Genomic DNA, 71,685 nt, shown 5'->3' on the forward strand with positions numbered 1-71,685 from the left:
GTGTGTGTGCACAGCTTTGGTAATGCATGGAGGGATTTCTGCATAAAGGAAGGGTCAGAGACTCATGATAGACCTGGAGCTGCAGAGAGAAAGGTGCACCATCTCTCACACAGGGAGACACACACACACACACACACACACACACACACACACACACACACACACACACACTTAGAAAAAGGTTCATCCTTCCTTTATGATGTACAACACTCCTGATATCTCTCTGTGTCATTGTTTGACAGCAGTGGTTTAGGTATTGGAATGTAATACATAAGTAAAAGTAGAAGTACTCAGATATTGTACTTGAGTAAAGTAGAAGTACTCAGATCTTGTACTTGAGTAAAAGTAGAAGTACTCAGGTATTGTTCTTGAGTAAAGTAGAAGTACTCAGGTCTTGTACTTGAGTAAAGTAGAAGTACTCAGGTCTTATACTTGAGTAAAGTAGAAGTACTCAGGTCTTGTACTTGAGTAAAGTAGAAGTACTCAGGTCTTATACTTGAGTAAAGTAGAAGTACTCAGATCTTGTATTTGAGTAAAGTAGAAGTACTCAGGTCTTGTACTTGAGTAAAGTAGAAGTACTCAGATCTTGTACTTGAGTAAAGTAGAAGTACTCAGATCTTGTACTTGAGTAAAGTAGAAGTACTCAGGTCTTGTACTTGAGTAAAGTAGAAGTACTCAGGTCTTGTACTTGAGTAAAGTAGAAGTACTCAGGTCTTATACTTGAGTAAAGTAGAAGTACTCAGATCTTGTATTTGAGTAAAGTAGAAGTACTCAGGTCTTGTACTTGAGTAAAGTAGAAGTACTCAGATCTTGTACTTGAGTAAAGTAGAAGTACTCAGATCTTGTACTTGAGTAAAGTAGAAGTACTCAGATCTTGTACTTGAGTAAAGTAGAAGTACTCAGATCTTGTACTTGAGTAAAGTAGAAGTACTCAGATCTTGTACTTGAGTAAAGTAGAAGTACTCAGGTCTTATACTTGAGTAAAGTAGAAGTACTCAGATCTTGTACTTGAGTAAAGTAGAAGTACTCAGATCTTGTACTTGAGTAAAGTAGAAGTACTCAGGTCTTGTACTTGAGTAAAGTAGAAGTACTCAGATCTTGTACTTGAGTAAAGTAGAAGTATTCAGGTCTTGTACTTGAGTAAAGTAGAAGTACTCAGGTCTTGTACTTGAGTAAAGTAGAAGTACTCAGGTCTTATACTTGAGTAAAGTAGAAGTACTCAGATCTTGTATTTGAGTAAAGTAGAAGTACTCAGGTCTTGTACTTGAGTAAAGTAGAAGTACTCAGATCTTGTACTTGAGTAAAGTAGAAGTACTCAGATCTTGTACTTGAGTAAAGTAGAAGTACTCAGGTCTTGTACTTGAGTAAAGTAGAAGTACTCAGGTCTTGTACTTGAGTAAAGTAGAAGTACTCAGGTCTTGTACTTGAGTAAAGTAGAAGTACTCAGGTCTTGTACTTGAGTAAAGTAGAAATACTCAGGTCTTGTACTTGAGTAAAGTAGAAGTACTCAGGTCTTGTACTTGAGTAAAGTAGAAGTACTCAGGTCTTGTACTTGAGTAAAGTAGAAGTACTCAGGTCTTGTACTTGAGTAAAGTAGAAGTACTCAGGTCTTGTACTTGAGTAAAGTAGAAGTACTCAGGTCTTGTTCTTGAGTAAAGTAGAAGTACTCAGGTCTTGTACTTGAGTAAAGTAGAAGTACTCAGGTCTTTCTTAGACTGTGTTTTATCAGTAAAGTCAAAGTGATTCAAAAATTAATTGATAGAATTCATATTTATTTAAAAACCCTCAGGTTTGGTGTTTTAAGGAGTCTCTACATTTTGAATATTGTGTAAAATAGAAATGAATTAGATGCATAAACTTCACGCGTGTTTTCTAAAGACATCAGTTTTGGGCAGAAACGCTTTTTAGAGCCTCAAGTCTTCGTTATGACAGTGGGATCTCATACAGTGATCGGTCTCCCCGACATATAGAGGACATTTATGAGAAAGCAGCATAAGAACATCTCCGTTCAGCTTCTCTAATCTACACCAGACGGAAACCTAATGAATAAAAAGTCAATCAGTTTTTCTCCTGACTCATTTCTCTCCAGGTCAGAAGAGAAAGATGAATATTTGATGGGAGAGGTTCCTCATCACAGACGCACTTCAGAAGTCTCAATCGGCTCTGAAAGGAATTGCTTCGACGTGTCTTCTGTTTCCATAGCCTCCTCTTCCTCACTCCTCTTCCTCACTTCTCTTCCCTCCTCCTGATACTCGGGGTCTGCAGCATTAGCATGCAGCTCACAGGAGGATCTGCAGACACACTCCAGGCCGCCGGGGGTTCAGGTGAGAGGAAGAGGAAGAGCTCCTTCAGTTTTATCTCCTGCAAAAATATCATTATTCTCTCTCACACACACACACACACACACACACACACACACACACACACACACACACACACACACACACACACACACACACACACACACACACACACACACACACACACACACACACACACACACACATTTCTGCTGGCTTGCTTGTCTCTTTGACACATGCATGCTGGCGTTCACTTCAACACATTCAGCCACAAACAATCCTGCAGACATATTCTCATCGGTTTCGCTGCAGGAAGGATCCGTGGTTTTTGTCAGATAGAGACTAAATCTGAAGAAGACGCTGCAACTGAAACAGAATAGCTTGAAATCATGGAAGATTTGCTGTTTGCAAACATCTAAATGACACCTGCTGTGAATGATATCAGCCCTTTAAAGGTTCCTTATCAGCGTTATATCAGACTGATTCTATATGGGGTGTAGTTCTTCGTACACCGTGCAAACAGACTGCATTGTGTGTCCCGTGTGAAACTAAAAGTCAGCCATTTTTTTAGGAAGTAGTGTCAGGACTGGAGAGCACAGTCGATAGGACCCAAGTGCAGAAGACAAGTACCAGACACAGGTGGGGAGGGAAGAGAAGGGGCACCAGGTGAACACAGCCAGGTGATCAAACAGGAGGGAAACACTGAGACAGGAAGTACACTTCTCAAAGCAAACACAGATCATAGGAGTATTTCTACTTTAGATATTAGAGACGAACCATTGCATAAGGTCAAGTTCAATGCATGCACTTTGACTCTAACCATGCTCTGTTTCAGAAGCTCTAGTTTTGACACGTTAATGAAACTTTCATGGTGTCGGACAAGATGGGAAAACCACTGATACCGGCCATTAAAAGTCCTGATAACATTCAGAGCGGGTGCTGGAGATAAGATCTTTATTAGCACTTTAATTAGAAACACATGTTGTCTTTGTTTGAACTGAAGTGGGTCGGGCACGTGATGCAACGCAAGACGTGCATGATGTCTGAGGACACTATGACGGCTGAACATGCTCATCAAACTGGTTGTCAGAGCCTTGTTGTTTGCAGCCTGCAGCATGCCTTCATCTACAGTGAATTTATGTAATGCTGTGTGTGTTTTAGGATGCAAAGGACAGCTTTATGCATCACAGAGCTGCACAAGGAAATGATTTTGTGGCTTAGTTTAAATTTAAAATCAGAACAAAACCAGTGGAAGTGAATTCCTGAAGTTCATTGTTCGATTTTACAACAGGAGAAGTTTAAAAGTGTGCAGAGCATCAAGCTCCTATTCTTCTTCTCACTCACACACATCATTCCTGGCTGTGATGGAGGACAGATTTGCCCATAAAGACAATTTATCTCCTTCAATATTTGCCGTTCAACCTGCTTTAAATATCGCTTCACGTCGCTGCAGAAGTAAAAGTGTGTGCACATCTGAAATGTCTCTGAATGAGCCCTTTGAAAATCTGCTTACATGCTCAGAGAAGCAGGGCTCCATCAATCAGTGCCAGTAAAAGCCCGTCTACGTCTGGGGTTGAGATGGGGTTCAAATCTGGATATTTCCTAAGCTCATTTCTTTTTTATGATGTTTACATCGTCTTTAAAACGGGGATTCAATTACATTTAGAGTTGAGTAAAGTAACATAAAGGTTGGTTTCTCACACAAACGGTGTCAAAAACCAGCCTTGAGGATGTCATTATCCTGCAGCTTTGACGCCAGCAGGGATCGAGTTTGTCTGATGAAACAAACACAGTCAATAACATCCCGTTCAGCGGCAGACTAAACGACTGCTTTCACAATCCAATTATTCTCCTCCTCAGTGTGGCGGACCCTTCCTCCCGCTCGGTTTGATGGCATTTGTCACGCCTTCACCCCAAATAAAGAGCCGACACACTGAGGGAAACTAATGAGAGGACAGATGATGAATGAGCAGCGGGCGGCCTCCTCTCTCTCTCAATATGTGACAGACATCTCTCCTCGCTGCACAGACTCGTCCTCTTTTTTTCCTCCAGCATCCGCTGACAGAAAGCACCCTCCTGTTTCGCTGTGCATCACAACACCTCTGTTCCTGGAGTCTCTGCAAGAAAGACAACAGAAGCTTCCTCCATCAAGCTTCTCTTCTGTGGAACCAGCTTCCAGTTTCCACTCGCACTGATGGAGCAGCGAGCCGATCCAAGTGCACGTGATGGAGTGTACGGTTTAACCAAGATATTACAGACTCACACTCCTGCTGCTTCCGTCATAATAAACACATTTGCTCGTCCTCATGTCTTCATCCCATTCTTCTTTCACAGCCAAGAGCCAAGTTATTTCTCAGGATGAAATGAAGATGGTTTGGCCATAAGTTATGCAGTTCTAATGTTGACTTAAATTAAAAGTGTTCTCCTGGCCGGACGGTCCTGTGTGTGTTTGACCCATCCATCCAGTCCTGCACACTTAAACTGGAAACACTTTTGTGACGATGCATTTTGTTTTATGGGTTGAACACCCTGTTGAACACCAGCTCATTAACCTTTATTGCATTACTTATTAAATGCATTAGTCGTCCAGCAGTGGCTCAGTCAGTAGGGGCTTGGACTGGGAATCGTAGGGTCGCCGGTTCAAGTCCCCAAACAGACATGAAATATGGAAAGTGGACTGCTACTTGGAGAGGTCCCAGTTCACCTCCTAGGCCCTGCTGTGGTGCCCTTGAGCAAGGCACCGGACACCTCCAATCCCCCCTCCCCATTGCTCCCCGGGTACTAGGATAGGTTAATCAGAGGACACATTTCACTGTGTGCTCTGCTGTGTGCATGTGACAATAAAGAGGGTTTCATCCTCCCATTCTTCTTCTTCTAGTTGTATATCTAATCACTGCGTGCTTGGGTCGTCTCGTTCTGAAACTGCAGGTTTCAGAAACGAGCAGCGCTCCGAGGCCACGCCACTCTGCTTTAATGGAGTTGGCGGTGGTGCTGCCCGCTGGCAGACGTCGTCACTCACACGATGATGAGTTTGGCCGGACGTTCACCCGTTAGTCCGACCTCCTGAACTCAGTCAGTCACCGGCGTTGTGCTGAGTCAGGGATATCACGCTGACGAACGAGCCCCATTTATTGTGAAACAGATCGCGTTTAATCCTGTAAATGGGAGGATTATACGCTGACGTATGAGCGGCGACTCTCTCAGATTGATTCAGGAGTCAAAGAGCTGATCAGTTAAAGTGACTGTACCTGAGAGTGAGAGCCCAAAGTCTATGTGATGATGTCACTAAATGCTTATGGTTTCTTTATCCAATTTAATTTGAGATTTTAAGCTGCATTTCAGGTGTGATTTTTATTGTGGCGGGAAAATGTGTTTATCAATAAAAGCAAAAAGAAGTGGATAAAACATTTTGATGGAACCCTGACTGCTGTTAAGGTAAAGATGACCTTTGACCTGTCGTTCGTTTAAGATCTGCACCATCACTTTACTCGGTTAATGGCATCGCATGTTTGAATAAAGACTTGATTTAAATGCAAACAGTAAAGGACTGGAGGTTAATTATACGCTGACGTATGAGCAGAGTCCTACTCCGGCGCCTCCGGTGAAGGACATGGTCAGTCACACGCTGTGCAAACAATATCTTGGTCCATGTATTCCATTTATGCATTATGAGTTCTGCACAATCCTCTGATATCTTTTGCACATCTGTACATAAAGCTGCCTCTTTTAATATCTGCACAGCTTTCCACTTTCCAAAACAATACTGCACATATACTTTTTCATATAATAGTGTACGTAGTTTTTGGGCTTGTAATAAATCTCCTCTAAGGTGTGCTGATGAATGCACCAGATACAGAAAGGCAAATTTATCATATGTGTAAACTTCCTTCGAAATACACCTGATTCTGATCGGTCGTATCATCATAAGATACCTGGAAAAGGAAACAGAATTAAAGTCACTTATCAGGAGGTCTTAGCTGGTAAAAGCTGCACTGTGTTCCCCAGGGCGTCTCTCACTGTGTCGGCTGTTTGCTGCTGAGCAGGTAGAGTCTTCTCCGGCTCCTCACAGCTTCTTTTTAAGTGAGAAACAGCTGCCGACTGTGTCTGAAAAAGCTGCTAATGAGAGCAGTGAGAGTGAACCAAACATTAAAGGAACAGGCAATCAACCCAACTGTGAGCCAATCTCACTCTGAGAAATTAATGAAAATTGCCCGTCATGTTTTTGAGTCAACATGTTATATTGAACCCACACAGAGTCGATGTATTTCACATGGATCTGTTGCCATCTGGTGGCACATAGTTACGGTACAGCCGATATTCCATTCATTTGTGAGCACTTAAAGAGTCCTCTCCTGTTCAGGTGTATATCAGTATGTAGAGTCTCTACTTTAAAGAGTCCTCTCCTGCTGATGTTCAGGTGTATATCAGTATGTAGAGTCTCTACTTTAAAGAGTCCTCTCCTGCTGATGTTCAGGTGTATATCAGTATGTAGAGTCTCTACTTTAAAGAGTCCTCTCCTGCTGATGTTCAGGTGTATATCAGTATGTAGTGTCTCTACTTTAAAGAGTCCTCTCCTGCTGATGTTCAGGTGTATATCAATATGTAGAGTCTCTACTTTAAAGAGTCCTCTCCTGCTGATGTTCAGGTGTATATCAGTATGTAGAGTCTCTACTTTAAAGAGTCCTCTCCCGCTGATGTTCAGGTGTATATCAGTATGTAGAGTCTCTACTTTAAAGAGTCCTCTCCTCTCCTGTTCAGGTGTATATCAGTATGTAGTGTCTCTACTTTAAAGAGTCCTCTCCTGCTGATGTTCAGGTGTATATCAGTATGTAGAGTCTCTACTTTAAAGAGTCCTCTCCTGCTGATGTTCAGGTGTATATCAGTATGTGGTGTCTCTACTTTAAAGAGTCCTCTCCTGTTCAGGTGTATATCAGTATGTAGTGTCTCTACTTTAAAGAGTCCTCTCCTGCTGATGTTCAGGTGTATATCAGTATGTAGCGTCTCTACTTTAAAGAGTCCTCTCCTGCTGATGTTCAGGTGTGTATCAGTATGTAGTGTCTCTACTTTAAAGAGTCGTCTCCTGCTGATGTTCAGGTGTATATCAGTATGTAGTGTCTCTACTTTAAAGAGTCCTCTCCTGCTGATGTTCAGGTGTATATCAGTATGTAGTGTCTCTACTTTAAAGAGTCCTCTCCTGCTGATGTTCAGGTGTATATCAGTATGTAGCGTCTCTACTTTAAAGAGTCCTCTCCTGCTGATGTTCAGGTGTATATCAGTATGTAGAGTCTCTACTTTAAAGAGTCCTCTCCTGCTGATGTTCAGGTGTATATCAGTATGTAGTGTCTCTACTTTAAAGAGTCCTCTCCTGCTGATGTTCAGGTGTATATCAGTATGTAGTTTAAAGAGTCCTCTCCTGCTGATGTTCAGGTGTATATCAGTATGTAGCGTCTCTACTTTAAAGAGTCCTCTCCTGCTGATGTTCAGGTGTATATCAGTATGTAGAGTCTCTACTTTAAAGAGTCCTCTCCTGCTGATGTTCAGGTGTATATCAGTATGTAGAGTCTCTACTTTAAAGAGTCCTCTCCTGCTGATGTTCAGGTGTATATCAGTATGTAGTGTATCTACTTTAAAGAGTCCTCTCCTGCTGATGTTCAGGTGTATATCAGTATGTAGAGTCTCTACTTTAAAGAGTCCTCTCCTGCTGATGTTCAGGTGTATATCAGTATGTAGAGTCTCTACTTTAAAGAGTCCTCTCCTGCTGATGTTCAGGTGTATATCAGTATGTAGCGTCTCTACTTTAAAGAGTCCTCTCCTGCTGATGTTCAGGTGTATATCAGTATGTAGTGTCTCTGCTTTAAAGAGTCCTCTCCTGCTGATGTTCAGGTGTATATCAGTATGTAGAGTCTCTACTTTAAAGAGTCCTCTCCTGCTGATGTTCAAAATGAAAACAGTAGTGGACTAGAGTTCTGAATGTTTAATATAATATATATTGAAAACAACTGTACAGTCCACACACACACACACACACACACACACACACACACACACACACACACACACACACACACACACACACACACACACACACATTGCATTAACGAACACAGTGCTCAGAGGATCTAAAGAGTTTCAGCTCTTGACTGTTGCTATAGAAACTGGTGTTTCTGTTGCCCTATGCTTATTTCTGTACAGTCGGTGGACAGCAACGTCTCTCTAACCCAAACTTTAAGACTGTGTGCAACAAAGGAGCGTTCTGTGTTCTGGTATTTGTTTAACAGGTTCCACAGAGATGGTGCAGAGTATAACTGGCCTATCGGTATATGGGCCAAAAGTACAAGACGGCTCATGTTGTAGAACAAAGAAACATCCTTCAGAAGAGTTGAATCCACGCTGATTCACTGCTGCTGGCCACGCCCCCATCAGTGATGTCACTATGGGTACATGTAAGGTCATGTCTCAATTTGCGGAACTACTTGTGCTTTTTTGAATGCATAAGTGTGTCCCAATGCGAAGTACGGTCAAATGCACTGAGTACGCTGACTGTTCTCTCATAGTGTTTGAAAGGTTGATTTCGAACGCCTTCTTGGCTAAGTAACGTTAGCACTAGCATTTGCCTCGGTGAAGAAAGCACTAATATATATATATTATATATTCAGAATTTGCTAAGCTAACCACTATACTGTCGTGGAGAAGAAGCCACCATTAATTTAATAGGGCAAACTGAGCGGAAGGAGCTGGTACCGTTGATAGCTAGCTAGCTTACAGCCAGATCGTCAATTACGGTGAAGGCAAAACAGTGACAGCGATTGCTAATTCAAATAACACACGGTCAGAGTGTGCACACTACGCCAGAGTTCGCATTGCACATGGCATGTACTGTATCCGACAGTATCCACATTGAGAACCAGCGCTGGACACTTCGACAGCCACCATATACGTAACGTTAGCGTTAGCAATAGCGACAGCAGTTTCTAACAGTGCATTACACAACTTAAGAAACGTGCCAGTGTACTGCAGAAAAACTGTATTTTCATGGTTCACATGAACTGAGCTGTCTGATGATTTGACACCACAAACGGTAACATTGAGCTAGCTAACAGCAGCAATCGCGTGCTGCAGTTTCAGTCAAAAAACGAATCGTCATCTCTGAATCATTCAGAGTGCCAACATGAGTCTCTCAACATTTTGTTTTGTTTAACGAGAAAGGAGGACAAAAGCTCTTGGATAATCTGTATTTCGTTGTGTCTTTGGAGGTGTGTTGTGATTAACTGGTGCTAGCACCGAAGATCCCCAAAGTCAGAACAAGTCATCCTCTGGGAACAACAGATGTCTGTAGATTAATGGAAATCTATCCAATAACCATTGAGATATTTCAGTTTGGACAAAACCGAACAACAGCTCCTATATCCTAAAGGAAATACTGATCATTCTTTGACATCACTTATTGGGACGTGGCCAGGAACACAGTTTGATGATCACTCTTCACACTCCAGACATATCACAGGAGGATTCTAACACACACCTGTCGCTCGGCTTCGTCTTCTTCTTCTTCTTAACAGCTCCATGTGTCATTCCTCTGGAATATTAAACCTGCCATGAACAGCCACTGGACGCTCTTTGGTTTTCAACCCGTCTGTTTTTATTTACACTCAAATTTTGACAGTTTCACTTTCACAGACATTGTTCTTCTGAGCCTCTAGTACAACCATAAAACACGTTCACCACAGTGATGGACCATGAAGCTGCTAAGAAGCTTTAATCTGATGAATGTCGTCACTTTGAATGCATTTTCTTCTCATGGTCAGTTGTAAACATAAGGTCTAGTGGCCCCTTTTTTAGGGGGCCACTGAGGGGCCTCTGAGTCAGCTGCTGTGTTTCAACACACAAGTCCAAACTCCTGCTGTCACTGCATCGCACTTGAGGTGATCTGCCACACACACATCCATTTTCGCCCTGGAGCCATCAGGCGTTTTCAGGCACTTCCTCCTCGTCCTCCTTCTCCTCCGCTAGCCCCGCCCCTGCAACCACAACAACAGGAATGTGTTTGTTAGATGCCCGAAACAAAGCTTGAAAGTGTTCAAAGACACATCAGTAAATAAGCAATGAAGTCATGTGACCGTGCTGTAGTTCCTTTATAGCCCAACATTAGCCTCCTTTAGCTTAGCGGTGGTGAGGTGAAGTCATGTGACCGTGCTGTAGTTTGTTTATAGCCCAACATTAGCCTCCTTTAGCTTAGCGGTGGTGAGGTGAAGTCATGTGACCGTGCTGTAGTTCCTTTATAGCCCAACATTAGCCGCCTTTAGCTTAGCGGTGGTGAGGTGAAGTCATGTGACCGTGCTGTAGTTCCTTTATAGCCCAACATTAGCCTCCTTTAGCTTAGCGGTGGTGAGGTGAAGTCATGTGACCGTGCTGTAGTTTGTTTATAGCCCAACATTAGCCTCCTTTAGCTTAGCGGTGGTGAGGTGAAGTCATGTGACCGTGCTGTAGTTCCTTTATAGCCCAACATTAGCCTCCTTTAGCTTAGCGGTGGTGAGGTGAAGTCATGTGACCGTGCTGTAGTTCCTTTATAGCCCAACATTAGCCGCCTTTAGCTTAGCGGTGGTGACCTGAAATCATGTGACCGTGCTGTAGTTCCTTTATAGCCCAACATTAGCCGCCTTTAGTTTAGTGGTGGTGACCTGAAATCATGTGACCGTGCTGTAGTTCCTTTATAGCCCAACATTAGCCGCCTTTAGCTTAGCGGTGGTGACGTGAAGTCATGTGACCGTGCTGTAGTTCCTTTATAGCCCAACATTAGCCGCCTTTAGCTTACTTGTATCGTAGGTGGTTTTGAATACAGTCAAATTTGAGTAAACGTGTGTCTATGAGGTTGCTTTCATACCGTTGCATGTCAGGTGGACAGGTGGGGTGTTGTCCTGCGTCTCTTCATCAGGAAGGGAGCCCTCCTGTGATTGATCCGTGGTGTGTCCATCAGGGACACTGTGACTGGGCGAGGATTGGACGTCTGAGTTGACGTTGGACTGCTCTTCCTCTTGTTCCGCCTTCTCTTTACGGGCCAGCTCTGTGCAAAAGGAACACTTACGATTAAGAACATTATATTGATATGTCTGTGATTTACTGCAAAGAAAACATCACAAACAACAACAACATGCTCAAACTAACTCTGCTAACATGCTGATGTTGGCCATGTTTGTTTAACATGTTCTTTGTTGTGGTATAGCATGCTAACCAATGCTAATTAGACACATGGTGCAGGTGTTATTGGTTTCTCAGGCATCTGGACAGTATGTGATGATGGTGTTGGCTGAAATGTTAGGGATCACTAAAGTCATTCAAGTTTATCCTTTAAGTACCTGGATTATCTCTACCAAATGTCACAGCTATCCATCAACTAAATGTCAAGACATATCATTCAAAAACAAAAAAAGCCATGAAGCAGAGAAAGGTCTGCAGGATTAACCCTGAAGTTCATCCACAAAGTTTCTTGGCAATCAATCCAAAAGTTATTGAGATGTTTATTTCTGGACCAAAGTTGTGGGCTGACAGTCATCTGTTATTGTTCGATGGTGAGAAATCAGCCAAATGTTTCACCTGTTATCATCCTGCTCTGAAGTCGGGAGTCTCCTTCTGTCAACACTAATTAGACTAATGACTGTCAGACTTCAAAGCAGGCGCCCAGGTGTGAGCGGTGTTCCCTATCTAAACCTGTTTTCTGTGTGATGAAACCGAGCCAAACTGTGTTCAAACTCAACGTCTAAACCAGGGAATACAGAATGTCATTTATGTCGAGAAACACAGACGTCATTTTTAAAAGATGATGGCTGGACAGCTTACAGGTATAACTTACAGACAGAGATACACACTCGTGATTTCCTTTAAATACACTCTTGCGTGTGTTTCTGAAGAAGACATATGTAGAAATGCAAGTGTTGTTAATAAAAGTCCTGTATTTAAAGTTAACGTCATTAAAAGTACTAACATATAAGCACAAAACAAATCTGAAAAGGTGAAAAAATACATATTATTCTCATCAACAACGTCACACATTTCAGTAGGAAGAGCTATTTTTAGTTTATAAACTACTGTATCAAATACTTAAAGCTTTCTTAACCTATAAATTACACTGCAAACACGTTTAGGGCAATAATTTGTGTTATTTATCAGAATATTCACCTTCAAAGTCAATAAAAACATATATAAATGCAGTAAAACGTACAATATTTACCTCAGAATTGTACTAACTTATCTTTCAACACTGTGTGTGTGTGTGTGTGTGTGTGTGTGTGTGTGTGTGTGTGTGTGTGTGTGTGTGTGTGTGTGTGTGTGTGTGTGTGCGCGCACGTACCATGCACAGACAGCTCTTTCCAACGGTCCTTGTTGCTGCCGATGACGTCCGAGAGGTGCTGCTTCATGGCCGGCAGGTCGATGGCCGTCAGCGAGAAGTCCAGCTGTCCGTCATCGCTGTTCCCATGGCGACCACTGCTGTGTCTCTGCACCGCCTCCACGGTAACGGAACCACTTCCTGTGAGACTGGACCAATGGGGAACCAGGGGAAGTTGTTAATGTCACATGATCCGTATTTTGTCCAATCAAATTAGACAACTAATTAATCAAGTAAAAATACAGTGGTGTAAGAATTAGTTCCTTTATAGCCCAACATTAGCCACCTTTAGCTTAGCGGTGGCGACGTCAAGTCATGTGACCGTGCTGTAGTTCCTTTATAGCCCAACATTAGCCTCCTTTAGCTTAGCGGTGGCGACGTCAAGTCATGTGACCGTGCTGTAGTTCCTTTATAGCCCAACATTAGCCTCCTTTAGCTTAGCGGTGGAGACGTGAAGTCATGTGACCGTGCTGTAGTTCCTTTATAGCCCAACATTAGCCTCCTTTAGCTTAGTGATGGTGACGTGAAGTCATGTGACCGTGCTGTAGTTCCTTTATAGCCCAACATTAGCCTCCTTTAGCTTAGCGGTGGTGACGTGAAGTCATGTGACCGTGCTGTAGTTCCTTTATAGCCCAACATTAGCCTCCTTTAGCTTAGCGGTGGTGACCTGAAGTCATGTGACCGCGCTGTAGTTCCTTTATAGCCCAACATTAGCCTCCTTTAGCTTAGCGGTGGTGACGTGAAGTCATGTGACCGTGCTGTAGTTCCTTTATAGCCCAACATTAGCGACCTTTAGCTTAGCGGTGGTGACGTGAAGTCATGTGACCGTGCTGTAGTTCCTTTATAGCCCAACATTAGCGACCTTTAGCTTAGCGGTGGTGACGTGAAGTCATGTGACCGTGCTGTAGTTCCTTATAGCCCAACATTAGCCTCCTTTAGCTTAGCGGTGGTGACGTGAAGTCATGTGACCGTGCTGTAGTTCCTTTATAGCCCAACATTAGCGACCTTTAGCTTAGCGGTGGTGACGTGAAGTCATGTGACCGTGCTGTAGTTCCTTATAGCCCAACATTAGCCTCCTTTAGCTTAGCGGTGGTGACGTGAAGTCATGTGACCGTGCTGTAGTTCCTTTATAGCCCAACATTAGCCTCCTTTAGCTTAGCGGTGGTGACGTGAAGTCATGTGACCGTGCTGTAGTTCCTTATAGCCCAACATTAGCCTCCTTTAGCTTAGCGGTGGAGACGTGAAGTCATGTGACCGTGCTGTAGTTCCTTTATAGCCCAACATTAGCCTCCTTTAGCTTGGCGGTGGTGACGTGAAGTCATGTGACCGTGCTGTAGTTCCCTTATAGCCCAACATTAGCGACCTTTAGCTTAGCGGTGGAGACGTGAAGTCATGTGACCGTGCTGTAGTTCCTCCCTCAGTCTCAGATCCTGTTTTCGATACCTGAACTTACCTCTATAACATTTGTCAATAAAGTTTTCTTCTCACGGTACTATCACTGTGCCTACTTGTATTTTTTAGCAGTCTTATTACCTCGACCTCCTGGTCCCAGTCTCTCTGGCCTTCCTGTCCTCTTCTATCAGAGGACCGATCACTTTCTCCGTCGTGTCGATCAGAACGCTGAAAGTTGGCTCCACGATGAAGTCGATGAAACCTGGAACCAGTGATAAGGGGACAGAAGAGAGAAGGAGATTATAACTGATCAACATTTGTTAGTTTGTTATAAGGTAGTTATCCATCCCATTCCTCAGAGCAGTTCCTCAGACCCACAGCAGGGGTCTCAAAGTTACTACACACTGATGGCCTGCTGTATGATCGGGGATGGTTGTTCTTACCGATCTGCGATTGAGCGATCATGGTGGCTTTGCGGTCACAGAGAGGAGAAAAGGGAAGGCCGAGCTCCACCTCTTTATCTCCCTGGAAGAGAATTATAATTATCATCAAAACACTTACTGAGATAATTATTGAAAGAGCTTTGGGTCAATAAAATAATGAGTTCATTTAAATGTTCAGGTAATGTAAGAAAATATCTGTTCTTAAGGAGCTTTCAAACTAATGGACTGCACGAGATCAGCATGCAAAGACTCCAGTAAAGTGAAGTGTGTACTTAAATTCAGCCTTTGTGAATATAATAAATGTCAGCAGTGACCTGTCTGAAGAACTCCTCCATCAGGCTGTGGGTCCAGCGGTAGTGCAGCGGCCAGGCTTTGGCCGGGTGACTGATGTCTGCAGCGTGGAGCATCAGAGACAACACCTTCACTTTGTCCAGACTGAGGACAAAACAAACAAGTCACTCAATAAATAATGAGCAAAGTAAGAAGGGGGGAAGTAATGTATGATGTTGAGAGAAACAATGGTAGTAAAAAAAGAAGCATTGAGAAGTAAAATTGCTCATGGTTGTTGTTCTACGTCTGGATTTAACGAGGCAACAAGATCAACACCTTCTAATTCAACCCTAAAAAGCTTTGGGTTTAATGAATCATTATTATTTTAAAGGAGAAAGCCTGCCGTCCAGGTGAGGGCAGCAGTGTTTGTCCTTTATTTAGTATGTTGCTCACAGCGTGTGGACAGCACGGTGACAGCATCTTCCCCAAAATACCATCCAAGCAGGACAGGAACACAGAGTCTGGAGCAGCGTATGTCAGAGACTCCCACTGATGATCTGCGCCACACTGTCAGTCTGCCATGATGCACTGGTAATAATGAGGCTGATTAAGATTAGAATAATGCCTTTCAAATCAAATACAATCATCAACCTCAAAAGGAATTTGGGTTCTGAATGAGGTGAAGATGACTCTGGTCATCCCCTCATCTTTTTCACGTTTATATTCCAGACTTTCTCTGCTGTTTGCCTCTTGTTTTTATTTAATCAACAGATTATTTTATCTTGATGCAGATTAAAGTGTAGCTGACCTGAGCGTCTGCGTCAGAGCGTTCCTCATCGTCTTGATCTGCTGGAAGTGACACGACATGTCTGTGGACATCACCATCTCGATCACCAGAGCCCGCAGCTCCCTGCGCAGTCAATCAGAAATATGTAGTATGTGTGTGTGTGTGTGTGTGTGTATGTGTGTATGTGTGTATGTGTGTATGTGTGTGTGTGTATGTGTATGTGTGTGTGTGTGTGTGTTTGTGTACCTCCAGTCATCCTTGTTCAGGTTCACCAGGATGTTCATGTCGTCCTCGGCCATCAGTCTGTAAGCAGCGCTCACGTGATGATTCTCCAGAACCGACCGGTCATTATAGAGGATCGCCACCTCCGACCTGACACACACACACACACACACACACACACACACACACACACACACACACACACACACACACACATACACAGAAGAAATCAGATTACCCATTCAAGTTCTCATCCCGTATAAAACATCTAATATGATGTGTTATTATTCCAGCACCTGGCGTGGATGTGGAAGTTGTTGGTGGTGCCGGTGTGTTCAAAGTCGTGAATTGCTGCAGCGAAAACCATCGCCAGGATCTCCAGCTCACTGAGCCAGTGCTGCACACACACACACACACACACACACACACACACACACACACACACACACACACACACACACACACACACACACACACACACACACACACACACGTAGGTAGATAATTATATGTTGCACAGATCACACACTTAGAAACAGACTCCTGCATGCATAAAAAACACTAATTTCAAAGAAGCCCAACCGTGTGTGTGTGTGTGTGTGTGTTACCATGAGTCCGGTGTGCAGCATCAGGAAGTGTGCAGTCTGCGTGACGTCGGCAGCGTGGATCAGGTTGTGGTACGGGTTCCTATGTTTGCTGTATCCGTTCTCCAGAGCCTCGACAAACTGCACCAGAGCCTGAACTGGGATCTGAGTACAGGGAGTACACAGAGAACAGGGAGTACCCGGAGTACAGGTATTATAGGGAGTAAAGAGAGTACAGGGAGTACACAGAGAACAGGGAGTACCCGGAGTACAGGTATTATAGGGAGTAAAGAGAGTACAGGGAGTACTACATTGCATCCCTGTGGATACCTTACAGTCCTTGAAATTTAGTTGTATTTAATAATGTGGACATATTCAGCCTAGGGTCGTTGACAATAACAGTGATGTTTAAAATAAAGTGATTGTGTGCAACATTAAATCAGTATTGAACCCCCCAGGTGTGAACAGATGAAGGTGTGTGTACCCTGAACCTGTTGATGAGGTCATAGCGGGTCAGCAGGTCGTAAACCAGGAACTTCAGAGCGTGGTCTCCGGTCGCCTCGTGGAAGGAAAACACATCAAAGGACCAGTGATCCACTTCCTGCAAAACAACAGGGAGGTTCAGGGCGGAAAGCAGGTGGTCTCATCAGTGTTCAGCGTGAGCGTGGATTGATTAATCAAAGAGTAACAACTCCCAACGTCAGCTGCTGGGAAGTCAGGCAAACGACTACAAAGAGATGCAAAATAATGAAAAGCAAAAAGAGCCTCCAAATACTCCATAACTAAGATGCAGAACAATAAAAAACAAATGCTGAAGGAGCCAAAAGGCTCTGAAGTTTGAAATAATGATGTAACACAACCAAAAATGAACAATATAGATGCTTAACAACCCAAACCGATGCAAAACAGCCACAAAAGATGCATAGTAACAATGCATAGTAACCAAAAAGAGATGCATAGTAACCAAAAAGAGATGCAAATGAGAGTGAAGAGCAGAAACTACCACAGAAATGCAAATATGACCATAGGAAAATGCTAAATGGTGGACGCGTCTCATCAGGGTGTAATGGGGGGTATCTGCCAACAGGGGGCAGTGTAATTACAGTGATTGCGCAACAGAAGAAGAGGAGAGGCATAGCTAATTAAATGAATGATTATAATTATTATTCATTAGGTCCTAACAACATTTTCAGTTTAATGGATTATTTAATCAGTTCTGTTCTCATTGTGTTTCAGGAGGACAGAAGAGGGGATGGGGGGAGGCCGCTGGGGGTGATGGTTACTGGGATGGGTTACTGGGATGGTTTGTACAGGAAGCCCTGGGGGGGAACCATCATTAATAATCAGAGTGCATTTCTCTTTCTCCACCTCTACTTTCTTATCAACCCTCTCTTTCCTTCCTTCCTTGCTCGTCTCATTTCCTTGTTTCATCTCCTCATATCCTTCCCTTTGTCCAACTTTTCCTTCTCCAGCTCACTCTCCTCCCTTTGCGCCTCCTTTCCTACATCCTCCTTTCTTCCTATTTATCCTTCTTTTAGTGTCCAAGCTTTCCTTCTCAAGGAGCTGACTAAAAAGTGTAAAGTACGTGTAAACAGTTGTATGTGTAATTTCCTGCAGAAATGAAACCTTTTTTATTTTACCTTCAGAGCTCTCAGAGCCGTGGGAGGGTAGGTCAGACCGGCCATGTTTGACGTCCGTCTGTACATCCTAATGTCACACACACACACACAAATGTAGTTATCAATCAGTGTGAATCGGAACACTTGCTCCGTTTTTTACTGTAAATAAAATAAGAATATTGTCAATGAACAAAAGAAGTAAAAGTATTAATGGCCAGTCAAAAATACATCAATGAAATAAAGGAATGTACAGAACAGATATGAAATAAAGAACATCGTCCAGTACAAAGTTTAAATTAAATGAACATATTGATGTCCATGTGAGAGGTTACGTTATAATGAATACATATTCAAACATTAACGCCAATAAACCTGATTCTGAGTTCACAGAAAAACAGTAAAGATATTTATTTAAATATGACAAGTCAAAGTGAAATGTTCAGTTGAATAAACACAAATGAATCAAAATGAAATCTAAAAAACGAATCAAACAAAGACATTTATATAAAAGCGTGCACGTTACACTTCAGTATTATCCACAGTTGAATCATCACGCAGATCTCAGACTCGGGTGCGCGTATATAAACCCTCCTCATTCAGACCTCCATCTTCCACAGTGTGGTACCATTATGGGCTGTTGGTCTCCATGGTAACAGTGTTAAGTGAGCGGTGCAGCTTTAAAAATGTTTTGGTGTCTTTTTTGAATTTCATGCCTCATTAAGCTGCATCAGCTGATTGAGTCTCTCCGATGGTATTGGAGCTGCCGTGATCTCCATCTCTCTAACATCGTTACACTTCCTGTTTCGCCTCCTAATCACATCTGAGGAGAGGTCGGGGCCGGATGCTTCCTGATGCTTATTTTCCAAGAAGTTGATGATTGTTGTCTTCAGGTTTCTGCTGCAGATAAAAATAACTCTGCTCTGTTTCAGACACCCTGGACTTTGACGAGTCACAGATCTTGTTTTGTTATGATGCATCACAGCCTCTGCTTCCTTTCTGTAGCTCCTTTTGTCCTCTCATAACCTCCTCTCACCTGCTCCTACCTTGTTCCTCCTTCATGCTCCTTTCGCTCTTTCCCTTCATGAGCCTCCTCTATTTCCTCCAACACCTCCTCATTCATTTGACTTATATCCTCCTCTGTATCTCCTTTTGTCCTCCCTTAACTTTCCCTCCCCAGTCCATGTCTTACCTACATGCATCTCATGTGTTTCTTCATCACTTCCTTCTTTCCTTTCCTATTTCCTTCCCTGATGTTTTGAAGACCAACTCAACATCCAGCACCGTTAGGCTTTAAGACTCCTTGGTTAAGTTTCAGCAGTGCATTGTTTGTCCGCTGACCTCCACCCCACACATGGTTTCTAGATCTTTCTACTTCTTCAAATCATTTCAGCCCTCTGTCCTGCTGCTACTAAATGAATTAACTGCAGAACCATTAACGTGTAGCAGACCTACAGCGCGCAGACCATTCATTTAATATCCCGATCATCTTCAGAACAGGTGCAGAGTCAAGTTCTCCCACATCAAATCCCGTTTTCTGCATTTCTTTATAGAGCTGCAAAGTGCATCCTTAGATTCAAATAAAACAAACAAGCTAACGACACAGAGTCTGAGCTAATGTCTGACATGTCCTCGTTTACTGCGGCATGAAGATCTACCCTCACAGGAAGAAACCAGAATAATCAGACCCAGACTAAAAGTGCACAAAAGAAGCATTTACATATTATATTTGCCAGATTTCTAAACATATAATATATATCTGTGCAGAGGTGTGAAGTCTTGTGGAGGCTGGATGTGTGAGCTGCATGTTGCTCACGCAGATGGCTGCTCAGACGCACACATTCCTCTGGGTTTACTTTCAGACAGCTTTTAAAATGATTCATGTAGAAATCATGTTAACTTGGTGCTGCTCTACAAGCGTCTCCTCATATACATTGTTCTGCATAAGTGTTTGTTTGTAAAAATACAAAGTTTGCATGACAAATAAAGTGGCAAAGTACATTTCTCAAACACATCTTGGAAAAGTTGACCTTAAATCAGTTTTTTTGCTAAAATTGAATTTTTTTGTTGATTTTTTAAGCTGTTTTTGGTCCGAACACAGAAATTCCCACACTTTTTGGAAGAAATGTGGGTGTTTTTGCACTAGGAGGCTATCATTTGGATCTGGGGTGTAACATTCATGTTGTGAATGAATGCATGAAGAAGTGAATTCATGCATTATTTGCTGCAGCTCTCTGATTCACGCAGGTTTTTCCTCACCTTTCCACAAATATCCCTGCCTGCACCGCATGCACGATGCTCCTGAATCTCGGCTTCTCCTCGGGGCGACGCTTGGCCACGCCCATCTTCCTCGTGAACGTGCACGCCAGCCAATCACGGACCTCGCTGGGCACCGACTCCGCCTGGAAGTCACTGAGCTCGTCCTCCGTGTCCAAGAGACGCCTGCAGGACGAGAGGGAAACAGCAATCAGTCGTCCACTCACTCACTCACTCACTCACTCACTCACTCACTCACTCACGCACTCTCTTTCTCACTCACTCACTCACTCACTCACTCACTCACTCACTCACTCACTCACTCACTCTCTTTCTCACTCACTCACTCACTCTCTTTCTCACTCACTCACTCACTCACTCACTCACTCTCTTTCTCACTCACTCACTCACTCACTCACTCACATACTCACTCACTCACTCACTCACTCTCACTCACACACTCACTCTCACTCAAATACTCACTCACTCTCTCACTCACATACTCACTCAATCACTCTCACTCACACACTCACTCTCACTCATATACTCACTCACTCTCTCACTCACATACTCACTCACTCACTCACTCACTCACTCACTCACTCACTCACTCTCTTTCTCACTCTCTCACTCACATACTCACTCACTCACTCACTCACTCACTCTCTTTCTCACTCACTCACTCACTCACTCTCTTTCTCACTCACTCACTCACTCACTCACTCTCTTTCTCACTCACTCACTCACTCACTCTCTTTCTCACTCACTCACTCACTCACTCACTCTCTTTCTCACTCACTCACTCACTCACTCACTCACATACTCACTCACTCTCTTTCTCACTCACTCACTCACTCTCTTTCTCACTCACTCACTCACTCACTCACTCTCTTTCTCACTCACTCACTCACTCACTCACTCACATACTCACTCACTCTCTTTCTCACTCACTCACTCACTCACTCACTCACTCACATACTCACTCACTCTCTTTCTCACTCACTCACTCTCTTTCTCACTCACTCACCATCACTCACTCACTCACTCCTCCTCTCTTTCTCACTCACTCACTCACTTCTCACTCACTCACACTCACTCACTCTCTTTCTCACTCACTCACTCACTCACTCACTCACTCACTCACTCTCTTTCTCACTCACTCACTCACTCTCTTTCTCACTCACTCACTCACTCACTCACTCTCACTCACACACTCACTCTCACTCAAATACTCACTCACTCTCTCACTCACATACTCACTCACTCACTCTCACTCACACACTCACTCTCACTCATATACTCACTCACACACTCACTCACTCACTCACTCACTCACTCACACTCAAATACTCACTCACTCTCTCACTCACTCACACTCACTCACTCACTCACTCACTCACTCTCACTCAAATACTCACTCACTCACTCTCTTTCTCACTCACTCACTCACTCACACACTCACTCACTCACTCACTCACTCACTCACTCACTCACTCTCACTTACATACTCACCCCCTCACTCACTCACTCTCACTCAAATACTCACTCACTCACTCTCTTCTCACTCACTCACTCACTCACTCACTCACTCACATACTCACTCACTCACTCACTCACTCACTCACATACTCACTCACTCACTCACTCACTCACATACTCACTCACTCACTCACTCACTCACTCACTCACTCACTCACTCATCCAACCGTCAGTCAGTCCTACTTGGTCTCGTCGGTGTACACGGCGTCCAGCATGGCGGCGGCGAGCTCCAGGTTCCTGCGGAGTTCCTGTAGGTCCACCACCCCCCGGTCCATCTGCTCCAGGGCCCCCTTCAGCCTGAACACAGGAACACACACACACACACACACACACATTAGAAGACAAATCACCAAATGCAGGAGTAATCAGTGGTGGAAGGTAATTAAGTATTTCTGTTTGCTGCTCATTTATATTTCTACTCCACTACATACCATAGTTTACAGTGAGTTTTTACCACCACTACATTACGAAGATTCAGATTAAAACACCAAATATAATCAACCAATCATGCATTACAAAAGGTAAATCTACATCGATTGCAAGATACTAAAACTACCTACTAACCAGCTGCAACATTAACGTGCATCAATAACTGTGAATAAATCACATACATTTTGTACTCATTTTGTATATCAACACATTTACTTCCTTTTAAATATCTGAGTTCTTCTTCTACCATTGAAAGCGGGTACTAGAGTGCAGCAGCCATCATTGAAATGGCTTTTGTGAAACTAAGTAATCAGAAACATATATTTAAAAGCTAGATTTGAGCTCAGATTTGTCAATGAATGCCAGAATTTGGTAGCATTAAAAAAACCAAAGCATGTCATTTGGAGAGAGCAGGTTACAGGTCTCGGGACTTTCAAAGATAAAAGCAGAAAACCTTTCGTAGAACTGAACGTTGTATTCCCTTTAACGCAGCTCTGTCATCTAATCTCTGGCAGAAGGACAGAGGAGTAAATCCTTTTCACCATTTAAACACGGCTCAACGTAAAGGAAATCAATAACGTTTCCAAAAATACAATCTTGTCTTTACTTAAATCAGAGCGATAACGGCACCTTAACTGCTTTCTGTCCCTGGTGTTCAGGGCCCCATTGTAAAGACACTGTATTGATGTATTTAGAGACGGGTTGCGCAGGGAACAGGCAGCAACACGACAACATGTTGATATTCCCACAGAACCTTAAACAGTTTTTAAAAAGCAAACATTATAATCGTCTGTGAGGGACGGATTAATCGCACGACCTGTAGCACGCTGCACTTGGCGACTGACTGTATAATGAAACTAATTTGCTCAGATAGAAAGTAGGAAATGAAAAGTTCTCTCCCAAAAATAACCCGGACAGCGAGTAAAGGTCACGGCAAATCCTGTTTTTAGAAAATGATCCGCTGTGCTATGTTTACTTCCAATACGGATACCGGAAACTTTAACCACATGACTCCGATCACAACATCTATTTTAGTTGCAAACTATACAAAATAAAATGGTGGTTCAACTACGTTCATAGATCAGAGTATGACAACAAGCAAAACATTATATCCCAGAACTTAAGTTGGAAGAATGACCTCAGATGACCCCATTCACAACAGATAGCTTCCACACTATATGTGCCAGTCAAACACACATGATCATTTGGCTGCAAACGAGAAAATATAGCATCGTTTTTTGTAATTACGTCCTGCTGCAATCACTGTCAGGATATTTTGTTGTTGTTTACCACCGTTCATTGTCAGCACTTCGAAACAGGAATGAGATTGGATGCATTGTCTGCAGCAGAATAGCAGTAATATCTATTTTAATGACAGCTATTCACTTCAGTTTCAGGGCTCAGTCTCCTCACGCTGCAGATACCTCTTCCCAAAGTGGATCGGCATTGTAGATATGTAAAAATAACAAAGATATGACACATTCACAACATCCCACCAGCATATTTCTCATGTGCCAAATAAAAAAAACTTCTAATTTGGTTACAAACGTGAAATAATCACATGTTTGATGGTCATTGTGTCCCTTGTCTCTCATCTGACTGCAGACCAGTCCTCTGAGGTGGAGCCGCTCTCACTCAGCAGCTGGAATAAACGTGGATGGTGCCCTGCAGCTCTCCATTACCTGGCACCACGTCTCCTGATTGTTTATCACCCGTCCTCACAATCAGGAATGAGTTTGTGTGTATTGTCTGCAGGAGAATGGCAGTAATAGCTATTTTAATGAGAGCTATCCACTTTCTGTTCTCAGTCTCATCAAGCTTCAGATACCTCTTCCCAGAGTGGATCCACAGGAAGTCATTTCCTCCCAGCTGTTATCTCTGCAGCTGTGTCACACCGTCGGTGTCTGCGCTCACCGCTGCCAGATTTCAGTCAGACAATCAGCCCTGAGCTCGCCCACCCAGAACTATATATACCAGCACAATGAGAGTACTGGAAACCCTGTCTGAGCTTCAGAGAGTTGCAGGGAGAAATAATACCTGCGTTATATTTCTGGAAAAGCTCCTTCTTGTTTGAAGTTTGTTAGCTGAGATCTGAGTGGACACGATGTGAAAGGTCAGGAACAAACAAAACATCCTGTGGACTTTAGGCAGCGAGTGATGACATCTGTAACCTGCTGCTGGTGTGTGTCAAGAGGAACTAAACCTCACATTACATCTGACTCTTACCCACCACATTAACACAAGCACTACATTAATGTGAGCAATAACGTGTTCCTTGTAGTTCTGTGAGCCGTGCACATCCCTCTGAAGAATTTGCACCTTCCATTTTTTAAGATCTGCACAGCTCTCCGCTTTAAAATCGAATATACTGTATGTTGTCCTATTTTCACTGCAGTCAGTTTCAGTTCTTTGTATATTTAAATACAGTGTTTAAATAAAAACAAATCAGTAAATAACCTTTCTAAAATAATGCTCAAAAAAATCCAGTAAAATTCTCCACAGAAAAAAACAAATTCTAAAATAAATCCAAAACGGAAATAAATTCTTTAAATTTCGACTTTAAAATAAAAATCTTGATTGGGATCTTTTGTGACGTGAACATTTAAATATAAAATGTATAAATTAACAAACTGCATTTAGTTCAAGAACAGCCACAGTTTTTAGACCAGCACTCAAGTCCTTCACACCAATTTAAAAACGCTGCAGGTGAAGTATTTCTAAAGTGGGCTCAGCGTTTTGTTTCCGTGAGTATTTTATATGAAATATTTCGTTATCAGTTTGTGATTTTTCAATGTATAGTCAATTAGATCTAGAATGCTTCCAAGTAGATTAGTTACATTAGATTCCTCCCTTTCCATTCCGATGTAAGCAGCGTGGCGTTCTGAGTACAGAACCGGCTGCAGACCGGCTGCAGACCGGCTGCACCTGCTCACAGGAACCCACTCAGCTGCTGTTCAGCAACACAACCGCGACCTGGAACCTGTTCTGCAGACCGACACATGCCCCCCCGCCGGCTGTCAATCAGAGACACCCACACAACGTCTCAAATAAACATGTTGTTTTATATCCAGCACACACACACACACACACACACCACACACACACACACACACACACACACACACACACACACACACACACACACACACACACACAGACTCACAGGAGGACACGTGTTCCTTTCTGATGGTACGTTGTGTCACCCCGATATCTTTTGGTTTTGTATTTTTTGACACCACATCCCACCCTAATTTAACCCAATGTATATATAGTTCAGATATTTGAATAAACATAACAAGTTTAGTTTCAAATGAGAAGCAAAAAAGATAGAATGAAATAACAACAACAAAATATGTACATGAACACAATAGCTTAAAGGAGGAATGCAGAAAATAGATCGAATAAATACTAAATATATAAGAAATAAATAATCATTTATATGAACATGAAAAATGAGAGATCAAATAAATAGAATGTAAAATAAATATTGAATAAAATAGAGATATTTGAACAAACGTGCCATAAAAAGTATTCACTGAAACAAAGAGAAATAAAATAACCCGATTAAGAATTTCCTATAAATAGTTCAATTAGGAATTTGAGGGTCTTCGATGAAACACGGCGACAGAAAACGTCATCGAGGCTCGGTTGCATCGTGCCGTCGTCACGGCAACGGAAACACCTTCCTGTAAACTGGATGGAATCTGTTTCAGTTGCCATGGTAACAGCTGGGGGAGTCAGACGGGGCGGCGCAAGGACGACAGAAATTCAGGCTTTTTAAAAAATGAAATTAAGGAATAAAAATCCCTGAGCGTCAGTTACTTAAATAATGTGTTTTATTAAACATGTTGATCTTTAGCGCAGATACTGCTAGTAGAGTGTGTCATTGTGCAGCCAATGAAAGCAGTTCTCAATTAAGGAGTATTTTTAAGAGGGCCGAAAGTGTTCATGCTATGAGTTACAAAATACACATGAAATACTGATTTTAAATTGACATGTTTATTAGAAATAACTGTAACTTGCACTGTTGTTTAAAGTCTCCTCTTTTAATAGATTTTCTATTATTGGGTTTGTTTATTGCAGCGTAATCCCACTCTGATCCTCTATAGATGAATATCTTTCTAATACTGACATACAGAATATTAACTGTTATTTTCTCTTTTATCTTCTTAGATTTTGAATGTGCAATGCCTTGTTTACATGCTGCTGCAATTTCCCAGTTTGGGATCAATTAAGAACATCTAAAAGGACATTTCTTGAATATGTTTGCAGAGGATCAGTGTTAGAGGATCAGTTCTGTGGTAGAATAGTCTCCGTCTTCAAAGACAAAGTCCAAGCTGCAGACTGTATTCGAGCTTCGCCTTTTCTCTGGCTCTTTAATGTTTTCAGTTATATTTGAACGTCCTGCTGTGTCTCTGTCTCGCTGTACAGTGAATTGCCCGACTCTCTCCTGGTATATAGATTATTATAACTGCCCTGCATGAATGGGGTGTGAATGGGTGAATGACTAGTATTTGAGGGGTTGAGAAGGGACCTGATGAAGAGCTAAATAAGTACAGTCCATTTACCTAAATAAAAGCACCAACACAAAAACCAAATAAAACTTTGCTCCAAATAAATTCCTTGCATTTCCAATCCTACTGAGGTCAAGTGTTTCACAGTAAAAGCACTCATTCTGCATTGTGAGTACTGAAGCATCAATGTCAGTGCAGCAGTTTTAAATACAGTTTAGTGCAAAGGGTTCCCAACATAGGGGTCGGGCCCCTGGGACAGGTCACCTGAGGGGTCTCAGATGACTAATGGAAGAGAGAGAAGAAGCTGAACTGCTTTTATTTTGAAGGGTTTCTTAGATAAAGTGTTTATCTAAACTGTGTTTAGATAAACTGTGTGTGTGTGTGTGTGTGTGTGTGTGTGTGTGTGTGTGTGTGTGTGTGTGTGTGTGTGTGTGTGTGTGTGTGTGTGTGTGTCTTACCTCTGCGAGGCGCTCTTGTATTTCTGCCTGCATGTAGACAAAGACAGAAGGACAGCAGTCAGAGAAGTGAACAATCATACGTTGTGTTTTGATCTTAAACGGACAGTAGGATTCTGCAGCGGATCGGGACCAAAGTTTGGAACAGATAAATTCCCGCCACCAACCCTCAAAGGTATCCAGTGTCTCCTGCACCTGTTAACACTGTTAAATGATATATTTCACCTAGTGAGACCCAGATATTTTTTCAACAGCTTCAAAATTCAAATCAGATCAACATTGTTGACACGGTTCGACACTCCGGTGGAATCCATTCTGCTTCATTCTTTCGCTAAAGATTTTGAAGCCCTCTGCGTTCTTGTGCACCTTTTCTAAAAGTTGAGAACTGTTCTCTTCTGTCCTGATATCCAGAAGAAATCTGTGTTCTTCGTAACTCCACGCTCATCCTCTGCCGCTCATTTTGTTTGCCACAACTTGTTAACTTCTCCTCCAGAAACCAGAACAGGAAATGCTACTTGGGACCAAGGGCTGAAACGCTCCAGGGTTTGATTCACCCGGACTGAGCGCAGAGTGAAGGCTTACCACTTCAGTATGTTTTGTATATTTAGACATTTAAACAACATCAGAAGAGAGGGATATGAGAGTTGCAGATATTAGTGACACAGGTGGTGACACAGCCATCATGCATCATGTCTCTGCAGAGTGCATCACATGGGGCGACTGGGATGAAAGCCTCTTTGGTGTAAACATGGATTCTGCAGCAGGAGTTAATAGAGAGGCTCTAAACGCTCCATTTAGTGAGAAACGAGCCAATCACAGCGCAGGATTCTGACCCTGGAGGATAATCACAGCTGTGGCACGTCTCCGCTGCAGGAAGCTGTTATTTTACGCTCGATGGGTGATTTACACCGGCCTGCGGGGGAGGATCAGCTCTGAAGCTCTGCAGGCTGCATTGTGTTTCTGCTCACATAAAAAGCAGAGAGACAGGTGAGGCAGTTTCTGGATGAGTCACGACTTTTTCAGACAGGAGGGGATATTTCTTCAGGTTTCTTTTGCTATTTTGTTTTCCTCCCTGTGCAGATATAACAACACAAAATACATTTATTCATAATCATAATAAACAAATAAATAAAATGCATTTTGTTTAATTATGTTAGCAGTAATTATAAAATATATATAAATAAACTAAATATAATGAAAGAATTATGACAACAACAAACCATGAGTGCATTGTTAAAAAGGATCAAATAGGCAAGAGAATAAATGCAATAAAATAATAAACACCAATAATTGAACAAAAGAGAACGTTGCTCATTTAAAGCTAGCAAAAGGAAAAATTGGGTTTGCCTCTCAAAGACTCCCATGTTTGTGTCCCTTCACCTCTCCTTGAGCATTATCAGTTCTGTGAAAAGTGTTTTCCAGATGTTTATTTCTCTGTATAACGTTTGTGATGCTGCATCACCGCAGGCTCCGTTTTTACTGGTTAAATCTACACCGCCTACTTGAAGAGCAGAAGCCCTGGCCTGCAGAAACAGAAGAGCATCTATTAAAATGCAGTAGGGTGAGAATTCATCAACACGACGCGCAGAGGCATACAGGAATACATGTCTACAAGAGTTTTCAGAGAAATGTTGATGGTGATATGAGTGTAAAGAAACTATGACCTGTAAAAACATTCTCTTCAGTAAGTGGCTGAATGTTTCAGAGGCATCATTTGTTTGCAGTGGGGATTGAACCAGTGCTCCCTGGAGCAGAGCACTATCCCACTTTGCCACAGCCTCCACAGGCATGTGTTTGACTCTGTCCTTGTTGGTGTTATTTCATTATCTTTTAAACGTATACTTTAATGTTTGGTTGAACTTCTGATGTGTATTCTATTTTTCTGAAATGGTGCAACAGGATATGTTTGACTAAATCCTAATTCTTGTTTCATTTATACTTTCTATTTCTGTTTGTATTATCCTTGTGTGAACGCTTGTCTTCTCGAATGTTTAGATCTTTTGCTATTGCTGCTTTCATACCAAACTGCACCTTCTCTTATTTAATTTAACTTTTGTACTTGATCATTGTAATGTACATTATGTATTTGATTGTTTTTCATTACCTTCATTTATTTGTTATTTACTTTATTTTTATTATATTCTATTTGTATTTATTTGTTCTGCTGTGATAGCTTTTAATTCAGAACCTCAGAGTTTGTGCTTCTATTTTAAGACAACAGACAAATGAATCGTAAAACAACACTCCGGTATTTCACTCTCTCTGCAGCCTCTGAAGTCTCTCAGTCGGTTTCTGATTTATTTCACGCTTCACAAAACACTCTGATTGATCTTCATGCAATGCACAGTGCTTCTCGCTTTCAACTTAATTTTCCCCTCCGTCTATTTTCTTCTTCACCGGAGCCTTTTACATTTATGAGGTTACTTTGACAAAAAAACATAAAGTATAAAAACAATCTGAACGATGAGCCGCACCGAGGGAAGCAGTATTCTGTGTGAAACAGACATAAAAATAGATAAATATCTGAGTCCCTCGTTCTGCAGAGAGCTTGCTGCATCGAAATGCTCAGCTGTTACCACGGAAACAAGAAGACGACAAAAAGAGAGAGAGAGAGAGAGAGAGAGAGAGAGAGAGAGAGAGAGAGAGAGTCCCATATTTGTTTCCCTCCAAACAGCAGACTCTATTGTTTGGTTCATTTCCATCAGGAGGGAATTAATGCAATCAAACGGCAGATAAATAAAGGTCACTTCAAGGAACACACACACACACACACACACACACACACACACACACACACACACACACACACACACACACACACACACACACACACACACACACACAGAACAGTGCAGCAGTACTCTGTGATGAGAATAATAAGTTGACTGTTTGTCATTGTGGTTTGTTTTGGAGCATTTTGAATTTATCTTCTGCACTTTTCATTAATTTAGTGTTACATTTTAAAACACCAACACGTCCTGGTACCTAAAGAACACAGCAGGTTGTTTGCTAATAACTCCTAAAAACTACATATTTTCAGTTAATTTCGTCTTTAAGGGAATTTGAATTCAGCTGAACATGAATAAACAGCAGAAAACATAAAGGAATTCAGGATAGGAGAGAGTTATCAACTAATGCATTTTCTTAGACATGTGCAACAGTCCTGTGAGCAGGAACTGAGTGTGTGAAAGATAGAGGAACATGTGCAGTCTACCAAACTACATTAGACTGTTGTTAATTAAAGGGGTCATATTCAGCTGATGTTCAGGTGTATATCAGTATGTAGTGTCTCTACTTTAAAGAGTCCTCTCCTGCTGATGTTCAGGTGTGTATCAGTATGTAGTGTCTCTACTTTAAAGAGTCCTCTCCTGCTGATGTTCAGGTGTGTATCAGTATGTAGTGTCTCTACTTTAAAGAGTCCTCTCCTGCTGATGTTCAGGTGTATATCAGTATGTAGAGTCTCTACTTTAAAGAGTCCTCTCCTGCTGATGTTCAGGTGTATATCAGTATGTAGAGTCTCTACTTAAAGAGTCCTCTCCTGCTGATGTTCAGGTGTATATCAGTATGTAGTGTCTCTACTTTAAAGAGTCCTCTCCTGCTGATGTTCAGGTGTATATCAGTATGTAGAGTCTCTACTTTAAAGAGTCCTCTCCTGCTGATGTTCAGGTGTATATCAGTATGTAGAGTCTCTACTTTAAAGAGTCCTCTCCTGCTGATGTTCAGGTGTATATCAGTATGTAGAGTCTCTACTTTAAAGAGTCCTCTCCTGCTGATGTTCAGGTGTATATCAGTATGTAGTGTCTCTACTTTAAAGAGTCCTCTCCTGCTGATGTTCAGGTGTATATCAGTATGTAGTGTCTCTACTTTAAAGAGTCCTCTCCTGCTGATGTTCAGGTGTATATCAGTATGTAGTGTCTCTACTTTAAAGAGTCCTCTCCTGCTGATGTTCAGGTGTATATCAGTGTGTAGAGTCTCTACTTTAAAGAGTCCTCTCCTGCTGATGTTCAGGTGTATATCAGTATGTAGCGTCTCTACTTTAAAGAGTCCTCTCCTGCTGATGTTCAGGTGTATATCAGTATGTAGCGTCTCTACTTTAAAGAGTCCTCTCCTGCTGATGTTCAGGTGTAACATCATCTTAGCCTATCATGAGTGATTACCCCTCCGGAATCAGGGGATTTTAGCCTTTGCAGACCATTAACACGCACTAAAACCTATATAGCACACTACAGGAGAGGGAAAGCAGAATAGGGCCCCTTTAAAGACCCGCCTTGCGGATGGGCATCTTGTTCCAGTAAGTCGTTGGCAGCAGAGTGGAACCAGCAGAAGTTTGTGTGTTGGTTGAAGATGTCGAGGCCAAGAGAAGTGTTTCATTTTCCTGTAATAAACATTGGCAAGTGAGCGTGTGATCTGTCAGCAGTGATTCAATGAGGTGTAAAAATAAAAACAGTGGAAATCTACTCACTATTTTTTGTCTTGAACTTTAAGCGTCTCTTCCAATAAAGGATTTCTTCCTAATTATTATTTATTTTCTTTATTCTGCAGAAAATATCACTACTGTAGTGTATGCATGTAGATCTTACAGTCATAACAGATATACATGAAGGATCAGGCTAAGGGGCGAGACATCACTTAGCGGTTGACCTATCACATCAGAGCTGGCCAGCTAACGGAGAGCATGCAGCACAGTGTTTAAAACACATGTTGGTTTTCATTCGGATGCTGCGGAGTGACACTGCGGACCGCTGAGTCATGGTTCAGCTGTGGAGGGGCAGGGTGAGGGCTCTCAACACTCAAGAGCCATTTATTTAAAAAACTGCACCAGAGCCCAGAAAAGAGATTACTGATAGAGCAGATGTGAAATGCCTTAAAGGTGCATGAAAACAGAGGCGTCAATCTATGGCTGCATCTAGAGATTACTTTAATTTATTACTGATTGTTTTCTAGATTTATGGTTTGGTTTCAGAAAATAGTGAAAGACGTTCATTCCATCTCCTCAGAGTCGACGGTCTTTCAGTCAGTCCAAAACCCAAAGATTTGTTGTTCAAAATAAAACACGAAAGAAGGAGGAAATCTCCATAATAAAAAGTTCATTTCTAAAAGATTAACAATCAAAATAGATTTATAATACATCATTTCAATTTATTGAAGTTCAATTGTTTTCATTTTTATCAACAAAAAAATGTTCTGGGGATTTATAATTATTTAAGTCAAATTCAAAAATGTGCACAATCAAATGAAAATATTTAGGAGACTAACTAGAAAGAAAATGTGGAATAAAACTAGAATAAAATACGACAACAATATGTACAAAAAAGCAAGAAATACAACGGAGTGTTTAGATATTTGTACAGAGTTAGTTTGTGTATTTTTGTAGCCCAAGCAAAGTCAGGTTCATCATTTACGTATCTCCAGTTCCTTTTCACTTTGTTTGGACCAGAGCTACGGAGCAGAAATGTTGGCCCTATATGAGTGGCTCTCAGCCTCAGACCCTCAGAAAGCCGAGGATTTAAAGTAAAGGTCAGGTGTGTCTGCCGCCTGGGCTCCTTGGCTTTGGAGCCAAATGAAATTAGATGAAATGAAGTGACCAGTCTGAGGTGAACGGAGCCGGATCAGGGACTTCTTCAAACCTCCTGTTATAGACTTGCTTTCACGTGTTTTAGTTGTTATTTCTACATTTCTTTGTTATATCTCTTGTTCTGTTAGTCCTCTCTTCACCATGTCTTTGTGTCAGCTGTCATCGTGAGCTAACTTTAACTTCTTGTTTTAGTTTGAATTTCTGTTTGTTTTGTATGCTGCTCTGGCTCCGTCAACGCCATTTGTAAACTTTTACGGTTGTGTAAAAATAAGTATTATTTTATTTAGTTACTATTATTATCCTTTTATTATGTGCACATTCTCTATATATATTAATGGATTTATCATTAACTTGTGTTCTGATTATTTACTTTAACTTATTTTAATTTGCTTCTGTTAGATTTTGTCTTACAATGTGCAAATATGTGCTTCTTAGTTTAATATGGATCTGTTATTTAATCTTATTGCACATTTTAATTTTTCATTTTAATATAAATATTTGTTATTATATTTTATTTAATTTTATCTGTGTCATTTTTAACTGCCAAATTTCCCCCAGGATTAATAATATATTCTAAAGATTATTCAGATTTGTTCTAATTGTTACTAATGTGAAGTCTTATCTGTAGTGTGGACCCCATAGAATAGTTATGATGAGGATTAAAATGTAAGTAAACATTAAATCAGTTCCTTATTTAACTGTCTTATGCACAAAGGTGTTCTGCCTCCTGCAGCTCTTTAGCATGTCTGACTCATGATGTATTAATATATAATAGAGTTTAAAATCAATGCATTTCATGCTTTTCTGCAGCAGTGATGAGCAGCAGGATACAGAGGAGAGAGCAGGTGTAAATCTTCAACCAGCGCTGACTCAGGTCACATGAGGACACAACATAGGAGACACTAAAGGAGTTATTTTTTTAATCTAGCGCTCAGGAAACATATTCTGATGTCTCAAATAATGTCTCAAAACTGCTCCTTTAAAAACACACTTGGTGTTGTTGCTACATAACCACATATTTCCCCTTTAAATCCAGTGTGTGTGAGGGAATGTTAAAATGTAAAGAGTCATTAAACAGCGCTACTGTTACCCAGATGTGCTTCTCGCTATGCATCGGCACAAGTCTGTATTTTACTGGAATGGACTGACAGTATTCCCGGGTTATAATGAATAAAAACAGACTTTTTGAGGCGTGAAATCTGCTTCCTGAGCAACAAAAAAAGCAAGCCTTTAGAAAGCTTAATTCCTGTGGTGTAAAAAAGCAATTAGACCAAATGGGTCTCCATGCTGTGTGTCGAGATGAGCCTCCCAAAACGGCACCCAAATTGCTGTCAAAACTTTTATTTATTATGCCAAAGCAGCCTTTGCAATAAGCAGAGCCATCGTAAAACCTCGTTAAAGAAATAAGACACTGAGTCAGGAGATGCTGATCCCAGAGGACTGATATTTCTGCCTGAGTTTGACACAATATGGATTTCATACAGACTTTATAACAAATTACTAGAGGTCTCCAGGTGAAGCTAGACCGGCGCGCATATAAGCTGTTTCATCTTCACCGGATGAAACGGATTTAGTGGGTCTATAAGGATTTCACTCCCCCTTTATGTATTTATCTGAACCCTGCAAATTTGCAGTTTCTGTTTTTGGTCCCTGAAGCTTTAGTGCATGTAAATGATCTGCAAAGGCTAAAATCCCTGCGTTCCCTCCACTCCCCACCACCAGTAACGCCACCAATGAGTCCTTTGTTTACTTCTGTTACATGGTGACATCACTATGTAACACTCAAGCTCCTATTGGCTGGCACTCCAACACATTGTACGTGATAGGCTAAGGGGCGGGACATCTCGAAACGGCCAACAGAGCCGACCAGCTAACCAATCAGAGCAGACTGGGCTCTGGTTTCAGACAGAGGGTGAAAAGCGGTGCTGCAGCACAGGCAGTACTTTTTGCACATTAAGCATGCAGACATGGAGAGGAATGACTCTCTCTCTCTCTCGCTCTCTCTATCTCTTCTCTTCTCTCTCTTTCTCTCTCTCTTTCTCTCTCTCTCTCTCTGCAGAGAGTTTTGCTGCTAATCGCAACGCTCTGCTGTCACCATGGCAACCTCTTAGAACAAAAAACCTGTAAAATAAAACCAAACAGAGCCCAGCTGTTCCACATCTGCTGCTGCCTCTTCGGTGTCGTCGTCTCCAGCACTCAGACAGGTGCGCTGATGTGTGAGGCGCTGCGGTGCTATGCCAGGCTCGCTTTTTGGCGCCCAATACGGGACTGAATATCTGACAGACACAGACACAGACACACAGACACACACACACACACACTCTCTCTCTAATGTTCAGTGATGTCGCACCGCACCCACAGATTTCTCATTTTCTGTCATCCATCACCACAGCAACCACACTCATGCCCTTTGTCCGACTCCAAAATACTGTCATCATCATCATCATCATCATCATCATCATCATCATCACCACCACCATCATCGTCATCGTCACCATGGCTCTTTGTTTACTCACATCCCTCTCAGTCGGATCAGGACCTGGTCGTTGTGGTTTTGCTCCTCAAACTCTTCAATCTGCCGCTCGTCTTCAGTTTGCTGCTGCTCCTCCGTCTGCAGACTCTCAGTCTGAAACATCTCCTCGCTTTGCTGCACCTCCTCCTCCTCCTCCTCCTCCTCCACACTCTGCTGCACCTTGTCCTGCTCCTGTTGCTTTTCTTCCTCACATCCTTCCCCCTTTCTCTGCAGCACTTCCTCCTCTTTCTGCTCCTGTTGTTGCACTTCTTGCTCCTGCTCCTGTTGCAAGTCTTCCTCACATCCCTTCATCTCCTCCTGCAGCACCTCCTCCTGTTGCTGCAGCTCCTCTTCCTCCTTCACCTCCTCTTGCAGCTGCGCCTCTTCCGCCTCCTCGTTCATCTCTGGGGTTGCAGAGGAAGCTTTTTTCAGGAGTTGTCTGAGTGTTCACGCAGCAGAGTTTGAACGCCTCTCAGACTGACGGAGTTGTAGAAACATCGACGTTGTTTTGTTTCCCTCCAACTTCATGCAACTTCCTGTTGTTGGTTTCACAAACCCCGCCAAAACAAAACCGTTGACCTCTGCTCGGCACCGAGGGGTTAAAGGTTACCAGGAGAGATTTAAAAAGTTGCAGAGCACGTGAACAGTGACGGCATCTTTATTCTGGGATGGTAAAAAAAGCCAATAAGTAAACAAGCTGGCTGACTTTCCTCCTCGGCTCCACGCTCCGGCACTGCGGCGGCAAAGATGATTTCAGTTCCAACTGTCCCAGAGCATCGTCGTGGCAACGCAGGCAGGAAGTCGACGACCAGCGATGAAGACAGGATGGAGAGAGAGAGAGAGAGGGAGGAGGAGGAGGAGGAGGAGGAGGACAAAAGAGAAGCAGAGAACATCGCACAGCGTTTCCGTGGTAACTCAATAACCGTTGCTAAGAGTGATGGAATCCTGCATCCAACAGACCCCCTCCCCTCCTGCCTCCCCCTCCCCATCCTCCTCAACCCCCCCTCCACATTCAAACGCACATAACTTTACGCCCCGATCAGACGCGAAAATCTCAAGCTGTCATCTACCTCGTGTGTGTGTGTGTGTGTGTGTGTGTGTGTGTGTGTGTGTGTGTGTGTGTGTGTGTGTGCGTGTGTGTGTGTGTGTTTTACACAATGATGATGTAATGGAGCTGGAAATGAGAGTGACTAAACCTCTTCAGTGTCAGCAGGAGACAGTGTTTACAGATACCGGCGCCTCCTACAGGACGCTGTGGTCCTTACGTTTGAGGGGAGGGGCTTTAAGAGGGGTCGTAAAAGCTCAAGGGGTTCATCCTCTGGGGAGCGCATCGAAGCAGTGTGCCGTAACTTAAAGTCAGGGGTGTTGTGAGAGACAGATTGAGGTGTAAATGATCAAAATGCAGCAATAGCGAGTTAGAAACCTTCACTTTAAGGATAAGCTTCAGAGACCGTAGGAACTACATTTCCAATCATACAACACTGTTTTTTTTGTCTGCACCGTTACAAACCTTAACTAAACTGCATCCTCCCGGGTTCATCCTCTGGGGAGTGCATTAAAGCAGTATTCCCTGTCATTTGTTTTTTTCAGCAGAAGAAAAGGACACATCCTCATTTTGAGGTACTTTAAGGCCAAGCTACAAAGACATTGGAGACTACATTTCCCATAATGCAACACAGTTTGTATCATCCCCTACTGCCTACAGGTGTCCTCTTCTTACCCCGAGGGAAGAGCCGTAAGAGGGGTCATGTGGTCGTGGAAATGGTAGAAACCTTTACCTTTAGGTACTTTAAGGTCAAGCTTGAAAGACCCAAGAAACTACATTACCTATAATGCAACATTGGTGTCTTTTCTTAGAGCCTTGCTGCCCCATTTCCAACCTTCACTACACTAAAACCTTCAGGGATCATCCTCTGGGGAGTGCATTAACGAGGGACTCCCTGTCATTCTGTTTTGTGACAAGATTTAACGGTTTATAAGCAAAATAAGAGCAGCAGAAGAGTGAGATGTTCTCACTTTAAGGTTCTGTGAGGGCAAGCTGCAAAGAGATTAGAGACTTAATTTCCCATAATGCAACAGCTGTGTCTTTTCTTGCCCAATTTCAAACCTTCACTACACTAAAACCTTCAGGGTTCATCCTCTGGGTGGTGCATTCCATGTCATTCTGTTTTTTGAGGAGGTTTAACAAGTAAATGAGCAAAACATAAACAGGCTTTAAGTTTCTGTACGGGCAAGTGGGAAGAGATAAGAGACTACACTTCCCATAATGCAACTCAGTGGTGTTTTTTCTCAGGCCTGGCCCATTTCGAACTTGCCCTCCAGAGACACTTCTCAGGCTTGCAGTTAATTCACCTCCAAGACGTCTTAGGTTGTGTCCGAAATCACTCACTCATTCACTACTCCCTATATAGTGAGTTCTATACAGTGGACTATACAGTGGACTCATGGGTTAAATGAAAAGCCGTTTCGGACACTACTTCGCTGCGCAGTTAAAAACGTCATTACTGTGGCACAATGAAAACGTGCCAATTCAATGTAGTTTTTTCAAGATAGATGATAGATTAATTATTTCTTGTGATGAATTCATATTATACAGTGCGTATTTTCCTCAGACCAACACAGAAAGCATCTTGTGTCTGCTGCAACTTTCAGTTTTTACTCAAGACTGAATGCTTTCCTTTTTCGTTGACTTTAAGTTATATTTAATACAGATGTTTGATCAGTTCCTCGCGCCGCGCTGTAGGCCTGCGTTTTATTCCGTTTCTTTGCTTCTTTTCGATTCTTGTACTTGAATCTGTTTGTAATGCGTCTCCTCCTCCGTAAATCCAACCCCAACACGCGCGACGGATTATTAATTTCGCGCCATAGCTTTATAAAAAACTGTCACGTGCGACGCTGCTCCTCTCACTCCGCCATGGTTCGTGCTTCGCGACTGCAATGCATGATGGGATACATTGCTTGGTAGTGACCATGGTTGCCCACTACATTTCACGGTGCATTTTGGGAAACAGTGAGTGCGCTATATAGTGAATATCAACACTCACTCAACATTCGGACACCACTACAAAATGTCGTACTCACTATATAGTGCACTAATGCGTTTCTCAATACCAAGAATGCAAAGAACGGACTTGTGTACTCGGGGAGAACGTTCTTGCGAGTTGTTCTTGGGAGAATGAACTTGCAAGTTGACGAGCACACAGAGCTGTTGGCGGTTTGAGACGATGCGTACTTGCTGGTATTGCGCAATACACAATTGTGGAGCTTCTCACCTCCGAAAACGTTTAAGCAGATTTTGAATTCGCCATCGATTTTCGTAAAACTGCTAATATTTGAAATCTAAACCCTTGATTTCTCGCCTCAAAGTGAATTTGTAGTGATGAAATAGCATACGCAAATAGTAAAAACGTACCGTTGTTCAATGGCGTCGAGTAATTTTCCCGCTCCTCGCTTGAATGCCGAAATGAATGCTGGGATATATTCGCTGCCGAGTTAACACAAGTTAGCATCCTTGGTAAAATGGGCGTGTCGAGAACATTTCCGGGAATACATCCGGGAACTTTATCCGTTCTTGGTGAAAGCGAACTTGGGTTTGGGACAGTACTTGGGCGGCAAGAGACGACGAGCACACGAGTACAGACAAGAACGCATATTGAGAAAGGTGAGTAGGGAGTGATTTCGGACACAGGATTGTCTTTGTTTGAACGGAAGTGGCAGGAAATCAACAAACACTAAAGGTTGCTCATCAAGATCCAGCGGCGTTAAACAAACCGTGAACCCTTCTTCAAAGTCTGTCCATAGTCTGCATCCCTTTCCTTTCCCTTTTAACGTTCTTCTTCTACCAGAAGCTATGAGTTCCAGTGCTCAACGTGTTCTCTTTGCATAATGCTGTGAATATTACTCGTTGTGGCTTTTTACCAGGTCTTGTAGGTCTTGGGGTTTCTTGCAGCACAGTGATTGGTGCATCCGAGGACACGCCCCCTGAAGCTGCACCGCGTCATGATTGGATGCTGCAGCCGACCCACCGCTTTGAGTGGCTGCAGAGAGTCTTCTGAAGGGGAAAGAAGAACGAAAACTTTGCTTTAAAAGAAGAAATCCGTCCCCACGTCTTTTCTGACAAATTTTCCTTAACTTCTATGAAAAATGTCAGGGGGTTAAGGAAAAATGTGAAGGACAGTTCATCAGGTAAAGGCCCTCGATACCTTAGGGAACCTATAGAAGTAAATAAAGCAGTACATTGAAGGTCGTTGGACCACGTGCAGCAGTCATCGGATGATATCGAGGGAGATGTTATTACTTTCTCTCTCACTTTAACCTTCCTTTTCTCCACCTGCTCTTTAGAGGAAATTTTCCTCGTGAAACTGAACCTCGCAATTTGCAAAAGACGTCAGACCTAAATATAGACGAGTAGAAAAAAAGCGAAATCAAAAAGGAGTCACATCAGGAACTGGATCTGCAAACGGAGAACTTTGTTCCTGACAGTAATGTCATGCTGATGAATTTCACTTTCTATTTTTACTGCACTGATTTTATTTCGTCTGTAAGACAAACCCCAGTGTTGTTGCTCTGAGAGGAACCAGATGCTGATTTAAGGTTCAGCATTTCAACATCATCTTCTTTTTAGAGCTTTATATTATTAAAAAAGCTGAGAGGACAGATGGTTATAAAAATGACTGCAGGATGTAAGAGAATAAAACAAGACAGAACACATCAATCAGTGAGGACATGCAGAATAAAGGTTCAGAAGTAAACAGCACAAATGACTGTGTGTGTGTGTGTGTGTGTGTGTGTGTGTGTGTGTGTGTGTGTGTGTGTGTGTGTGTGTGTGTGTGTGTGTGTGTGTGTGTGTGTGTGTCTCCCTCTGCTGGCCGTTCAGTGGTTAAGCCCTGTTTACTGTATATAATCCTGCCTCCTACAGAAACAGTCAGGGTCCCGTTTTTATTTGTCGTATATAATGAAAAAAACACAACGAAACAACTTGGTTAGCTTTGGTCAAAGATGGTTTGGCTTAAATCAAGTACGTGTCTTTACGTTATTTAAGTTATGGACATAAATTAATATCAACAAACTTTCTGGGGACTTTTGGGCGACACCATTGATCGTAAATGCCTACTTCTGGCCTAATTTACTACCTCAGTAAACATTTTCCTGATGTTCTCAATTCCTTGTAAGCTCAAGATGTCAAAAGGAAATCTGTTGAAATGTAAATACAGAAGTGTCTTGAACTTGGGCCGACTCCACTGGTTGCAATGGAAGTCAGATTTAATAGAAGTCTACGAGAAAATTAACCCCCTTTTCCTTTAACTTATCACCTCAGTATTCATCGTCCTGTTACAGTTGTGTTCTCAAGCTCTAGTTTTAAGTCTTCTTAATTGTGGTCCAATTAGTGAAATAGATGATAAAGCAGGGTTCGCTTTAGGGCGGGGCTACCTTGTGATTGAGAGGCTGTCCTTGTTTTTGTCTTACATCTTAAACTCTTTTAAAGTGTGTTTTCACTTCTTGAAAGTTCATTCTAACATTTTGGTTTCCTATAAACAAAACAGCAGAGCTTTCCCTTTTGTCATTAGGTTAACCGTATAGTTAAAGTGTGTGTTACAGTGTGTGTGACGGTGTGTGTGTATCCATAATGTCCAACAGGACTGCTCTTGTAGTTGTAAACAAACCCTCATGGTAACCATCTGATTGGTCAGCGAGCTAATTGACTGTTAATTGGTTCTTCATAATCAGTAACACACTGAAGAGACAATTAAAGTCGATGTCGTGGGCGGCTGGAGGAGTGTGTGTGTGTGTGTGTGTGTGTGTGTGTGTGTGTGTGTGTGTGTGTGTGTGTGTGTGTGTGTGTGTGTGTGAGTGTTTCAGTAATATATTCAGGTCTTTGTTTTTGAAAAGGCTGTTCAGGCAACAAGTAGAGCAACACGGGCAGAGCTGAGAGGTTATTATTAGACCTTCTGTCCTCTAACGAAAGCTAACAGTTTTATTACGTTAAGGATTATTTGTTCACGTGTTGAAGGTTTAACTTCTTCTAGGATGTTAAACATCGAAGTCAAGGTGACTGCAGGAACACTTGTGTATTTTATCACAGGTAAAATAAACAATCCAATTTAGGAACTTCATTTCTGACATCAATAATCTGAATCAGCTTTTACAATATTTTCATTTCAAGGCCAATAACTGGTGCAAGTGTCTTCATTTCCACCGATTTAATTTCACCTTTTATTAACCTCGATTTCTTAGTCTCAGGCTCAGTCAGTCTGTTCGGGGACTTGGACTGGTTCAAGTCCCTGAACAGACTTAAGATATGGAGTGAGGACTGCTATTTGGAGAGGTCCCAGTTCACCTCCTGGGTCCTGCCGAGGTGCCCTTGAGCAAGGCACCAGACATAGAGTAACTAATAACACAGATATAAAGGAGTTCAAAGTGAGGATCTGACCTGTGAGTGTTTGAGCCGGAGACTCCCCCTGTGGCGTCACCGTCACCACGACCATCTTCCTGTCCAGAGCGGTGCAGAAGGAGCCCATCGTCATCAGAAACCCCCCGAGGAGGAGGAAGAAGAGGAGGAGGAGGAGCAGGAGGAGGACGGAGGTTCCGGACAGACGGAGGAGGCTTTCTGTTTCTTCACATGTTGGAGAGACATCTTCCTCCTGCTGTTCCTCTCATCCACATGCTGCTCTGCTCAGCACCCTCTGAGTGTCCCCTCTCTTCAGACTCTGAGTGTTTACAGCGCGATGAAGAGGAGGGTCAGCGTGTTCGGAGGAGGCAAGGGCCACGCATCAGGTGGATGGAAGGGGGAGATTTGATTGATGTGCATCACTAGATTATTGTTGTTATAATGAGAGTAGAAATGCTGAAAATACAGTCAAGAATTAGCAAAATGTTAAAAGTAAAGAGTCAAAAAGTTTAGACAAACGAGGAAAAAACAAATCTTTACAAAAAGTTGAAATGAGAAAAAAAAGGTCTATTCTTTTTAATGAGTCAAAACAATTCAGAAAAAAGTGAAAAATGTTCAAAGTTCCATAGTATGCTTTTTGGGGTCCTCTCTTTCCTGTAGTGTGTTATTTATGTCTGTGTGTCATAGGTCTGCAAAGGCTAAAATCCTTCTAACCAACAGCAGCACGACCCGCTCTGTAAAGCCGACCGAACAGAGGAGCCATGGCGAGGAGACGCTGCCACTTTCGCTGCGAACCAATCCTTTCTTTGTTTCCATACCTCAGGAAGAAGATGTGAAGAACAAGTGGCTTTTATTTTTACCACTGTTCCCCCGGAGCAGAAACCCAAATGAAGGTTGTGTTCTCCACATTTCAGTGAATTGTGGAGGTGTTGTGGGAGTTGAGCCACAAGCACACTGCTAGCCTCGGCAAAGCAGGAAGCTAACGCTATCAACGCTCCGCTACCGAGCTTTCAGGCTGTATGCACACTGACTGTACCTGAACTGTGCAGAAATACAGAGATGGTTTTTCATCAACAGGGTAACCTCTGAAGCCCAGACACAGCTACCTGTAAGAAACAGCGTCTCAGGGTCTGCTAACATTTAACAACCTATTAATGTGGCATACCCACTGAACGGGAGGAGACTCAGCTACCAGACCATAACCATTTTTACCAACACGAAACACAATTCCAACACCAAGCGTCTACATCAGCACTGAACGACAACAAGCTAACGCTACATAGCACAGAGTGAGCTACGGCGATTTTTTTTACTTCATGCTATCTGCACAATCATATCATGCCTGAGATTCCACTGATCCATTGGTATACGTCTCATCACTGTACGACCAAACCTCACTGAACTAGCAGACAAGAAAGAGCAGGAGAGCAGCTTCCCTTCACAGAGCCATAGCTATGAGCAGTCTTTCTGTTTGAGATCAAAAGTTGTGTTCAAGGTCATAAAAACTCTGCTGAAGGTCAACGTCTCTGCTGAAGGTCAACGTCTCTGCTGTAGGTCAACGTCTCTGCTGAAGGTCAACGTAAGTCTCTGCTGTAGGTCAGCGTCTCTGCTGAAGGTAAACGTCTCTGCTGTAGGTCAACGTCTCTGCTGAAGGTCAACGTCTCTGCTGAAGGTCAACGTCTGTCTCTGCTGTAGGTCAACGTCTCTGCTGAAGGTTAACGTCTCTGCTGAAGGTCAACGTAAGTCTCTGCTGTAGGTCAGCGTCTCTGCTGAAGGTAAACGTCTCTGCTGTAGGTCAACGTCTCTGCTGAAGGTCAACGCTCTGCTGTAGGTCAACGTCTGTCTCTGCTGTAGGTCAACGTCTCTGCTGAAGGTCAACGTAAGTCTCTGCTGTAGGTCAGCGTCTCTGCTGAAGGTAAACGTCTCTGCTGTAGGTCAACGTCTCTGCTGAAGGTCAACGTCTCTGCTGAAGGTCAACGTCTGTCTCTGCTGTAGGTCAACGTCTCTGCTGAAGGTCAACATCTCTGCTGAAGGTCAACGTCTGTCTCTGCTGTAGGTCAACGTCTCTGCTGAAGGTCAACATCTCTGCTGAAGGTCAACGTCTGTCTCTGCTGTAGGTCAACGTCTCTGCTGAAGGTCAACATCTCTGCTGAAGGTCAACGTCTGTCTCTGCTGTAGGTCAACGTCTCTGCTGAAGGTTAACGTCTCTGCTGAAGGTCAACGTCTGTCTCTGCTGAAGGTCAACGTCTCTGCTGTAGATCAACATCTGCTGAAGGTCAACGTCTCTGCTGAAGGTCAACGCCTGTCTCTGCTGTAGGTCAACGTCTCTGCTGAAGGTCAACGTCTCTGCTGAAGGTCAACGTCTGTCTCTGCTGTAGGTCAACGTCTGTCTCTGCTGTAGGTCAACGTCTGTCTCTGCTGTAGGTCAACGTCTCTGCTGAAGGTCAACGTCTCTGCTAAAGGTCAACGTCTCTGCTGAAGGTCAACGTCTCTGCTAAAGGTCAACGTCTTTGCTGAAGGTCAACGTCTCTGCTAAAGGTCAACGTCTTTGCTGAAGGTCAACGTCTGTCTCTGCTGAAGGTCAACGTCTCTGCTAAAGGTCAACGTCTCTGCTAAAGGTCAACGTCTCTGCTGAAGGTCAACGTCTCTGCTAAAGGTCAACGTCTTTGCTGAAGGTCAACGTCTGTCTCTGCTGAAGGTCAACGTCTCTGCTAAAGGTCAACGTCCCTGCTGAAGGTCAACGTCTCTGCTAAAGGTCAACGTCTTTGCTGAAGGTCAACGTCTGTCTCTGCTGAAGGTCAACGTCTGTCTCTGCTGAAGGTCAACGTCTCTGCTGAAGGTCAACGTCTCTGCTGAAGGTCAACGTCTCTGCTGAAGGTCAACGTCTTTGCTGAAGGTCAACGTCTCTGCTGAAGGTCAACGTCTTTGCTGAAGGTCAACGTCTTTGCTGAAGGTCAACGTCTGTCTCTGCTGAAGGTCAACGTCTGTCTCTGCTGAAGGTCAACGTCTCTGCTGAAGGTCAACGTCTTTGCTGAAGGTCAACGTCTGTCTCTGCTGAAGGTCAACGTCTGTCTCTGCTGAAGGTCAACGTCTCTGCTGAAGGTCAACGTCTCTGCTGAAGGTCAACGTCTCTGCTGAAGGTCAACGTCTTTGCTGAAGGTCAACGTCTTTGCTGAAGGTCAACGTCTTTGCTGAAGGTCAACGTCTCTGTGTCACTGTGAGATGATGACTGATATTCCATCAGTATTTATTCGTAATAAACTGGTACGGCACAACAAGCAATGCCATTTCAGTTTCTTTCAGGGGCGGGACATTTGACAAATCTCTAAGCGGTTGACCAATCACAGCAGAGTCGCCAGCTAACCAATCAGAGCAGAATGCGCTTTTGCAAAGGTGGGGGCATGGGCTCTTCAGCGTTTCAGACGAGTGAAAAGTGGTCATTTATGCACAGACAGTGTGAGGGAAAAAAAGCGCTTTTCCAACATTGAAGCATGTAAACATGTCCTAGTGGAGAAACAAACCCCATATTTGGACCTGAAACGCAGCAGAATAGGGGACCTTTAAGTAAAGCAGTGAAAAATGTTAAGTGTTTCGTGCCGTGTTGTTTGTATTTGTTTCTCTCCCCCTCTGATTGTCTCCCTGCAGGTGCGGCATCTCCCTCAGGTGCTCCCAATCTGCAATCAAGGCCTGCATAAAGGCCTGAGGAAGGCCTCAGCCTCCCTCTCTTTCCCCTCCTGTGACCTGCATGGACGGCAGTGGCAGTCGGTGCAGCAGCGTGACTTTTCTCTTTCGTTTGATAGAAAGTTGTTTTGATTTATCTAGTTTGCTCTATATCAGTGTTGAGTAATCAAAGTCTCCCAATGTTTGCAATCAGTTTCCTCTCTTTTTTTCTCCCGGTATTTTATCTGTTGTTACTTCCCTTGTACCCCGTAGTTTTTAAGGGAACATCACATTAAGAAAAAAGTCAAAATTTTGGGGAAAGATGTCTTCATATTGTATATCGAAAATGGTGATATTTGTGTGGAACTGTTATGCAGACTGCTGCAGATGGATAGAAAATGTGTGGTACGTTGATGTTCATCAATACAAACACAATAGGCTTCAACCAAAGGTTTCTCTCTGAAAATGCATTGTTTGGGTTAAGAAGGAGAAATGATGATATTATCATATCAATAAAACTTTATTTGTTGGGTCAAATACAAAGGAATGAGGTTTAATTCTAATTAAACTAAACACTAGAATAGTTGACAGAACAAAACACAAAGTAGACATTATAAATATTAACACGCAAACAACACAACAATGTGTCTTCAAACCACACCGCAGAAAATAAAGATGGGTTCCATTTTTGATGAAATGACAACCAGCATCTTGTGTTTGTGTTGTTTTTTAACCTCACATTGTGATGTCATCTGCTCTGATTATTCTGGATCAGTAAACCAGAGCCTGAGAGGAAACCCCACCCACCCCCCCGATCATCCCCTCAGTGTTTGGACCCGTTGACCGGCGGCGTTTTGAAGCCCCTCAGTTGCTCCAGGAAGCCGGGGTTCGGAGAGGAAACCGGTCGGGCCGATTTGACCAATGAGAGAGCGGCGTCAAACGACTGGCCGTCACATGACATCAGGTAGCCAATCACCACTGCCGGGGCCCGGGACACGCCGGCGTTGCAGTGGACCAACACCACGCCCTTCTGAGGGAGGAGCAGAAAGAGAGGCGGATATTAAAGCAGCGACAACTGACTTAACTACAAGAAAAAGGAAACATACGGATAAAACATGTCGTCATCTTTCAGTACACTGCTTAGTTGTTTCTGATTGGTCAATTTGGAAATTCAAAAGGTTGTCAAGAGACCGTTGCTAAGGAGAATAGACCGTTGCTAAGGGACTATGTGCAGTCATATCAATCCACAGAAAGACCGGTCCATCTCACATATCACTCTTTAACCACTTCCCTTTAAAGAATGAATACAAGTTATTTGCTCAGGTAGTAGTAGTAACTGTAATGGATTGCTTCTAATTGGTATTATTTTTCACCCTCTTTGCGCTGTTTTCGTTATCCTATATATAAATATATATATTTCAGAAAGGCCTTTGGAAAGATTTTCCTGATTGTGTGTTTTAGAATAAGTAGACAGTTTTAAGTCACACTTACACACTCAGAGGCTCAGTCATAGACAGTTTGAGTCTTTATAAGAAACTGTCGCTAACCAGCAGCATGTGCAGTTTATGTCGCAGGAAGGCATAAGAATGAATCATGAGAGAGATGATCCTTGTTTGTGGAACCAAACCGAGTATTGAATAGCAGCCTGTAAATGTCTCAATGAACGTGATCTGCAGAGACGCTCTCTGAACGTTAGAGGTCTCCACAGACGAGCTGAGCTTCACCACCACACGCTCTGACACTGATGGTGGGTTTAGTGAATGGATGACTTGTTTGTTTGTGTCCATTAGCGTCTCCATTACAGCCGCCCTGTTGCCTCTCACAGACAGCTGTGCACCAGTTTTCAGTCCGCTGATCAACATCTATAAATCAGTTTACATATAGACAGAGAGGACGGATAAGAAAGAGCAACATGTGAATCAAAACCCAAAACCAAATGACACAAAAACTGCGTAGGAACCAAAACTAAAACAAATTAGTTGTTATGTTACAAATTGTGTTATAGTAGCCCAAAAACCTGAATAATTGCTCAGTGAACTTGTTGACTTTAAAGCTCGTAAACTCCGATATTACCACGGCATGTCGGGTAAGATCGCCAGAATGTCTTTAAGGTGCATCAGTAAGACATTTTTTACAACACCTGTTGCGCACGTACACCAGTCACACGATGCTGTGGTTATAATGGTGGGTCATTACCAGCCAGATGGCCTGCTGGGTAATTTGACACTGCATTTCAAAGTAAAAGCATCAGTTTGATTATCACGGCTGGAGTTACCGCACACACACACTGAAACATATCATAATGAACACACACACTTCCTGTCATCATACACCCCTAATGAATTACCCTGTGTGTGTGTGTGTGTGTGTGTGTGTGTGTGTGTGTGTGTGTGTGTGTGTGTGTGTGTGTGTGTGTGTGTGTGTGTGTGTGTGTGTGTGTGTGTGTGTGTGTGTGTGTGTGTGTGTGTGGTGTCATGTTAAGGTGAGCCGTTGGCCTCTCCGCTAAAAGCTTGTATGACACTGAGATCTGATCTGTTTAATAAAACATGAACAAAACTAAGCATCTATTATTCAGAGCAGGAGAGAGGAGATGTCCAACACGTGTCACATGTTGACCCTCGTTTTTAAGACACTTAAATCGACCTCCTTAATCCCATAATCCCTCGGGTTTATGGGATTTTATTTCCCGTTGTTGGACTTGATCCGGTCGTTTGTTCTGAGCAAGGACGTTAGGTTTCACTTCTGTCTGTTTGTTTAAAAAACTCCTGGCTGGAATTGCATGAAACTCAGTGTGAGGATGAAGCATGAGCCAAGGAAGAACCTATTAAAATTTGAGACGGATCCGAAATACGGTTTCACCTTTGTTAATAAAGCAGATCATGGTTTTTTGGAGTCAGTTTGAAGGTATTTTTCCTAATATCTTCCAAGAATAAACAACAGCATACTCTAATACTTCTCGATCCCCAGGGTTCTCTTCTCGGTTCTCTGTGGAATATCACTCTTGAGGTTTAAGGAATAGCAATAAAGAGATTGATTGAGAGGGATGTGTCACCTCGCTGCGGGCCTGCTGGATGAAGGCGCAGCAGTCCTGCAGGTGGAGCAGCACGTCGGCGTCGGGGTGATCCAGAATACTGACCGTCTTATAGATGAACAGGTCGGGGAACACGTTCTCCACGCCGAAGGCCACGTTCAGGATGTTAGACACCTCAGGAGGAAGAAGAGGGAGAAGAGGAAGAAGAGGGAGGAGTTGACTTTTCTATCAATCTTCTTATTTTTGCGACTGCGAGACATTTGTTTTGGTGAAAACACTCTGATAGATTTCTCTTATCTCTGGGGTCTAAACTGTAGACGGATGCTTTGAACATTGAATCCTACCTTGTGTTTTCTGAGAGTGCCAAAGTCGTGTGCAGCATCTTGTGAACCTGTGCGCACACACACACACACACACACACACACACACACACACACACACACACACACACACACACACACACACACACACACACACACAGTTAGTTATTTGGTTTTTGTCAGGGTAGCCTTGCAGGACCCTGAACAGGAACTCCCTGCAGGTGCTCGGCCTCAGCTGCAGGTCAGAGGGTCACTCAGCTCCACCTGAGAGCCTGCAGGTCACCTGTCCACCCCCCTGCCCCCAGGTAGGAGATCCTGTTACCTGCTCTGAGGTGAGGCTGTTGTTAGTGTGGGTGGACTGAAGGGGACTGCCAGGACAGGACAGCAGAGGGGAGGTGCACCAGTATATATACTTTATTATACTTGTTACCTTTGCTGAAGTAGAATTTGATTGGTTGTTGAAAGTAGACAAGCTGACATTCCTGCAAGCTTTATTAACTCCCAGAAATCTAAAGTGTTTTCATTTGAAAGAGCTGGATCTTTAATGCAAAATACAGTTTTTTCACACAGGTGGATGCATTTGGGATCACAAAGTCTTTACTAGCACCAAGTGAAGAGGAGATCATCAAGAATTGACAATTAGTCCTACTTCTACGGTGGTCCCAGAATATTTCCTTCAGGAGAAATGTGCTGCAGCTTCAGAGAGGATGCAGATATAAAACCCCAAATCAGAACTCATGCAGAAACATCTGCAGCAGCTCTTCAACACATGCAGCATGCAGAGACCAGGGGACACTAAAGAGAGACGCACACAGCTGGAGACCAGGGGACACTAAAGAGAGACGCACACAGCTGGAGACCAGGGGACACTAAAGAGAGACGCACACAGCTGGAGACCAGGGGACACTAAAGAGAGACGCACACAGCTGGAGGCCAGGGGACACTAAAGAGAGACGCACACAGCTGGAGGCCAGGGGACACTAAAGAGAGACGCACACAGCTGGAGGCCAGGGGACACTAAAGAGAGACGCACACAGCTGGAGACCAGGGGACACTAAAGAGAGACGCACACAGCTGGAGACCAGGGGACACTAAAGAGAGACGCACACAGCTGGAGGCCAGGGGACACTAAAGAGAGACGCACACAGCTGGAGGCCAGGGGACACTAAAGAGAGACGCACACAGCTGGAGACCAGGGGACACTAAAGAGAGACACATACAGCTGGAGACCAGGGGACACTAAAGAGAGACGCACACAGCTGGAGACCAGGGGACACTAAAGAGAGACGCACACAGCTGGAGACCAGGGGACACTAAAGAGAGATGCACACAGCTGGAGACCAGGGGACACTAAAGAGAGACGCACACAGCTGGAGACCAGGGGACAATGAAGAAAGACGCACACAGCTGGAGACCAGGGGACACTAAAGAGAGACCCACACAGCTGGAGACCAGGGGACACTAAAGAGAGACCCACACAGCTGGAGACCAGGGGACACTAAAGAGAGACGCACACAGCCGGAGACCAGGGGACACTAAAGAGAGACGCACACAGCCGGAGACCAGGGGACACTAAAGAGAGACGCACACAGCCGGAGACCAGGGGACACTAAAGAGACGCACACAGCTGGAGACCAGGGGACACTAAAGAGAGACTCACACAGCTGGAGACCAGGGGAGGTGAACACCACTGGTTCACAGTGTCTTCCTGGGTTCAGATGCTACGCGAGGACTCACCCAGCAGCAGGTAGGGTTTGACGATGCCGACCTGCAAGTCCCAGGAAGTGTCGGGGACGTATCCCAGCATCCTCTCTGGGGGGACGGGGTCCTCCACCACAGTGATCGTGGAGCCCTTCCACGTCTCGATGATCCGCCGGCCGCTCAGTGACGTCACACGGGTGCACTGCTTCCTGAGCCGCGAGCGAGAGAAGCTCTGGATCTCTGCGGTCAGGGACTGCATGATGCCGGCTGGAACCTGGAGACCATAAAAATGATAGCATTAAAAACCTTTAAATATCTGAAACATCTAGACGTAAATCAAAGATGAGTGAACTGCGGGGTTATCATGTTCACTTTAGCGCGTTAGCATGCTAACACTTGCTAATCAGCACTAAATAATAAGTAGCTAGTGTTGAAGGTTATTACTCAGAAATAAAGTATTTGTTTGCTAAAAGCTTGGTCCAAACTTTTGTATGTTTCTCAGATTAATATCTTAAAGTCTGTTTCTCGTTCTGAGAGTCATGTTTGAGGACAGGATGCCCATTTCTGCAAGAAAAGACTCAGTAGATCATTATAATAAGAAGCTTTCTAAAAGATAACGCTTTGGTATATTCAGATATTATCTTTGTATAATTTCCAACTTGTAAATTTACTTAAAATGTCTTACTAGCTTAGAATAATGACTTGGTACCTCAAATTAAAGACTTAAAATGTCAAAAATAAAGACGTAGTGCCTCAAAAAAGACGAGGTACGTCAGGATAAAGACTTAATATCTCAAAAATAAAGAATTAGTACCTCAGAGACCTTAAATAAAGACTAGGTTAATCAGAATAAAGTCTTACTACCTCAGAATAATAACACACTGACTTTAAAAATAGAGACTTAGGGTGGACACCACTGACTGACTTTGCTCATTATCTTCAGATAAAATGCCTGATGGGAAACATGGCAAACATTTGACCTGCGAAACACCTGCATGTTATCCCGTTCAGCCATGCTGTGTATATATTTGAATACAATGACCGAGCAGACTGAGGGCAGCTGGAACAGTACATGGATTCAAAAGTAAGTCTGTAACTGTGATGTTCAGTGTGTGATGAAACCTGTTTCTTCAGAGGGTCCTGTTGGTCCGGCTCCGTTCAGATTGGCTCCTGTTCTGCTGACAGTCCAGGTTAAACTCCAGAGAAGAAACACACTCCCTTCCTCATCATCTTTTGTTGTGGAGGAAATTAAAAATATAGTTGGAAGTCCAATCTGGTTTTTACTGCTGTCTAAACTTGGTCCACACTCAGACCGGGTCCAGAGCAAATCCTGTCTCCCTGCGGTCTGTCTGTTAAGCTGAGACAAAATGTGAGGACTCTGCTGGAGGTGAGACTGCTGCTGTAACATGAACCCTGTCTGTCTGCCTGCCTGTCTGTAGTGCTAGAGACACATCCACCAAATGTACCACACACACTAACACCAAAGTTTACTCACTTTAGGAAATATATCGTAAATAAAAATAAACACCTTGAATTGTCAGTAAGGTGTCCTTTGTGGAAATAAAAACATAAACTCATCACTGAAACTACAAATTAAGAATAAATGAGCATTAGTTTCAATATAATGACATAAATATAAACTAACATAATAATAAAAAGTCCAAAAGATAAATGGACACTTCAGTAGAGGGTGCTGTTTCCTGTGTAGTCCACTAGAGGGAGCCACGTCCATGCTTTTATTTTGAAAACTACAAATCTAGCCACCATATGAGAAGCACAGCACTCCAGTTGCATTGTGGGTAATGTATAATAATGCATGCATCAGGTGTGTGTGTGTGTGTGTGTGTGTGTGCGTGCGTGCGTGCGTGCGTGCGTGTGTGAAATACAGTTGCAGTCCTATTTATGTTGGAAAGATCCTGGAAGTTTCCAAGTGTATTTCCACATACAGAGAAAGAGAGAGGAGATATCTTCTGTTCACACACACACACACACACACACACACACACACACACACACACACACACACACACACACACACACACACACACACACACACTCACACACACACACAGGTCAGGTTTCTACTTCTAAAGGAGTTAAGTTTGATTTGTATCTCAGATAGAGAAAGGGAGAGTTAAAAATGAGTAACGAGACTAGAGGAAAGGAGAGGAAACAAAGAGACGAGAGGAGAAAAGATAAGAGGAAAGGAAACAAGGACAAAGATGAGACGAGAGAAAAGGAAACGAAACAGGAGAAAGGAGGAGATGAGAAAGGAAAAAAGAGAAGAGGAGAGAAGTGATGATAAGGGGAGATGAGAGAAGTGAAAGGAAACAAGGAGACAAAAAGAGAGGAGAGGAAAGTAAACAAAGAGAACATCACATGAGAGGAAAGGAAACGAAACAGGAGAAAGGAGGAGATGAGAAAGGAAGAAAGAGAAGAGGAGAGAAGTGATGATAAGAGGAGATGAGAGAAGTGAAAGGAAACAAGGAGACAAAAAGAGAGGAGAGGAAAGTAAACAAAGAGAACATCACATGAGAGAAAAGGAAACGAAACAGGAGAAAGGAGGGGATGAGAGGAAAGGAAACAAGTAGAAAAGAGACGATAGGAAAGGAAGCAGGGAGACAGAAAAGAGACATTTAAAGGGAAGCAAGGACAAAAGAGGAGAGGAGGAAAGGAAACAAGGAGAAATAGGCAAGCTAAAAACAGATCTGATGTGTGCGCAGATTTTAGGTCAGAAACTGAAGGAGATGAAATCATGAGAACAAAGGGGGGGGGGGAGTGCTGATTCAGACCTCTGCATGTTGATCCATGAGTCAGAAAACCCGGAGAGAGAGAGAGAGAGTGTGTGTGTGTGTGTGTGTGTGTGTGTGTGTGTGTGTGTGTGTGTGTGTGTGTGTGTGTGTGTGTGTGTGTGTGTGTGTGTGTGTGTGTGTGTGTGTGTGTGTGCTGGCTTGAATTCAACCTGGACATGGGAAGCTCCTGCAACATCTGACAACCATTACTGCTCTCTCACACACACACACACACACACACACACACACACACACACACACACACACACACACACACACACACACACACACACACACACACACACACACACACACACACACACACAGTTTGCAGCGTCATACAGAATATATGTATTAATATGTAGTGTTTGTATGTTGGATTGTTTTAAGTCTGTGTGTAGATGGAGTAGTAGAGTCAGGATGCTTTTAAATTGTACTTGAAGTTCATATGGGAATAATCGTGCTCTTATTTTGGTACGGACACTTTTTGGACAAATATCTGACTGCAAATGTTTAGATCAGATTAGAGAAAATGTGGAAACTTGCTTTCATCGTGCTTTCAAGTGTCTTCTTCAACTAAACCATACAGATCCCGTCATGTCACACTGCATTTACTCTGTCAGAGCTCAGGTTACCGATTTATTCTGAAGTTCCTTTTGCAGAAACTGAGGGCAGTGTTTCTTGTCCTGCATTCAAAATGTTCCTGAGTTTAAAGAACTTCTAATGCAATATTTAAAGAATGATAAATGTACTTTTTATTATAATTATAGATGCACTAAAGTGTGTGTGTGTGTGTGTGTGTGTGTGTGTGTGTGTGTGTGTGTGTGTGTGTGTGTGTGTGTGTGTGTGTGTGTGTGTGTGTGTGTGTGTGTGTGTGTGTGTGTGTGTGTGTGTGTGTGTGTTATGACCTCTTAAGTAGCAGGAAATGGACATTATCAAGTGGTTAAAAGTTGTACTTAAGAACAGTACTTAAGTACTTAGTTACTTTGCACCATGAAATATTACAACTCCTCACAGCCCAAAGTTTATATCACAGATGATGAAACAACTTCCAAATATTCACATGTGATTATGGCACGTTATCTAAAAGCAAGAAACGTTAGAATATAGAAAGTATAGAATACTCCAGTAAACTGCAAGTACCTGAAAATGTGTGCACTCAGTCCCTTTCTACTTTAGGTATTATTCCGGGAGAGGGTGAGGACTGACTGATTTCGCTCTGTGTATTAATACACACACGAGCTTCGAACGGATTTACGGTTGTTGTCTTTTCATCTAAAAGGAATATAACTGTTAGCATGCAGGATAAGAGGAGGAGGAAGAGGAGGAGGAGGAAGAAGAAGGAGGGAGGAAGAGACGGTGAGGGTCCATAAGAGAGCAGCTCCTCCTCTCCAGCTGCAGACCCTCTGCAGGAGTTTTATCTGGATCTGTATCCCTCCGCACCGAGCACCGCCATGCTCTCCCCGGGGCTCTGTGTGTCTCTGCTGGCCGCCTCTCTCGCCCTGTTTCCGGCCCCGGTTCGGTCGGCCTCCTGTGAGCCGGTCCGGATCCCGTTGTGCTGGTCCATGCCCTGGAACATGACCAAGATGCCGAATCACCTCCACCACAGCACGCAGGACAACGCGGTGCTGGCGATAGAACAGTTCGAGGGGCTGCTGGGTGAGTGGGCACTAATTACCCCCGTAATCAATTAACTCTAATCAGCTCGCGGACTCGTGCACTAGTTCAGCTCAAATGTGTGTCTTCGTGTTGTTTCAGCATGTTGAACTAGCTGTGATAAAAGATAAAACATCACTTAAAAAGTACTTTGTTTGGTTGTGTAATTGGGAGCTAGTTACCCCGCCCCCCCCCCACACGCACACGCACACGCACACGCACACACACACACACACTATCAATTACCTCTAATTGTTTCATACTCTTTTTTTTTTGCACTTTGTGTTAGTTTGGAATTTAAAACCAGTTGTGATTTGAGTTCTAAACACAGCACCTCACTGCTCAATGCGCAGGCTGAAGTTCAAATGTTAGACCTTTTTTTAAGGGTCTATTTCTTTCAAAATGTCGAATAAAACATCCATCTGTTTTCCTTTGGTTGAAAACACGTTTTTTAAAGTCATAATCATGAAAACCAAATAGAAGAAATACTTATGTTGAAGACAAAAAAATGTTAATCAAAGTTAATTAATTAACTAATTCTTCTAAAAGTCTTTTATCAAACATATATATATATAAATATAAATAAATATATATATATATACATATATTTATATATATATATAAATATATGTATATATATATATATAAATATATATATATATACATATATGTATATATATATATGTTTGATAAAAGACTCCAAAAGGCCCTTTATTGTCATTGCCTCTATCGTTGTGATGCAGACAGCGGTAAAGGCTTAAAGACAGGATTAGTAAAGGCTGAATTAATGGACTAATGAAATGGTTCTAATTGGAATCAGTGGATTGTTTTTGTGATTGTTAGAAAATAAGCATCCATTATGGTCTGCTTTCCGCTTCCCGTCTGTTTATTCTCCTCTGTTTTTAAACCATGGTTTGGACCCTTTCCTCTCTTTTAGGACATTATACTAAAGGATCAATTAGTCGACCAAATAATCAGCCGATGAATCTGTTTTTATTGTATAAAAGAAAGTAATGGTGACAAGGTAAGTGGAGCCGGGGGTAGAGAGATGTGAAGAAAGGAAAGTAGGCAGCAGAGGCAGAAATCTAGATGTAGTATTTCAATAAAGGCTCGGCTTTGAGACAGAAATTGTCAATAAAAGTTCCGTTTTCTACAAAGGTCCCCATGTGTCAACGTGTTTACATGGGACTACTTTACCTCTTATGACACATCTGCCCAGTGACTTTGCATTCTGTGCTGTGAGTCTTTATCTCAGCAGGAAGCAAATGTGTTTCAAAACCAAATGATGATGCAGTTTTTACACAATGTGCAGCTGTATCGTAGCGTAGCACGTTAGCATCATTCTCCTGATTTGTATCTGCAGGAGGAATAAACCACTTTGCAGAGCTGGATCTGGTTTTGAATCTTAGGAAACCTTAAACCATCGTTTCACTCGAAGATCATGGAAACATTTCTGTTGAAACGATCTTTCTGATGAAGCTTATACTCCAGAAACCTGCGGCTCAGAGTTACAGAGAACTGACGGTTTGTGGAGGAACAGTTCACTATTTACAGGAAAAAAGACTTAAGGATATTTCTTCTCTGGAAGGCTGAACATCATCCAGACTCCGAGTATCTTCTCAAATATTAACAGACTCATAATTTTAAAGCCCATAAACATGATACCGGGAATAGAGATCCTGGTATTTCCTGCGGACTGTTGCCAAAACCCTAAAATAGCTGCAGCAGCATGTGTGTAGCATTGTGCACTACTGGAGAAAATCATGCAAACACTGAAAAAGTTATTGGATCAGAATGAAATTCTTCTTCAGGGCACGGACGCTCTACTGGTTAACTTTATCCATGTGTAGAAAAACCACCAGCAGACCCAGTACAGATGTTATTGGCCCCAAATCAGCCTTTATTTTGGAGAGTCTACTGTCAGAAAAACCGCCTTTAAAGCCACTCCTGAATATGGGTGTTATTTTAGCACTGAAAGATTTGATTAAATTCATGATACATTTCCTTGTGCATTTCCTAAGTGTATAAAACAAAGAGTAAAAATGCACTTCAAAGTTTCCTGAATCCAAAGAGGATGTCATTAAACGTCCTGTCCTTTGTGTCGGACATAAAACCAAATCTATTATTTTACTTTGACGTTAAAAGAAGTCAAACTAATTGATATTTTGACAGTTAAGGAACCGGAACTGACACGTATCAGGAACGTTTCTAGATCAGATATACATTAAAGCAGTCAATATTCAGTTTGAGTAATCGCTGCAGCTTTACGGTCCAGTGATTGGAAGGAACTGAATCTCCAACCAGAGAGGGGATTCTGGTTATTGTAAGTGATGATGTGTTGGTGAAATGTTGTACCTTTGATGCATGCTGTCCACTGCAGTGGGAAGATGCTTAAGATGAATATAAAACAGAACAATTACTTGGTTGATTTTTAATCGTTTGAAAGTGAAATCAAACATAACAAACATATGACTTTGAGTTGTGATGAAGCATGGAGGGTTAAACACTAACTGGCTCAGTGTACAGCAGAGGTGATGTATAATATGATATTTGATTCACCTTTTAATACCTTCCTCTTCTTTCATCAACACTTTTCTCAGGATTCTGAAATAATGATCATGCTCCAAGTCTCTCTGCAGACCGCAGAATGTTTTCGGACATCCTAGTTCTTGGAAAGGAACTCTTTTCAGAACAAAAACAGATTCAACTCTCAAAGATAGGACAGAGTTTGGATAAAGAAAGAGTGTTAGATTTTCAGAGCATTTGATGAATGTGTTTGAACATAATGTTATGAAGACCTTCAGGCTCCTAAACAAACTACCTGTTCAATCAATAGTTGCATCCTTTTCTGGGACCTTTCCAACGAAACCTACACATCTTGATATGTTTTATAAAGCTGAATATGTGTTGCTGGTTTGGTGTCTGGCCTCAGAGCAAAGGTTTGTTTATATGTTATTCTTTTAAAGCTTCTCATTTCAGACACTAATTAGCAAACACACACACTTCAGAAGATGTCACATTTTGGTTAAATTCTGTTCAAATATCACGGTGCATTTCCTCGAGTTCAACTGCAGCTGCAAACATTTACATACATGCAGCGAGTTGGAGTAAGATGTTTCTAACGTTACATGTAGAAGTCAGTTGCCATGGTTCTGTGGTGAAAGAGTTTGGAGCTGAACAAGAAGAATGAAACCTAAAGGCATGTGGACAAGCTAATGAACTGCTATAATATTCCATGCAGACACATCTGTCTTCTATGAATACATTTAGGTATTGGCTGAAGCTGCAGCTCAGCTGAGGTTGGAGGAATGGAGGTGGAACGTGGAAAAGCAACAAGCTTTAAACCAGAAAAATGTCCTAATGAAAGACCAGCAGGCCAGAAACCAGGAAGCAGATTCAGGTCACAAGTTCACAAGGTTTCTGTGAGTCTATTGTGCAGCCAAACCTCTATCCCGCTCCACGGATTCCTCCTCAGCGAGTGCAGAACCCGCTGTGGTCGTCATGTGTGAAGCGTTCAGCGGGGCGGCAGGCAGTTCAGATCCGGTGTGCGGTTAGCCACATGTCCCTGAACGCACTGTTCCCTCACTGATGTAAGAGAAGGGAGTCCTCTCTCCAATGTCAGTCAACCGCTGCCATGGGAAACATCCAGCCAGAGGCCTAAAGAAACACAGGGTTTCCCCAGAAATGTCCGACAACGGAAAAGGGAACATCTGAAGTGTTATTATAGTTTATGTTTCCCTGCAGAAAACGTGAGCTGAACCGTTCTGCTCCCCCGGGGTATCTTTTATAGTTCAGATGGAAACAGGCCGCACCATGGAAACTGATACTTCTGCAATATTAAAGGACTTGTTTCTGGTCATCAGCATCCTTCCTGGAGCAGAGATATTTCCATGAACACAGATGTTCTTCTGCAAACAAATGTTTGCACTAAATCTTTTCAGGAGCTGATTCTCTATAAGACAGACTTCTCTAGAAGAAGTTATGGAAAGTGTTTTCCTTTGCATAAACCAGGAAGAACATTGGGTCGAGGTTACTGTAACTCTAATCTGTTATAGTTTATGATCCCTCAACCATTTGCTTCTCAGGGTGAATCTTTTCAGATCAATCCCACTGATATTGCTGTGATATTTTTGCAAAATACAAAGAAACCTTTCACCCTGTTTCTGGTCAACATCAACCTGCTGCAGAAGTATTTCCAGAAATGCATGGCTGTGTTTCCTGTTCCTGGTCCCCCCACCCGCCCCCAATAATCTGAAATAAGGATGTCCTATCAGATAGACTTCTCTTTCAGTAGTGTGAAAATGTTTTTCCTTTAAATCAACCAGGTTGCATGACACATGGATTAGCCCGAACCCTTTGCAACCAAGAATCTGACCCACCTCAAACTGTGCTAAAGACTTCCACACTATTGACACACCCCTCTGTGTCTCAGGAACCGGCTGCAGTCAGGATCTGCTCTTCTTCCTGTGCGCCATGTACGCTCCCATCTGCACCATCGACTTCCAGCACGAGCCCATCAAACCCTGCAAGGCGGTGTGTGAGCGGGCGAAGTCCGGCTGCGAGCCGGTGATGAAGCGCTACAACCACAGCTGGCCCGACAGCCTGGCCTGCAGCGAGCTGCCGCTGTACGACCGCGGAGTCTGCATCTCCCCGGAGGCCATCGTCAAGGCAGAGGGGCCGGGTAGATATACCTTTAGCTACCATTGTTATATCTTTCATGTAAAAATGTCCCGCTGTCTTCTCGTTACTCTAACTCCTTCTTCCTGGGGCCCGGATCCTCTTCTTAAAGTACTCCTTCACACTGTTTGTCTCCCAATTTCTTTCATTTGATTTTCTTCTTAAAAGTCTGACTTTTTTTCTCCAAATTCCAACTTTTTTGTATTTCTGACTATTTCTTCTAAATGTTCACTTTTTTCCTAAAAGTTCAGATTTTTTTCAAATTTCTGGATTTTTTCCAAAATCGACTGAAAAACATCTGAATCTTTTTTCATATTTCTTACTTCTTTTTCAAAATGTAAAACCTCTCATTCAATTCAAAAAGCCTGTCGGGTTTACAGTTCAGGATTTTTCTTCCATCTTCATTCTTAATATTCTACAGCAAGAGAGAGAGGCTCCGACTCTTCCACTAACTATTATCCGGGTCACAGTTGAGCCAATTTGCCACAGCCGATTCCAAGACCCATATCTGATATCAATTTTCCACCAAGAATTCAGAAGCTTTGGTGCTTCACAAGAACCCAAATATACCAACGAAAGACTTCAAATTAGAAAGTGTAATTATGATCCTTTTGGTTTAGTAAAGCCTCCGTCGGTCGACCAATAGTCTGTGATTGGGCCGTGAAGAGTCCAGTATGACGGAAAGGCATCAGGTGGAATGAGGAACACATCTCAGACATAGTTTACTGGGATAACTTCTGTAATGTTATAAGCTCTGTCACTTACTCCTGTAAAGGTCTCAGTGTGGAGACTACTTGTGGATAAGTATATTTCCCTCTCTAAGTGAAAAACCTGGCCCATCAGGAAGCACTTCTCCCTGCCTAACTGAACCCTATCGCAGTACATGTTTTACTCTCAGCAGTGAGTTTCTGCTCCCCTTGCACAGATAGCGTGAGTCATTTCCCCTTCGACTTCACTCCCACTGACTTTCTCAAAGAGCTCCTTGATGCAGGCGGCCCACTCGTTTTACACTCAATAAAACCCTCACTGTCCTCCGCTTCTTGAAGCAGGCCCGGGACCCGCCAGTCCTGAAAAAAACCCTCATCTCAATCCCCTTGACCTCCATAATGATACACCCACGTATCTCCGAGCAGCCCGGGCTCAGCGGGGTTTGGGGATTTTCCCTCGGCGTGATTTGTTGATTTGCTGAGGTTCAGCGAGGGTGGACCGCTGGAGTCATGGCGGGGAGTTTCAGTCGGAAAGTTCCTGTTCAGAAGTTTCCCTCCAAAGTCTGTGTGTTTGAATTGATCGCTCTCTTGATGTGGAAGTCACTGTGGCGCTGCCAACAGCTCGGTTCTGCTCAGATTAGATGTTCTGTATTCATTCCTACGTTTGGAAACTGCTCACGAAATCAAATCCGACCAAAAGTCTTCTCTGCACATGAGAAGTGAAGCATCAACAGGACTAAAGAATATCCAGCAATCAAAACAACGATTGATATTGATTTCCAGTTGTTCAACACACACACACACACACACACACACACACACACACACACACACACACACACACACACACACACACACACACACACACACACACACACACACACACACACACACACACACACACACACACACACACACTCTCCTGTGCCACTACCTTGGAGTCAATGCTAGCTGCACCTTCTTCCATGTGTTTAGTTTATCATGCTCAGCGGGATTGATTCTTCTGCCATGTCATCACCGTTCATATCAACCCCCAGGACCACTGCTGGAAACCACTGAGCTGCTTTTGTCATGAACAAGCGTCTCCCACCGGCAGGAATCTAAAGTACACCAGTCAAAGTAAGGTTTCAGGACAGTTGCACCGTAGCAGAACAAAATGAACCCTCTGAAGACTAGGGCTCATGATGAAGACTAGGCTCATGATGAAGACTCAGGCTCATGATGAAGACTCAGGCTCATGATGAAGACTCAGGCTCATGATGAAGACTCAGGCTCATGATGAAGACTCAGGCTCATTATGAAGAATAGGGCTCATGATGAAGACTCAGGCTCATGATGAAGACTCAGGCTCATGATGAAGACATGATGAAGACTCAGGCTCATGATGAAGACATGATAAAGACTGAGGCTCAAGATGAAGACATGATGAAGACTCAGGCTCATGATGAAGACCGAGGCTCATGATGAAGACATGATGAAGACTGAGGCTCAAGATGAAGACATGATGAAGACTCAGGCTCATGATGAAGACATGATGAAGACTGAGGCTCATAATAAAGACATGATGAAGACTCAGGCTCATGATGAAGACATGATGAAGACTGAGGCTCATGATGAAAACATGATGAAGACTGAGGCTCAAGATGAAGACATGATGAAGACTGAGGCTCATGATGAAGACTCAGGCTCATGATAAAGACATGATGAAGACTCAGGCTCAAGATGAAGACATGATGAAGACTGAGGCTCATGATGAAGACATGATGAAGACTGAGGCTCATGATGAAGACATGATGAAGACTGAGGCTCAAGATGAAGACATGATGAAGACTCAGGCTCAAGATGAAGACATGATGAAGACTCAGGCTCATGATGAAGACATGATGAAGACTGAGGCTCATGATGAAGACATGATGAAGACTCAGGCTCATGATGAAGACATGATGAAGACTGAGGCTCATGATGAAGACATGATGAAGACTCAGGCTCAAGATGAAGACATGATGAAGACTCAGGCTCATGATGAAGACATGATGAAGACTGAGGCTCATGATGAGACTGAGGAAATACATTCTAGCCGACTGGTTAAATACTCAACGTGCTTCAATAGTTGTTATTCTCCACTTGATTTCTGACACCATTTCTTCCTGTGTCTCTGCAGATCCGTACTACCAGGACCCAGCCAGGTGTAACCCAGGTGAGGAGGACCTTTGACCTCCTTTTCAACCCAGGATTTGCAGGAAGTTAGCTCATGGTGTTAGCTTGTTGAATAGATATTAGGTAGATCGGTGTAGACACAAAGAGACATGCAGCCAGTTGTTCTTGCGGAAATCGTGTATTTCTTCCCAACGTACCTCATCTGAGCGCTGATGATTTCTGGGTTTGGTTTTCTGACAGAATCCAGTCCAGACTTTCCAATGGACTCCAAAAGCCTCCACTGCAGAGGACCAGATGGAGGTAACCTGTCTGTTTAATACCTCTGATAAGGCAGCTCTCCTTGGAAGGGACCAGCCTTTGGAGGGGCTGAAAGTTTGAGGAATAGTTAGACAAGTTGGGAAATCCACATTTGTGTTCTGTCTGCATGTTAGATATGAAGCTACACCATGCAACCGAGGAGCTTAACCTATCGTAAGGACTGGAAACAGTGGGAAGCTGCTAGCCTAGCATTCTGAAGTAGCATTCGTCCCATTTGAAACAAGCTGATAAAACTCTGGTCTTTGATGAAGTTTGATCCTGAACAGAGTGTGTATGTATGTCTGCTTCCCATGATCATCCACTTTGTGTTTGTTTGCGTGTCTGCAGATCGCTGTAGCTGTAAGACGGTCAAAATGGGTTTGAAATCCTACCTGAAGAACAACTACAACTACGGTGAGGCATCTGGGATTAAATCAGGTTTTTACAAATACGAACAGAAGAGTGATCGTATTGAACTCTGTGATAAATCATAACCTGCACATATATTATTCTCAGAGGAGATTAGACACAGAAACGGTCGAACAGTAAACAAGCAGCTATAAGGAGATTTCTGGTAGTTTTCAGGTTTGATTAAATGTCATATATAATGAAGAAGACAAACATTTATAAGACAAGTTGCTAGAATTACATTAGATCAGACATGGCGGTGACCTTCTCATTTAAGGCTGCAGGAACCGAGCTGTTTCCAAAGCCAGCTCGTTTATAATTCAATGTCTAAAGTCCACATACATACACGATTCGGAGGAAAGAGGGATGCGCTTTGTCATGCAACTAGCTTAGATTGGATTGTTGGTCCATTTCCAAGTCAAACGTTGACGGGTTTTAAAGTGAGACTGTCGTGTGTGCATCGTCGATCGTCACGGCTCAAAGCTCCATGTGAGCGATCTATTGAAGAAACTCTGCTTCTAGACGACGTTTCTTCCTCTGAACTCTTCAGTGGATCCTTTCTCTCTCTGAGTTGTTTTTCTCCTTCGTGTAAAGGGTAAGGTTTCAGTGCCGAGGCTGTTAGGTTACTCAGATTGAATTAGACACACTAAACTCTAAAAGCCCAGAAAGGCTTTTCCAGATGATTGCGGCGCACAGGCGTGATTTGGCAAATCCAGCAGAGATTTCCATGTGGACTTCTTGAGCTCGCTAATGCCTTTGGCCACAGAACACATTTATTATGGAAGATTTTCTTTTTCCCAAGCAATCATTAAAAGCAAGAGCTCACTTTCCAAATATTCAGATATAATTAAAGCGGAGGAGTTCAGTGAAGCGTGGTGGCACGTCAGCGCACAACGAGGTGGTCTTCAGGGATTTTACTGTCGACTCCAACCTGCCACAACAAACTGTTACGGTGCTGCTGGTCTCTCCTCCACCCCTGCACCTCTAGTTTCTTAATGCAATGATGTCTTAATCTGCTCTATAATCATTGCTGTGTTTTCCTCTATGGTCCCAATTGCTTGAATTCTTTTGGGGTGCATTTTCTTAAATAGAGTGAATAGGTTTACCTGTTTCGTCTGTATTTTTCTACTTTCTTCACTAAGATTTTGCCTCTAAGGGATTATTGCAGAGAAGACTTTTCGAGGTATCTTATTTAGAAGTACTGACTGACAACTTTTGGACAATTCTTCACCATCAATGTAGGTTTTCTAGATGTCTTTGACACCTTCCCGGAAGAAAACAGTAAACATATGGAGTGGGATTTTGAGCAGGGGGTCCCTGATAGAGTTTGTTTGAATAGTAACTGTCAGGGAGTATTTCGTGTAAGCTTGTACATCTTTAGCTCATTTGCGTCTCTTCTCTCTGTCCTCCTTCGACCTGGCTCTACGGCCTTGCAGGTGCCGTTGTCTCCATTAAGGAGGGGCAGCCTGGGCTTTCGAAGCCTTGTTGTTCCCACAGTGGGTACATGCTCACGCTGACCTAAGATTGGCTTTATTGTTTAGCTATCAGCTAGCTCCAGTTTACCTGGACACAGATGCTCCGGTAAACACCTTATTTGTGACCTAGATGACAGTTTAAGTTAGCCGTATTGTCTGAGCTTGTTTAGTCTGGCGTTTGAAGAATGTTGATTATCCATTCAGAACTAGTTAAACCCTCTTCCTATTGTCGAGATTTCCAGAATTGGTTTGGCAACCGCTGTGGCAACTCGTGTCTGCAGTAAATGTCTTGTCAGTGCTCTGGCCGTAACTCTGAATAAACCCAACAGTGTTTTGACATCAAGTTCCTGCTCTCCCGTGTCTCTCTGAGTTTCGTCTCCATTGCTTCAGAAGTTTCCACCACAGTAGTTACGCCTAAAGTCCAAAGGGTTTCGGGAGTTCAGTCTTGAGTGATGTGTTTATTTTTTTGGTAAGTGGATAATGTTTGGCTCTAATTTAAAGTCTGAAATCTGAAAAAATGTGGGCACTCGAATCGTCCAATCTTCCAAACCTGCCAACTTTGACCTCCATTACCTAATCACTTGTCCTGAGGTCCAGCTTTCTTATTTACCCCAAGGACAATGACTTGTTTTAAGAAATGCAACCGAGAGTATTGGTGTGTTGATGGCTCCACAGATAATTGGGCAACTACTTGTTTTATTCTTGGATTGAAAGTCTTGCAAGCTCTGTGCGACTTTAGGTCCAAAGTGTCCATGTATGCTGACGACTCTCTCCTTCAGTGATCAGGGCGAGGGTGAGGGAGGTGAGGAACCGCGGCCTGGAGCCCACGGCGGTGGTGGAGGTGAAGGAGGTGCTCAAGTCTTCCCTTGTCAACATTCCCAGGGAGGTCCAGACGCTCTACTACTCCTCCTCCTGCCTGTGTCCCCCCCTGACTACTGGGGAGGAGTACCTCATTATGGGCTACGAGAATGAGGAGACGTCCAGGTATGAGTTGTGTTATGATGGACTTCAGGAAACTGGTATGATACATTCCTGGGTACCATTGCTACTGGGTCTTCAATAGTGGTTGTTCAACAATAGAGTGGTGCAGGAATGAGTCCTAAAACCCCAAAATGAGTCAGCAGTTGAGTCCTTTAGGTTTCCTTGCATCTAAGTCAGTGTTTATTTGAATGTGTTTTGGGTCTGTGGTTTTCACAAGATGAGGATATTTGGGAGTTTTTTTCATTCTAAGACATAAATTAAGCTGATTTCTTCAATGATCCAAAATCCAATGGGAAATTATCATTGGCTTTGTGTTGAGGTAACCAGGGAGATGCTGCCTTTTGGCCCCTCGGATTCTGCCCTCAAAAATATGTCATCACTGCAACACTTTGTGAGACAGAAGTGCATACTTTAATCACCTAGCTAGCTTCAGCTGGTATGACAGCATTGAGTTAGAGGCTACTTTTATCTAGTTCAGTCTAACAATGAAGGAGCCTTTGTTTCAGATATTACAAACAAGATCCTAAACAAAAAGCTTCTTCGGGTGAAACGTGTCCAATCAGGGATTAGCAAACTAACTTGCCTGCTGTCTGATACGAAGTCTAGTTGTCTCGTTCCCAGACCTTATTACTCCTTAAGCCTTAAATAACATTTCATTAAATGTTTCTAATTTCTGTCCGACTTTAGCATGGGATGTGGGGGAAACCCTGAATAAAACTTGCTCTGTGTTTGTGGTTGCAGGTTGCTCCTGATTGACGGCTCCATTGCTCAAAGGTGGAAGGAAAAAATGGGCAGGAAGGTCAAGGTGCGATTCAAACACACACACACACACACACACACACACACACACACACACACACACACACACACACACACACACACACACACCGCAGCAGCAGTCTAGCGCAGCGTCTCCTGGTATTTTCTGTGTAAACACACCTGCAGCGGTACAGGTGGAGGCTTTATAAATGGATACTGAACTGAACTGTATAACATGCCGTCTGTAGCAACAGTTTAAAATGTAATCAGATATTTGGGTTTAAAGTCAACAGCTTCTGCTATATTGTGAGTAGTTGCTGAAACACTACACTAACCACTTTGTTTCGAATGCAATATTTCTACTTCTGGAACCGGCCTCCTTTAGCTTAGCGGTGGTGAGGTGAAGTCATGTGACCGTGCTGTAGTTCCTTTATAGCCCAACATTAGCCTCCTTTAGCTTAGCAGTGGAGACGTGAAGTCATGTGACCGTGCTGTAGTTCCTTTATAGCCCAACATTAGCCTCTTTTAGCTTAGCGGTGGAGACGTGAAGTCATGTGACCGTGCTGTAGTTCCTTTATAGCCCAACATTAGCCTCCTTTAGCTTAGCGGTGGAGACGTGAAGTCATGTGACCGTGCTGTAGTTCCTTTATAGCCCAACATTAGCCTCTTTTAGCTTAGCGGTGGAGACGTGAAGTCATGTGACCGTGCTGTAGTTCCTTTATAGCCCAACATTAGCCTCCTTTAGCTGAGCGGTGGTGACGTGAAGTCATGTGACCGTGCTGTAGTTCCTTTATAGCCCAACATTAGCCTCCTTTAGCTGAGCGGTGGTGAGGTGAAGTCATGTGACCGTGCTGTAGTTCCTTTATAGCCCAACATTAGCCTCTTTTAGCTTAGCGGTGGAGACGTGAAGTCATGTGACCGTGCTGTAGTTCCTTTATAGCCCAACATTAGCCTCCTTTAGCTGAGCGGTGGTGACGTGAAGTCATGTGACCGTGCTGTAGTTCCTTTATAGCCCAACATTAGCCTCCTTTAGCTTAGCGGTGGTGAGGTGAAGTCATGTGACCGTGCTGTAGTTCCTTTATAGCCCAACATTAGCCTCCTTTAGCTTAGTGATGGTGACGTGAAGTCATGTGACCGTGCTGTAGTTCCTTTATAGCCCAACATTAGCCTTCTTTAGCTTAGCGGTGGAGACGTGAAGTCATGTGACCGTGCTGTAGTTCCTCTATAGCCCAACATCAGGTTTTGTGCATGGATTGAGAAGTCATTAATGTCTCTTTCTCTGTTTTTCTGTTCCTGTCCAGAGATGGGATAAGATCCTGCAGGCGAGAGGCAGAGGAGCTCAGCGCCAGGGTCGCCACTGAGATGTGTGTGTGTGTGTGTGTGTGTGTGTGTTTGCTCATGTGATTGTATGTGTGTGTAGATATTGCACTATCACAGGCTGTTGAAGCTGAATGTAGTTCATCTCTGCATCTATCAGACAGTTTGGAGTCTTACGTTTTGTCATTTATATTTTTTTGCACAAACATTATTAAGCCTGTGTTTTTTGATTGTGTTTGCAAAAATGTGTGTGTGAATGTGTGTGTGTGTGTGTGTGTGTGTGTGTGTGTGTGTGTGTGTGTGTGTGTGTGTGTGTGTGTGTGTGTGTGTGTGTGTGTGTGAGAGAGAGTGTGTGTGAGTGTGAACCCTTAAAGCACTCAATAAAGACAAGGGAGGGGTGAAGCTTTACTAAACCCTACGCACAGCCATACAGTATGTACGTGACACTTTTTGGGTCAAAGAATATTCATAATTCAGCAATATTAAAAACTTCATTCCATAGTCCATAATAATCCTGATTTCTACCATGTTGCCATGCTGATGGGAAGGGGGACATTTGAAGCCATTTAGACTATAAGACAGGGGCCGTAACTTTAATGATCTCTGCAAAAAGTAAAGAATAGTGTTTACAGAAACGGGATTAGCTGTCTGTGAGTCAACGTTTCAGACGGTAGCAAGAATCGATGGCAATCATTGAATAAATATGCAAACCTAGCACTTTTTTAAACATTTACAAGACTGGTCTTTGCTCAAGAGTCGTACAACACAGGAAGTCCTTCTTCTCCACATGAGAATCCTGCTGTGTTGCACACACTAAATGCATCATATGCTACCAGCAGGAGATAGAGGCGGGGGGAGAGGTGGGATAAATGCATAATTACAGACGGTACGAATGAGCTCTGTGTGTTTTTATACAACAGTCTGTCAACAGTCAGTGCTCAATGTAAGAACTCTACTTTTATCAGTATACTCTACTAACACTCTGGACTCTTTACAGAAGTGTGAACCATTAAAATGAATTTATACAATATGCTTTGTGTCTGTGTCTTTCTTTCAGATCTCGCTGTCAAACGTCTTTATTCCTGTAGTCTGCATCTGTGAATTCCTCCAATAATAAACTGAATTTGTGTCAATGATGTTCCTCTCTTTCTTTCATTAATAGCATGCTAATTTATGCTTTAGTTCTATAAGCTCTGCAACACTTAAGACTATGGGTGTAAATAATAAAGCTAACTTATGTGGTGAGTCCCATTTCAATTAAGTGATAAATAAACGATCATTTGTGGAATAAAAACATACAAAATCCACATTTAGGAGATTGTATTTGCTAGGTTTGAATGGATTATGCCCATGGTGAGACATACATAACGGTTTAAATGGATTCTTTATAATAACGCGTAAACATATCGGACAAAACTGAATATAAAATGAGTCTAAATTTAGGGTGAAATAAATGTAATCAACACAGGTCGAGTTACTGAAGAAACGGCAAACCTTTAGACCTTCAGTGATGGGAGTAAAGTTTGTGTGTGTGTGTGTGTGTGTGTGTGTGTGTGTGTGTGTGTGTGTGTGTGTGTGTGTGTGTGTGTGTGTGTGTGTGTGTGTGTGTGTGTGTGTGTGTGTGTGTGTGTGTGTGTGTGTGTGTGTTTGTAGGCATGTTTCCAGTAGCTCCTGCCTACTAATTTGCAGCAGTGTTTTCTCAGCTGCAGTTTCCATGGGAGAGAAGAGAAAATGTTTTTGTGGATTTACTGCTATTACACCTCCTTATCCTCTTCTTCCTCCTCTTCCTCCTCCTCACCTCTTCCTCCATGTTGACTGACTGAAAACACACCTGGTGTTGGTAAAAGGTGTGTGTGTTCCTGCAGGCTGAGTGGCTCTATTCATGTTGCTGAGCTCGGCACACAGAGCATGTTCAGAGCGACTGAGCTCCGGTGAAGCTGCAGGGAGCCCTGTTCCACCACTAGAGGGCGGCGGGGCGACAGGACACACAGACACCAAAGGAAGAAGCTGATTAAGCTCAGGTTTCTCTGGTGTTTGTAACCCAGATTGGACCTTATTTTCCTCTGTGTTTCAGCCCTTGTGTGATCCAACTGTTGGTATCGCTGCAGCCCGTTTGGTTCAGGCCTCATTGGTGTTTCGGCCCAGTTTTGTTACAATAAACTGCAGCCCGGATTTAGTCCAACATTCAGGTGGCGTTTGCATCTTTGTAGTCCTATATGATTTGCTGGTTCAGTCTAACAATCTGCAGTGTTTTCCAGTCTTCATCTGGCTTTATCCAATAATTGGGGGCTAATATTCTGTTGTATATTAGCCCTGGTTTGTCTGTTATTTTATGGTGTTTTTGCATTGGTTTAGTCTGGTACTCACAGGTGTTTTAGCCTTGGTTTGATCCAATATTTTGTGGTGTTTCAGGTCTTTTTGGGACCAGTACTCAATGGTGTTCAAGCCCTTGTTCGGTCTTAAAAATGTCTTTGATGGCCCTGATATGGTCCATTATTCTGCTTTGTTTTAGCCCTGGTTTGCCCAGTACACGTTGGTGTCGATCTCTGGTTTGGACCGGTTTTAGCCCTGCCTGCTGTCCAATATTCTGTGGTTTTCTAGCCCTTGTTTACCAGTACTCAGTGGCAATCAGGCTCTGGTTTGATGCAGTATTCGATGGTGCTTCGGCCCTGCTTTTGTCAACTATCTTTGAGTGTTTCACCATGGTTTGGTCCATTACTTAGGGTCCATTACTCATGTGTGTTATGATTGAGTCCATGGTTTGGTTCATTACTTGGTGGTGTTTTATTTCCAAAGTTGTTTTACATGTGCATGAAATTAGAAAAACAAAAACTTGTTGTTGGTCGGCCGTGTGCAACACACACACACACACACACACACACACACACACACACACACACACACACACACACACACACACACACACACACACACACACACACACACACACACACACACACACACACACACACACACACACACACACACACACACACACACACACACACACACACACACACACACACACACACACACACACACACACACACACACACACACACACACACACACACACAAATACCAGGTTGGTTCCCACAATACCTTGGCCAGTGTTTGTCCAACTTGCTCCATTTCACATCATGAAACAATAGAGCTCACACACAGTAAGTGGTTCCAGTGGTTTATGGAGCAATGCTGCGTCAATGCTGACCTCCAGCTGGCCACAAAACACAGGGAGCGTGAGGGAGGGAGGGAGGAGGGTGAGGAGGAGAAGGAGGGAGGGATATACAGAAATGTCCTGATCCTATAATACCCAGAAGTGGAAAGTACATGAAGGTCATTCAGATAATTACAGTCATGTTTTAAGATGTGGTGTTTGAGCAGAATATTTCCACCGCAGGTTTGTTTAACCACGGCTTGGTGTAATTATACTGGTGTTTCAGCCCTGGTTTGATACAATACTCACTGGTGTTTCAGCCCCGGTTTGATACAATACTTACTGGTGTTTCAGCCCTGGTTTGACACAATACTTACCGGTGTTTCAGCCCTGGTTTGATACAATACTCACTGGTGTTTCAGCCCCGGTTTGATACAATACTTACTGGTGTTTCAGCCCTGGTTTGACACAATACTTACTGGTGTTTCAGCCCTGGTTTGACACAATACTTACTGGTGTTTCAGCCCTGGTTTGACACAATACTCACTGGTGTTTCAGCCCCGGTTTGATACAATACTTACTGGTGTTTCAGCCCTGGTTTGACACAATACTCACTGGTGTTTCAGCCCTGGTTTGATACAATACTCACTGGTGTTTCAGCCCTGGTTTGACACAATACTTACTGGTGTTTCAGCCCTGGTTTGACACAATACTCACTGGTGTTTCAGCCCTGGTTTGACACAATACTCACTGGTGTTTCAGCCCTGGTTTGATACAATACTCACTGGTGTTTCAGCCCTGGTTTGATACAATACTCACTGGTGTTTCAGCCCTGGTTTGACACAATACTTACTGGTGTTTCAGCCCTGGTTTGATACAATACTCACTGGTGTTTCAGCCCTGGTTTGACACAATACTTACTGGTGT

General features: G+C 43.1%; 3 protein-coding genes across 3 annotated transcripts; 1 reads left to right on the forward strand and 2 right to left on the reverse strand.

Moving 5' to 3' along the window:
- Positions 1 to 9,544: 9,544 nt before the first annotated feature.
- On the reverse strand, positions 9,545 to 36,080 carry pde1a (phosphodiesterase 1A, calmodulin-dependent). Its single transcript, XM_063887899.1, has 16 exons — positions 35,280 to 36,080; positions 27,192 to 27,218; positions 21,974 to 22,087; positions 20,255 to 20,437; positions 18,020 to 18,086; positions 16,864 to 16,980; positions 16,404 to 16,544; positions 16,092 to 16,192; positions 15,820 to 15,945; positions 15,595 to 15,696; positions 14,831 to 14,951; positions 14,517 to 14,598; positions 14,215 to 14,335; positions 12,646 to 12,830; positions 11,182 to 11,361; positions 9,545 to 10,318 (listed from the first exon to the last, which is right to left on the reverse strand). Exons 1-16 carry the CDS (start codon positions 35,675 to 35,677, stop codon positions 10,263 to 10,265), a joined length of 2,121 nt encoding a protein of 706 aa, XP_063743969.1. The 5' UTR covers positions 35,678 to 36,080; the 3' UTR covers positions 9,545 to 10,262.
- A 10,066-nt stretch (positions 36,081 to 46,146) lies between these two features.
- Positions 46,147 to 50,634, reverse strand: dusp19a (dual specificity phosphatase 19a). The gene is made up of 4 exons (XM_063888395.1): positions 50,412 to 50,634; positions 48,699 to 48,745; positions 48,376 to 48,528; positions 46,147 to 46,353 (listed from the first exon to the last, which is right to left on the reverse strand). Exons 1-4 carry the CDS (start codon positions 50,632 to 50,634, stop codon positions 46,147 to 46,149), a joined length of 630 nt encoding a protein of 209 aa, XP_063744465.1.
- A 3,920-nt stretch (positions 50,635 to 54,554) lies between these two features.
- On the forward strand, positions 54,555 to 68,631 carry frzb (frizzled related protein). The gene is made up of 8 exons (XM_063888556.1): positions 54,555 to 54,826; positions 59,256 to 59,504; positions 62,369 to 62,404; positions 62,605 to 62,664; positions 63,010 to 63,075; positions 65,324 to 65,528; positions 66,267 to 66,330; positions 67,586 to 68,631. The coding sequence occupies exons 1-8, from the start codon at positions 54,622 to 54,624 to the stop codon at positions 67,643 to 67,645; spliced, it is 945 nt and encodes a 314-aa protein (XP_063744626.1). The 5' UTR covers positions 54,555 to 54,621; the 3' UTR covers positions 67,646 to 68,631.
- The last annotated feature ends 3,054 nt before the right edge of the window (positions 68,632 to 71,685 follow it).

The sequence above is a fragment of the Eleginops maclovinus genome, chromosome 7 (assembly GCF_036324505.1).
Source record: "Eleginops maclovinus isolate JMC-PN-2008 ecotype Puerto Natales chromosome 7, JC_Emac_rtc_rv5, whole genome shotgun sequence".
Taxonomy (NCBI): domain Eukaryota; kingdom Metazoa; phylum Chordata; class Actinopteri; order Perciformes; family Eleginopidae; genus Eleginops; species Eleginops maclovinus.

Excerpts from the sequence above, each read along its gene's own strand:
- pde1a (XM_063887899.1), bottom strand. The coding sequence starts at position 35,677 with ATGAACGAGGAGGCGGAAGAGGCGCAGCTGCAAGAGGAGGTGAAGGAG. Across the intron at positions 27,219-35,279 it reads CTGATCCGACTGAGAGGGAT|GCAGAAATACAAGAGCGCCT; the intron begins GTGAGTAAACAA and ends GTCTACATGCAG. Across the intron at positions 14,599-14,830 it reads TGGAGGAGTTCTTCAGACAG|GGAGATAAAGAGGTGGAGCT; the intron begins GTCACTGCTGAC and ends ATTCTCTTCCAG.
- dusp19a (XM_063888395.1), bottom strand. The coding sequence starts at position 50,634 with ATGCAGTCCCTGACCGCAGAGATCCAGAGCTTCTCTCGCTCGCGGCTC. Across the intron at positions 48,746-50,411 it reads CAAACCCTACCTGCTGCTGG|GTTCACAAGATGCTGCACAC; the intron begins GTGAGTCCTCGC and ends GTGTGCGCACAG. Across the intron at positions 48,529-48,698 it reads GCACTCTCAGAAAACACAAG|GTGTCTAACATCCTGAACGT; the intron begins GTAGGATTCAAT and ends CTTCCTCCTGAG.
- frzb (XM_063888556.1), top strand. The coding sequence starts at position 54,622 with ATGCTCTCCCCGGGGCTCTGTGTGTCTCTGCTGGCCGCCTCTCTCGCC. Across the intron at positions 62,665-63,009 it reads CTGCAGAGGACCAGATGGAG|ATCGCTGTAGCTGTAAGACG; the intron begins GTAACCTGTCTG and ends GCGTGTCTGCAG. Across the intron at positions 65,529-66,266 it reads GAGAATGAGGAGACGTCCAG|GTTGCTCCTGATTGACGGCT; the intron begins GTATGAGTTGTG and ends TTGTGGTTGCAG.